This window comes from Plectropomus leopardus, chromosome 9, assembly GCF_008729295.1.
Source record: "Plectropomus leopardus isolate mb chromosome 9, YSFRI_Pleo_2.0, whole genome shotgun sequence".
In the NCBI taxonomy this organism is placed as follows: domain Eukaryota; kingdom Metazoa; phylum Chordata; class Actinopteri; order Perciformes; family Serranidae; genus Plectropomus; species Plectropomus leopardus.
Window position 1 is genome coordinate 26,375,736 of NC_056471.1, and position 72,089 is coordinate 26,447,824.

Sequence of the window (72,089 nt, forward strand, 5' to 3'; positions counted from 1 at the left end):
ATTATTATACATGAATGAACTTTTGATTAACATGCCGATACCTGGACTATACTTACATGGCCTCAACAAAAAGAACTGTATGCCTTAAAAAACATATATTAATTATAAAATCCAGTTAACTTCTGAAAAAACAAGTATTGGGTCTTAATGGTAACCTCTTCATGTCCCAATTAAACTATCATGAAGCGCTTTTTCACCCACTTTTTATTTTTTTCTAAATTGGAGAAAATGTAAAATTTGCACTAAATGTGATGAAAAACTAACTAAAGAAAAACATCATTTTCGAAAAAACAAAATTCTGCAATTCTGATTCTTTGTTAAAGGAATAGTTTAAGACATTATATTTATTCTCTTTCTTTTTGAAAGTTACAGGCAAAGATTAATTTCTGCTTGGACAATACAATCCAGTTTACTTCCTGTCAGCTCCACAGTAATGTTACCTTTGCCTCCACCCTTAAATCAGAGTACTTTTTATCTATAGCCAGCTTCACTTTTTACATTTACATAATCACCTCAGCACTTAAATAACTAAGACGTTAGCTGGTTCAGAAGGTGAACAGTGTTTGGTACTCCAATTTAACTGTACCCAACATGGCGGCCACGTCAAAAACTTTCTCATTTTACAGAGAAACGGTCTGCTAAGATACATTTCTGAAGATATCTGAATGCAGTACCAGAATCTTGATTCATATTTTAATCAGCGCTGCCTAGTTTGACAGTTTGACTGCAGTTCGAGAGCCGTGATTGACAGGATTGACAGTTGTATTAGAAACTTCTCGGCTCTAGCTGGTTGTTTCTGTTAACATGCAGCAAAGTGATTTTAAATGCTATAAGGCAGCAGAATTTGTTGAGGAGTACGTTTTATTTTCATTATCTGTCTCATTAAGTGCTGTGTGAATATAGTGACAGTTTCAGCAAATAGCATACTTTAAAGGCACCAATTATACCTTTAAAGTATGGCTGGGTTTAGGAGAAAAAAAACAAAAAAACTGCAACCACTTTTCATGGCACTTTTACTGCTGGAAAAATGGCCACAGGTCGCTAAAAAACACCCATGTTTGGTGGCTAAAAAGCCGCTGGAAATGTAGCAATGACTCATTTAAAACGAAAAAAATGTTGGTCTTAAAAAATGGTCTGCAGCTTGGCAGGCTTCATCCACCATCTGCTCCACTTCCCAATGACGAAGTCTGCGCAAATATTACGTCACTTTAGAAACATCGATAGGATACTTATGAAACATACAAATGTTACTTGTGCTCGATCTGCAGAAACATACAATACAACATTTTTTTTTCTGGTGACTGGGCTGTGTGTTACCGTCTTTACAGCTCAGATTTAGAGTCCAGTTCAGGACTGGATTTTGGCACCCTTGGTTGAAACACTCATGATGTGTCATTGAGTTTTTTTGGTGGCTTAATGATCATTTCTCTCTCTAAAATATTTGGTCTGACCAAACAAAAGGAAGAAAAACATCTGGTTGCTAAACATGAATCTTACATGCATTTGTGGTCCATATTTAAAAAAAAATAAAAATAAAAGTTGCAGTTTTTCTAATAACAACATCTCCATGGTGTCTATGAAATGAGTGAAAATATTTAAATAAATGTGAGATTCAAGATAAGGGCATATAGGGTAAAATCATTTTACAAAGCCTTGCCATAGTGTGGGAAAAGATGGAAAAACTGTATCTAAACAAAAACTCATTATGTTCTTGTCTCGTGTGGAAAAAACCACCGGGTAGGAACATATTATTTTGTTTTGTGTATAATGGAAAGCGCATGTAGAAAAACCATGTGGAAAAGAAAAAAGAAAAACACAATTCATATTCTTGCAAATAAGCTCCAGAGCAATGCGTGTTATCACTGCGGCTGCATGGAAGTGATAGCAGACATTTGTTTTCTCCTCCATGAAAAACAGAGAGAGTAATGTTTACAGACACCATGTCGAACGCAGAATGTAAACAGGGAGACGGCACAGGAAGAAGCGATGTGGCGGCACATTTAATTAAATGCAGCCACGGGAGATGAACATAAGCCATCATGAGACCGAATCAGAAGTCCTAACATGTCTTTATGATCTGATCTCTAAAGTCACATTGACAGTGGGATAGTAGAACAAGATGCTTTAACCCTTAGTGAACCAAACAAGTTGCTAAAAACACATGTGCCATCATAAAGCACTGAGATACATAAAGGCTTTTAGTATTTCTTGATCCTGGTTATGCTTGATTTTGTGATTTTATCGCCATAAAATATGTAAAAACAAGTGTCAAAGGAGTAATGTGTAGAATTTTATGGCATCTAGCGGTGACGATTGCCGACTGCAACAAATTGAAATTTCTCTGTTAGGATTCGTTCAGTGTTCACTGTTCAGGGGTTAATTATCCGCAGAGGTCTCTTTCTCTCCAAAACACACGGACGCAGTGATTAAACCCGGCACATGGAATAAATCAGTTTAATATTACAAATCCGTGTTTCTGCGACATTGTTTGGCTTGTTGCAAACAGGCATCTAGCCAAAAGCCTACTAATGTTCACCTGATTTTTTTTGGTCACTTAAGATCCAGCAGCTGAAGTTTTGTTTAATTTTGTGCCATATTATGCATTATTATTATGTTTTTATTTGTACTCTTGTATTTTATTTGTATTATTTGATCTTTTTAACTATGTAAAACGTCTTTCAGTTCCCTGAAAAGCACTCTATAAATAAAATGTATTATTAATATCAATATTATTATGATTACATCAGAGCAGATGAGCAGAATTGCTTGCTGACTGACGCCAAGTAATACACTTCTGATATGAACAGCCAGGCGTCTGCTAATGGGGGTCTGTGCTACGGTTGACATATCGGGGCGCTTCCATATCCAGTGTGAACATAAGGTTATCCACAGCGGTCCCTTCTTCCTCAAAAAAACAACAAAAAAAAAAAAAAACGGACCCAGTGATTTAAACTGGTAACAACACTGAATAAAGCAGTTTCAGGTTAAAAATAAGTGTTTTTCTGATGCTTCAGCTCATCCCCGAGGAACTTTTGGTGGCCGATGCCAAAATGCAAATAGCCTCATCTAGAGCCAGTGTTTGGTTTGTCCAACCTGGGCTACTGTAGAAACATGGCAGTGCAACATGGTGGACTCCATGGATGAGAACCCACTTTCCATAAGCAGCTCAGTCTAAGGTAATGAAAACACATACTTATTATATTAAACCCCATTTCTACCCGTATATACCCCTAAATCTGACACACTGGACCTTTAATGGTCAGATGCATAACAGTTGGTATTATTTACTGAGTTTCTGTTTCTAAGCTTTGTGTGGTCCCAAAATCAACAAACTTTATGATCAGACGTCATTGAATAGACAAGTGTAACTCTAAGTGAATCACATCAAGAGTTTGTTTTTAGACTCACTTCTCTGCGTCAGGTATGCTTTTAGTTAGCAGCCGACAAGAGTGTCAGATCATAATCAACGCAACACCTGCTGGGCCTACCCAGAAGCCCCTGCTCATATGGGCTGAATTACTGGCCCATCTAATTGGCTGGCTCCCCTGTGAGAGCTTAAAGCTCTGCGCTGTGATTGGTGGAGCCACAGTGTTTGAGATGGCTGGCTTTGTGAGTGTGAAACTGCAAATCTGTGAAAAGTGCGGTGTAGTGCATGCGTGTGTGTGTGTGTGTGTGTTTGGAAATTTAGATTGATCAATATGATCCAAGCACTGTTTAGAAATCCATATGAGCTGTTGTTATTTTCAAGAAACAATTACTGTTTTTATCTCGTGGAAAGTGATTGCCTCATGCAGGAAAAACATTCTTCATATTTAATAAATGAACTCGAGGCCACTGCGTTTTGACTGCAGCCATAAGCTTGTGGGTTCATAAAATGCGAAATGTTGCTACATCATTTGTTTTCAGAGTGATTTTACACCCCAGGATGAGGTCTGTGTAGTGCTCTCTGTAATTTAGCCGCTCTGCCAGCTTCCTCAGTCAATCCCATGATCCTTAGGGAAACATTCTCTTTAGCCCTCAAACAATACTGAGCCCTTCTGGTACATATTTTACAACCAAATGGTGTCATGGGCACGCAACAATGCCAGAACACATTGTGCAGGAAAAAATAAAAAATATATGTATATGCATGTGCGCGCACGCACACACACACACACACGTGAACAAAGAGACAAACACACAATAAAAGTCAATAAAAGTGTTTTAGGATGCTCAGGAGAGCAGAGTTTTAAGACTTTCTTCCTGCTTTCACTCCTGGATACCTAACACTTAGGATTTCAATTACTATCATTCTGCCGTGTGTGTGTGTGTGTGTGTGTGTGTGTGTGTGTGTGTGTGTGTGTGTGTGTGTGTGTGTGTGTGTGTGTATGCCCATGTGAGTCTAGAGCACAATTAACGACCTCTGTTCATTGGTAGCCGGCAGCCAAAGTGGAATGGTTCGAGTTAGGGGGAGAAATGGCGTGAAAAGAAAGCTAAAAAAGGAAAAAAGAAACACTAAATGCACTCTGGCTCCACGGCCGTCTCCTGTGACAGCGGAGGCTGAAGCTTTTGTAAGCCTCATTTCCACCCAGCTTACTCACTGAATTTAATGCAACACTTCTGGAATAAAGTGGATTTTTTTTGTCTCTCCGACTTGAACTTTATTTAACTTACAGTATTTTGACATAAGAGGAATCACAGAAGCCTTTATGGCTCTTATTATTGATGCAGCATTCCTGTATGAAGTACATCACAGAATATATAAATACTCCACCAGAGGCATAGACTTTAACTACGAACTTACGAATCGGATGATTTTAGACTTAATTTGACAAAAAACAAAAAAGACTGCAACTTGACTTGGCCTTTAATATCAATGACTAATGACTTAACTTGGACTTGAGCCTTTTGTCCTGAAAGTACTTAATATCTACCCCTAAGCCCGAAGATGAAAAAGTATATTATTTACAAAGTGTGCCATAAATTAATTTGTTTCTCTTAAATTCCTGAATCAACTAACATTAATGTAAGTTCATGCCCAGTGATTCAGCGCTTAATTGGACTGCATCTAATCAAATTGCATTTGAAAACTAAGAATTAACATGATGTTACTGAGCGTGATTTGGAAAAAAATGATACCAAAGATCATTTTGTTTCCATTCAAAAACTATGTGGTAGTCAACAAAATCACATTGCATTATGCAAAATGTACATGTCGAAAATTACATTTCAATCAACATCTGAAGTAGCACAAAGAGAAGCAAATTAAAGGTGTGTATCTGACTCACAATTACGCCAGTCGAATAACATTTGGCATTACAAAAAAAGTATTTGACGATTCGTTTTGTTTTCCACGTAAAGTTTTAAAGTTTGAACGGGTTCAGTTTGACAGCAGCTTTCATGTAATATAGTAAACAATCTAACAACGCTAACACCGGATCATAAATGTGCAACAACAATGTTGCCGACACTAGATTTTGAACAAAAGGCAGAGATTGTGTTAATAAGTTGCTTCTTCACCTTACACTGCAGAGTCTCTCTCTCACTGCGTGCCGCTGCCTGCATGTCCACTTGTACATGAAAGTTGAGAGCAATCACTTCAAAGCAAAATCTGGGGACCAAAACATCCCCAACAGTTCGCTCCACACTGACTAACACAAAAACAATAACAACTTTTCACTTCGAAGTAATCTCAGTCAGACTTTTGATTTAAATCATTTAAATCTTTCAAGGGGCAGCCTTAATAAGTTACTGCTAATATCAGCAAAGTTAGTGAGCTAATGCTCAGCAAACATTAGCTTTACAGCTATGTAACGTGTTAATAAGCTTGTTTTAACAAAAATTTATTTTTTAAAAAGCAATAAAGATTTTTGTAAATTTGGCATTTCATTTAGTGAAATGCACGTTACAACTTGTTTAGAACTCAAAACTCAAAGTTTAGGACTTGGGACTTGACTTGGGACCTGTCAATCTTGACTTGGGAACTGACTCAGAACATGCCTGTCTTGACTAAGGAATAGAGTGCCAAGACTTGAGACTCACTTGTGACTTGCAAAACAATGACTTGACTTGCCCCCCCTGCACTCTGCTGTATACCCATAATTGTGATAACATGGCGTTCGGTGGGCTGAGGTAAAAACAGGAATGTCAGACTTTGTAAAGAAAAGTTCTGAGGTAGCGAAGGGAAGAGAAGTTGAGGATTGTGTGATTATCGTGTCAGCCAAGGACCAAAGCAACCCATCATCCAGAAAAAAAGTAATTTGTTTGATTAATTGACTATCAATCAGTTTCTAAGAGAAAGAGATCAGCTAGTACGAATAAATCTTGTTTCAGTCTCTGCGCCGTCTCTTAACCCACATCCAGATCCCTCCAAACGCCGCCTGCAAACCATGACCTTGACTGGAGTTTACTGCAGTGGGAGCGCAGTCAGACTCCAACCACAGTCAGCGTGCTGCTGCACACCGAGTTAATCACGCTTTCTATTAACTTTTATTGGTTACACACATGTAATGGCATTTAATTGAGTAGAATGTACAAAGTTTAAGGCTATTTTTCTTAGCTTTGGACTGAGTCCATTGTGGGCTGGTACCAGTGTCAGAACAATGTGGTAGAAAGGACATGAATGGAGCCACACACGCACACACGCACACACGCACGCACACACACACACACACACACACACACACACACACACACACACACACACTCAGAGAGACAGTTTAAGTAGTGTAAGAATACTTATTTCTATTCTATTTCTATATTTCTATTACTATAATTCCCAGTAATTGCCCTTTTTCTCATCAGAAATTGCATATATTGCAACTAAGACAAAAATTAAGCACTGCCTGCAAAAGTAATATTATTTAGTAAAAGCAATCCCATGCATTGTACTCTAAGTAACCTACTACAGTGTTGACATAATAAGATATAGTGACAAAAGGTGCTGATTGGCCCAATTTAACCAGGCAGATCACAGTCACCTTTGACATTTGTGTCTTTATATTAGTTACTCTGCTTTGTCATGATGATTTGAAAATGTCTGACGAAGATCTCTCTTAGAGAGAAACACTGCACAATTTAACATTACGGGGAGCTTTTGATACAGTGTGTAGATCTTTGATTGAGCTTTCTGTGTGCATCACAACAGGCACTTTCTACAATCAGGATAAATATCGCCTCAGCAGACAATGTTCACTCACCTGCATGCGGTTATGTGTGACCTATACTTCCTTTTGGTCAGAGAGTTCTAGAAATGAGCCAATCGGGAATAAAAAGAATATGATTCTCAAGGTTTTTCTTCATTTCAAACAGAAGAGAGAAAGAACAAATGAGGAGAACGAGGAAAACAAGTCTTTTAAGGTTAAAGAAAAGATTAATGAGGAGGCGAGAACAAAACAGAAACAGGAGAGAGAGGAAGTATAATATGAGTGAGTCTGTAATTGTGAAATTAGCCTCAATCATAACACTCGTACATTCACATTAGCCAGGACACACACACATGTTTAGTCTCTGCAGTTGTGAGGAATGTTTAACAGTAGATTACCGGCTGCAGAGAGGAAACACACATTCAATCTTAAACCCACAATTTCAAATCATAAAGCCTAATTCATATATGTTTATATTAAAAAGCTGGTATTCCTTGTCATTTAAGACCTTAACTTTATGATTTTAAGGACATGAGCAGAGAGGTCTCATCACTGCGTATCCATCTGAGCCCTGAGAACACCTGTTCACTGTTTCCTTTGGCTGTATTTATTTAAATACATGACCACATCACTCTTTCCGGCTTTAGCTTTATTTAGAATGGGTCAGTGCACATTGTGGCTGGATTATATCAGTATGAGAAATTTCTAAATTGGGTGTGGAGTGAACCATGTTTGGGGAAAAGTCAGGCTATCTATCTGCGTCTCCTTGGACCCTCATCAGTGGACGTTTCCTAAAAAGAAATCAACCTTTGTTTAAACTCTGAGGAGGACTAACTGGACGGTGCACTGCAGCCTCGAGGCATGAATGAAACTCCTCAGGATGTACTGACACTAAATTGCACATTCACAGAGTCTTTGCTAGTAATTCATTGTGCATCCTGACAGTTGCTAAGAGGGGATGTTTTGAAAACACTCAAGGAGGCTCCAACACTGAGGATTTCAGAGTCATTCAGCTGCCAAACGTTGACCTTTTAAAGCAAGAAATAACAAAAAAAATTATGCTTTTCTTTCTACCTTAACTGACAAACTCACAATGGCTCGTGAATACTTGTTTTTCAGCAGTCGACTTTTAAATCTTCCCTTTCTGATAGTTCTGTAAATGGATGGAGTCAATGTTTACAGTTATGTTTCTGTGCCATAATAATAAAGCAATCAAAGGTTGATTTTGAAAGGTTACATATCTCAAGTAGAGACTTTGTAAGATCTTTTTACAATTTACCTACTACTTGTAAAACAGTGAAACAATAGTCTAAAAGCTATAATAGTACTTTATACTTTGGAAAATGTTACATATATTTGTATTGCAAATTTACGGATAAAACAAAATATTCTTCCCTGAACACACCTGCTTCAATGCCACCTCTACATACACAAACTGTGTCTGAAAAATTACAGTCATAGATCTAATCTGTATGGTCAAATAGGATTTTAAAGACATGAACTAAAATCAGAACTGTGTTTTTACAGGGCGATTTCAATCCCAGCTTGTCAAATACAGAGGCATCCTTTAGTGTCTGTATGAGAAACTGTGCTGTTTTATTTTCAGATGCTCACTGCATCTGACATAAACTAAAGACTGATAAAGTTTACGTAACCGAGGGAGTCGTGGTGGATGGGTCAAACAAACAAATGAACGCAGGACTTTTACCAGGGGACGGGTGTGTGAAACCAAAGGTGGAGATATTTTAACTGCGAAAAGTTTTATGTCACAGGACTTATTTTACTTATTAACCGCAACCATAATCTTTATTCTAAACCTAACCGAGCTGTTGTCTTATCCTAACAAGTGATGAGTGAGCCATTGTTGGTTTAACTTTTGACCAAGTGTCTGTTGTGAGTGAGAATTTGTTGGTTTTAATTACCATGTCAAGGAGATATATATGCTGCGAACTGTTCACTGCCAAATTAATCATTTTTGGAATATATTTTTTAGATGTTCACTGTCAGGCTGTACTTTTTCTCCCTACTATATTCACCACTACAACTAAAGCCATTCAAAGCACCATTCAAAGCGCTCCATCAAAATGTAACCAAAACCAAAGTTTGAGTTATTTAGTAATCTAAACCTCAGATGGGAACAACAACACAAATTCCAGATCACTGGTGTCCTGAATTTTATAAGCCCTCCCTGAATAATCGTGTTACACTTCACGAGTTGAAAAAACAGTTTCAACCAGCAGTTATACTTCCTCCGAAACTAATTTGGCAAATCTAATTAGCAATATGTGAATGTCCTCTGTGGAAGACATGGTTGACATACTATACATACACACACCTTGAACCTCTGTAGAGCAAACAGAGTCTTGGTAATGACCATTTAGCAGCAGGAGATCATTTCTAAATTGTTTATCGAGCCTTCGCTGGCCGAAGTCCAGAGGGGACGGATTCATTCATGCTGAAACTGATTGGAAAAGAGAGGAGTAATTTGCTCCAATCAGAGCTGCCGTTGTTACAATAGCCTTCTGGGTTCTGCTCTGTCATTCACCGCTCTTTACTTTTTGTCTCCTATCTGTCTCTCTCCACTTTATTCTTTTGACCCTGTCTCCTGCTGTCTAATGGATTTTAAAAAAAAAACCTCTCAAATGAGTTGTGTCGAGCCACATCAGCATCTCTCTCCCATCTTTCTGTTTTTCTCTCTTGTCATTGCTCAGTGTCTCCGTCTTGTTTGTCTCTTTTTCTTTTTCTCTGGACCACATTTAGTCGACGATTCCTAGAAAATCAGCCTTTGTTTAAACACAGTGGAAGATTGGCTGTCTAACTGGTGCTACACAGCTTTGGGGTATGAATGAAACCGCTCACCACATAATGACACTGAGGAACGCAATCTTCAACTGAACTCTTTTATAAATTCGCTTTAAGAGTACCTGACATGTTTTTAATGTTCATGGACCCTCTGTCTTTCTGCCTGTCCGTGTCTTCCTCTGCCTCTTTTTCTTTCACTCTGTCTCTTACCAAAAAATCCATTGCTGGAAACAGTGCTTTGTGAAAAAAAAGAAAGCTGTTTGTTTGTCTTTCTCTGCGCCATCTCTCTCTTTAGATGATTTATTTGACTGCATTGCGGCGCTCAGCTCCAGTTTCAGGCGGTTCAGCCAACGTAAACCTTGTCACAACTCTGAATTCCTGACTGGGCTACAGCTTCCAGGCAGAGCTACAGTGGATCAGCGCTGGATAAATACACGAGATAAGCCACGCCAGAGCCGTGCATAGCACACGAGTTAGGCGAAGGCCTCAGATGATTATGCGCGGCAGGATGCTTCATGTGAGAGGACGGCAACCTGAAGAGGAGACATTGTTTCATGTCAATATGTCATGCTGCCTTAATGCATGAATATAACTGTATGCTATTTATACAGCAATATTTATCTGAAGTTTTCTATCATTACAGACCAAGTAAAGCTGTAACTGAGTATACAGAATTAAGCCTGGGTGGGTTTTATTGTCTTTAACTCTTTAAAAACTGACCTCCCGTATCACTGTTTACATGATTCTGTTTAAACAAATCTAAAATAAAGACAATATAGCTACAACATTGATCCTTCTTACAGCAGAAAGTTAAGGCTTTCGTCTTCGCCATCATCACGTCATTACCTTACCTTACCTTACCTTACCGTACCTTAACTTACATGCTGTACTAAAGTTGTATTTCACCCCACCCAAACAAAAACCATAATAGTTAGAGCATTCATTATTTCTGCAGCAGAAGTCTCAGACTTCTGTCTACTCCATCATCATGTCATTACAGTACACCTGTGCCAAAGTATTATTTCCGAAATTACGCAGGACTTTCAGGAATTTACCCGTAGTGGGATTTTTTTTGCATATTCCTGTATATCTCAATCCAAAATTTTAAAATATTCACTCTTTTTATGGTGGAAAGCTAAGGCTTCTGTCTTCTGTTTCATTAAATGTGGTGCAAAAACACGCAGTTGCACCAGAGGGATTAATGATGAATGTATACTGTTGTGTATTTTACTGGGGTTTTTATGTATTTGATGTATCTATGTATTTTTGTACATGTTTTTATGTAGCATGCTACAGACCTTTTTCTCTGTCCTGAAAAAAATCCTTTATTACGAATTGTATTATTATGATGATTTTTTGCACTCTGATCATAAAAATGATCACATTTCAAAGACTAAATAATGTACATAGTTCAAATAAATTATGGAATGTTAAGAAATATTTTGTTTATGATCCTACATGTAAAAATCTTGTGGATCAATAAATTTTTTTGTTTTGTTTTTGTTTTTATTATCATTTTCTGGTGGGTATCTTAATGTAATGCACAATTTTATCAAGGGCAGGCATATATAAGCATTGTGCTTTTGCCTATACCTTTTCAGTCATTATCCCCATACATTATTTACTTTATGCTGTTGTATGTATGTATAAAAATGTATATACTTATTGTACATTATAGTGTATTTCATAAGAATTGTCTAAGAATTGTAAAAATATTTAAACATTTTAAATGACAATTCTACTACTTTCATCAATTATTATGGTTAACTTACTTACATAATCTTTTAGCTTTTATCTTAGCTTTTAGGTTGTAAGATTTTAGAAATATGAAGCAATTAGATAATCAAAACAATGATATCACAATAAGCAAAAACAGCAATGTAGGCACTGGCAGGAGTTTAAAGAGCTTTAAATCAAATAAACTTATCCGCGTTTAAAGCAAAACAACAGCACGGACAACATATTTTTAGTTTAGCCGTGCCGAACTAGACCAGGGATCATTCTCAAAAGCTGAAAAAGTTGTGAAATAGTTGTGGCTGCACAGGAGAACACTGTCTAATATGATTGATCGCAACATTTCAAATCATATTTCATTTTTTCCCGCTTAAGCCACTCTCTTGTAATAACCACAGTGGCAAAGACCAAAATCACTTGTAAGTTATTGCCTAAGCATTTTCACAGAGTGTGAGAGTTTATGTTACAATGAATTAGACAGTCACAGTTTGCTGCAGACTGTTGGCAGATGGTGGAGAGCAGGGATCAGTGTGTCACTCACTATCAAAGTTTCAGCGCTCGCTTTCCAGCGAGATGAAGTGGTGAGAGCGAGAGATGCCAGCTGGAGCGAGAAAGCTGCTGACTAACAAGTAAATCCCCTCAATTTGCTAAACTATGCTAACCTGACAAATATTATATGAGATACAAATATTATGTCATGTTGGTTCATTATTTATCCTGTGGGCCATACGTGTTGGAGTGTAGCTTTCTGTATTGACTCCAACTTTAGGTGTTTTTGTCATTTAGGTGGGACACAAATGTAGTTTGCTAATTGTGCCCAGAAAATATTTATTTTCAGTCCTGCTTTGGTTAGCCATTACACTTTATTAAATTAGTCAGACCCTGTCATAAGTTCACCGTACTATATATTTTTGTGGTGTGCCTCCTGCTCAGTGATGCAAGGCAGCTTGGGTAACTGACACTCTTAGCAATTTTAGGATCCTGGTCTACTTCAGTAAAGTGCTTCATAACAGGCTAAAGTAAGCAACTGAAGTTAAATATTATTTGCTTTCATTTTTCACTGTTGTAATTTCCATATCAATGGTGTCTGTCACCCAATGCGTTGTATAGAAGCCCTAAGCGGCCATACATTCATACATTTTTTTCCCGTTTTCCAGAGAAAACAGAGTAGTTTTCTTGACATCTTGAGATAACAAAACTTAATTAATTTTGAGATCCCGAGATAAATTAAATGTGATGGCCCTGAGGTTTCCGTCACAGGTGACATGTCCTGCCATGCTGACTGATGGATGCGCTGGACACTGATGGAGATAATCTGTTTGTTCTGTGTTTTTATGCTTTCTATTCTAAAATGCTTTTTTCAAAAAATAAATGAGTGAATGTTACAACACGAATGATAAAGTTAAAAAAGCTGTCTGTTGAGCTAACTTGATTTCTCAGGACCTCACGATGCCAATCAGTCTGCTCCTCTCATTCAGTTTTTTCAAAATACAATTGTCACGGTAGATTGTCATTCGTTAATTGGTTCCTAAGATTCAAGAAGGCAGGTCTTATCACCTCTGACAAGAAGGTTTTGCTTTCAGTTCGATTTGTTTGTCTGTTTGTTTGTTGGTTCGTCTGCGAGTCAGCGGGATTTTTTTTTTTTTTTTATGAGAGAAAGTAAATCTCGTATGTGGAGATGCAATGACAGTAAAGGCATTCATTCATTCATTCATTCATTCATTCATTCATTCACTCAGCAGGATTACCAAAAATCAACTGGCCATGGAAGAACTCATTACATTTTGATGGTGATCCAAATCTTGAGACAGTTACACAAATTATTTTTCACTTCTGTTAACACCACGAGATCGAGACTTTGGCCCTGTTGGAATAAATGCCATACATCTTATAATCCAGTTGTAATTTTAAATTAAGACAAAACAGCCAACTGTAGAAATACGATGAGTCCATGTCACAACAAACATTCATGGGTACCAGTGATCCTCTGGGGTAGCCTTCTCATAATTTGCTCAAACTTCATACAGAAAGCACCATATTTTTCATAATACTAACAGATTCGGATACATGTTTAGACATATACAGTAAAGCAGTTGGGTTTGCAGATTTGCATATCATAAAAGACCGGAGCGTTGGTCTTGACGGAGGTCTGCACTCTATGAGTGTCTTTCTATTGTATCTTTATATGAGCCAATCTGAGGACAAATGCCAGGAAAATGAGCAGGAAAATGAGGGACGTGCTGCAGGTGATGACAAAGAGCAACATCTTGATGAGACCGTGAAGTATTTTGGTTTAGCTTCTGTGTTTATTTGTCTAAAATTGCCTGAAACCAATGATGAGCTCAGTGTCCCGCTGGCAACATGAGAAGACGATGCCGGTCCCGGCTCTAACCGCTCGCTTGAGTGGCTTTGTGGGGGTAAGAGTGGAACGGCCACGGAAAGCAAAGGTTCAGGTACGGTTTACATCCTTTTTTGTTTTTGTGATCAACGAATTCAGATCATGTTGTGGCCTATCCCGCAGACCTAAAACAAATACTACTCTCAGTATTTCTAAGTAGTAAAATAAAGTAATACAGCACAAGTTCTGACTAAGACCAGGAGAGCACACACACTACACCCGTTTTAAAGCAATGCATGGCCTTGAACCAGACTACATTTCAGAGATGATTTCGGTTTATGAGCCGGTAAGGCCCCTTAGATCCTCTGACTTTTATTTTTTAACCGTTCCACAGAGTAGAAATAAAACATTTGGTGATTCTGCTTTTAGCCATTATGCTCCAAAACGCTGGAACAGCCTGCCGGAGGATCTGAGAGGAGCTTTTTGATCTTTTCAGTCCAGCTTTTATGTAGCGTCTTACTATCACACTTTTATGTTTTACATTTACTCTATTAAGATCTTTTTTTGCTTTTTTCATATGTTGTTCTTGCTTTTGTTTCTTCAGTCAAACAGTAAAGCACTTTGAATTGCATTTGACTAGTTTGAAAGGCGTTATATGCTAAAATTTGATTGACTGATTGATTGACTGATTGATATTACCTGTGTTTTGACATTAAATAATTCTCTTAATAAGATATGTAAAATGTATTTGCATATGGTGAGACATTTTCTTGATTATATCACAAATGAAGGTAATAACATTCTCTATCAGTCTTAATCATATCAACTCATCATGGTCATGACAGATAAAACAAGATAACTGAATGCAGGCCTGACCTACATCCATTGTAATGCATAAGAAACTCCAAACTAAGTGTAGAAGTATGCCTGTGGTTGATCCATACCATTTTCTTTTACAATCTTTAGTCAAAATCATGTGGTTTGGCCTGGAATCTGCAGCTTTTTGTTTGTCCTATGACCCAGATTTGCCTAACCCTAATATGAACTATGAGCTCTGCGCTGGTCTAAAGCTCCCAAAACAACCCAGAGCGCCTCGATCAGGGGTCGGGTGAACCTGTGAAGTCATTTCTGCACCACTGAAACGAGGATTAGACGGGAAACAGCACCCAGGGCCACTGGAGTATGTGTATGCTTCCATGCATGAGGGTGTGCATGCCTGCTGTGTTTTAGATTGAAAGCACAAATGAATATGTGACGCATACCTGATGTGGGGACGTGTATGCATCTGTGATCGTGTGTGTGTGTGCGTGTGTGTGTTTTTGGTTGCATATTTTGGTGTGTGAGTACCCAATGTGCCTGGTCTGAGCCTGGCTGTAGGGCCTGAAAGCACCCACTCTGTGTTTTCCTACCAGTGTTTGATCAGGCTGACAGGAGACCATTGTTTAGAGCTGGCTGGTTGAATCTTTGTGACCGAGTGCTGCTTGGCAGAAAAATTGCATTTCTGAGCGTTAGATACACAAATGATGGCTTAGATCAGGTCTTTCAACATTTTTCATTCCACGACCTGAGCAAGACAAGTCACTGACCCCGTTAGCCAGGATAACAATAATAACACTGCTGCTGTTATTCAGGGACCTACACCAAAGCAGCTCCAGTGCTGCCGACAACATATTTTAGGTCTTAAGGAATAACGAAGAAAACCAGGAAAACCACAAATACTTGACTATTTAAAGGTTGTAACCAAGCGACAATCTCTGGGGCTGAAAAATGAAGCCAACATGAAAGCGCCTAAAACTGCAGTTCTTTGAATGGCCGCTTGAGGCTGACTCCGAGAGCAGGTCAATCCCCACGGACCTCAATGTTAAAATGCCCAACTTCACAGCAGAAATAAACATGTTTACAGCGCGGTGCAAAAAACAGTTTTGGTCTTTATAGTTAATTTATCCATTCATGAATCAAAACTCAACCTTTTAAATGTGTATAGGGCTCAAAGTTATGCATAACTGAAGGCATGACCACTATGAGTGACAGGTGGATGCTGTTTATTGTCACGGCGCTACCACAGCAGCAACAATTACAACATAACCATGCAAAAACCCCAAGAATCAAAGAGGCCTAGTCATAGCTTTCGCTATGTCAGTGTTTTCACTTCATGAAAGTTACTGTAACATTTTCATCTCCTTAAGATTTATTGTTTTTCTTTTCTCTTCATTTGTACTAGGACCCTCTGGGGCTTCTCATGCACTGTTCTCCCTACCAGAAGTAAATGCATTTTGTTTATAACCCACGTAATCGTGAGCCAGTAATTATTATCAATATAGCAAACATGATCAGGGCCAGGCTGCAATCATGTGACCAACGCACCCATACCCCCACGAGACCAGTGTAAAGACTCTGAGTCATGTTTTTCTTTTCCTAAACCTAACCTACATAACTTTTTTATATGATTAATTTAACCTTTATTTAACCAGCTTGGTCCAACTAAGATTAAAAATCTCTTTTCCAATGAATACCTAGCTAAGACAGTAAACAGTGAGAACACAGAGTTGCAAACAGACACAAAGGGAGACAAAATACAATGCACAAGAACTACATTTTGCATTAAAAGAGAACTATCAATGAGTCAAAAGAGAACTTTCTAGGAGTCAGTTGTACAACCAGCCAGCTAAAACCAATCGACATCCTGTAGAATCCACTTCTAAGTCTTACATTTTAAATTCAAAAATATTTTACGACACCAGCTCCTTGAGCTTCAAGTCATCCTGCAGCAAAATCCGAGCTGAGGGTGCAGAATACTGAAAAGCCCTTTTCCCAATTTCTGTCTGAGCGTTTGGGACAGAAAGCATAAAGAGGCCCCGAGAACTCAACAAGTACGGTGCTGTACTTTTCTGCACGATGAAAACACATAGGTAGCGTGAGAACAGACCAAGAATCACCTTATATATAAAAGCTGTACCAACGTAAGAGCGTACAGGTCACACAAGCAGGCCATCCTACACAAGACTACAGCTCACAATGGTCAGTCAGAGCTTTACAGAGAGTAACTTTACTTACCTAACATACAGAACTTAACTTGACTTCACAATAACTACGTCACTTTTCATTAACTACATGACGTCATTTAATTTGTTCATGCAAACTGTTATATTAAAATATGTTTTTAAGGGAGGACAGTGACTGTCTTCCCCAAGTTTTCCCACCCAGACTTTCTGGATGAAATAAAAAAGTCCGTCTTTACAATATATAACATACCACTATGTATATACAGTACAGTAAAAAGCAATAAATTATCAATTTAACATCACATTATTTGTATTTTTTTACATTATCCATTTAGGGTGGGGTTAATATACAAGTTTACATCAAAAACATGTAACCACTGAACTCTGTGTGTGAACAAACTGTTCCCCAAAGGGATGCATTAAAGCCTCAATGATGTTCCACCCAACTGTCCTCTGAAAGTTATATAGCCACCACGTGTGGTCGAACGCTGACTGTCACGTGCTGAAAAGCCACATAATTTATGTACAGCTCCAGAAATTCTCACGGGAGCCGTCTCGCGCATTTCTTCTAAGGGACATCTCTCGGCTTGCCTCGGTTTACAAAGAGTGCGGTTCAGAGCCGAAGCTCTCCCAGGGAAGTCCAGACTTTTGGGTTTTGGCCAAAGAACATGTCTGTGTGAGGCACTACAAAGGCAAGAGTCAAGAGAGGGTTAAAAGGGTTTCAAAATGTTGTTGGCCAGGGCTGATTTTCAGTGTGAAAAGGGTTGTTGCTGATAAAATAAAACAGAGACAAATTGTATCACTTAAAAACAAATAACAGATTAGCGTGGATGTGTCTGCACGCACACACATGTTGCACAATAGCAGGATCTCCCCCAGTCTGACAGTGTAATTATCTGTCTGTCTCTGGTGTTTGTAGCCAACATGGCCCACACTGCAGAAACCACTTCCCCTCTGCCACAATGGACAGAAGCGCAGCGGAGATAAAGACAGACTGGAAATACCTTCGGGGTCTCTGTTTCTTTCCCCCCTTTTTCTATCTGTTTAATATCTGTCAGTAGTGGATTGAAAACCGAAAACCAGCCTAAATACAGATGAAAAAAAAAATATATTTTTGCGATTGCCGACTTCCAAAGATGTAGCGATTTTTGACATTGCGGCCTGCACGGAAAATGAAAACCATGTGGAGAGCTCAGGAGCGGAGGACGAGGAGGAAGAGAGGAGGGATGTAGCAGCCAAGAAATGCTGAATTGTCATCCGTCTGCCCTCGTTCCTTGCCACCAGACACCAGACGAGCTGACAAGGACAACCAACCCCAGCAGAGATGACTCAGTGCCGGGGTGGAAACATTGGGATGTTGACTTTCTTTTTAACCTTTATTTATTCAGGGAAAGCTTGCTGATCATGCAACCTCTTTTCAAACTCCGTATCACAAAAGCATTTTCCTCCAGCCACCACTCAGCTCCACTGCAGCTGCTGGGGGTTACCTGCCTCGTCTCAATATCAGTGTTGAAACAAGTGACTCATTCTTTCCTGAACGTTTCCACAGCGAGCGCGGGGATTCAAGCCGGCGTTCGTCCAGCCACAAACCACATGGGTAGGCTTTACTGTGTAAGAACAATGGTGTTAAGTTGAGTCTCATAAAGTATATTAAAAGGTGCTACTTGTAACTTTTTTCCCCGCAAAATTAAGAGCATGTTTCCCATAAACACTAATGCTCCCTGTGGCATGTGAATGTGTTTTGAGAAGTAAGAAGAAGGACAAGAGCCAGTAACAACGGTTGACAACAGCAGAAACCTGCTCCAAGAGGTTTTACCTGTCATTTTGAATAATGGTCATGGTGTGAATCGTTCACAGTAAAGTAGTTCCTATTTTATGCCTCTCAGCAGTTTCCCTTTTGGTGTGAAATAACTTGAAGGCGGACCATGCAAAACAGAGTAGAGAGAAGTTCATACAGGGTGACAGCTATTTCAAAAATGGCACTGTTGTTGTTGGAAATACTGAATCAGTTAAGTTTTTTCTAATTATACATGAATTCTAAAAAATAGCCACAACAACATTTTCAGGGTTTTAGCCAACACAGACCATTAGAAGTTAAAAGCTGTGAATAATCAATACATTTGATAGTTAACGACAGCTGCATTAACAATAACTAACAGGTTTCATAACGATCAGACGCTCATTTATTTATGACCAAATCTGTTCCAAGTTTCACTTTCAATACGCTTGATTTTCTTCTGCTCCATCTGTGCCAAGAGTATGCTCTGACAGTGTGCTGCACTGAATACCAAATGGCATATATATTTACTTGAACAGCACTCCTGATTAGTTATCCCGCTCCAAAAATAGATTTTTTGGAGATGCTTTAAACATGACAGGCCTTCACAAATAATGAATGTGTGGGAAACTCTGCAGATGAAGCCCTCTTTCTGTACTCAATTTATCCACATTTGTGCACATTTTCTCAAATCTTACAGGTATGGACAAAACTGAGTCGTACCACTGAAGATCATGGGGCCATGAAGTGTAGTTCGAATGAGATGTAAGTGGAGGACATGAGCCAGACATAAAAAAGGCAGAACAGAATGAATCAATTATATAGGGAAAATAATTATTAGTATATTTTTAAGTATAAAGGAGTCTTAACTTGAAATAAATTTTCATCCTAAGTCTGAGATTAGTTGTGTCCCTCTGATGGCCAAAAACCCTTCTCTCATTCATAAAATACATGCATGCCCTTTTGACAGCCTACTTTTTGGTTTAGTTTTCTTGTGTGTGTTTGTGTGTGTGTGTGTGTGTGTGTGTGTGTGTGTGTGTGTGTGTGTGTGTTTGTGCGTGCGTGCGTGCGTGCTTTTATGAGTTAGTGTGTGTCCATAAATTCTCACGTTTCTCAGCATTACCTGAGATAATGCCCGTACCCTGATTAAAGGACAGCTGATATCCTCACATCAGTGGTTGCCATGGTAGCTAATTGGCACAAATTACCCAGAGTGTGGCGGTCATTTCCTCGTTAAGTGCTTAGGGAGGTCGCAGAGGCTAACGTTACACCAATCACATGAAGTGTTCTCAATCAAGTCCTCAGATTACCGGGAGTGTTGCCGCAGACTGGGAAGGATCAAAAAGAGGGTTACATTTTTTCTCTTTTTCTTTGTTTTTCTCTTTTCACTCTCTCTGTTTCTGTTAAAGCTGCCGTCACTCTGAATAAGACATCTTTACTTCCTTTTCTCTCATGCTCTCTCTACATATCAGAGTGATTTCCAGTCCTCTATCCCAGGAGAAATCATCTTCACATCTGTCTTCTCTAAAAAAATGCTTGTTTCTCTCTCTGTGTCTTCAATTTCAACTTCATCTTCATGTCTCCTGCTTATACTCTCTTCCTCTATCTTTCAACTTCTCGTTTATCTCTCAGTAAGTTTCTTTCTTGGACTTTCTCCCTGAATCTTTTCCCCTCTGTCCCTCCATCCATCTTTCTGTTTTTGTCTCCCTGATTTGAGCTGCCTGAGGCCTGCAGTAAAAAACAAATGATTGAAGTTTTATGACTTAACAAGAAGAGAAGTGCAGATAGAGAGAGGGGGGAATAGACAAGTTTAAAACTGAGGGAGAAGAAGACGAGGGAGGATGGAAGAAGACAGCTAGAGAGAAAAAAAAGCAAGAAAAAAAGAATTAGGTGTCCCACATGAGCAAAATTAACACCTCTGAATAATCCCCTCTCATTCACTTTCATACAGTGTGATAAATATTTGCTTCCAGTAGCAAAGCAAATTTGCATCACTTCAATTTGGTGACCAACCACAAAGAAGTATGTTGAGGAGACAGTAATTGGTGTGTATTACCAGCCAATATTGTACAATATTTCCCATGAAAAATATAAACTGCTGCATGAGAGATGCTGTACATGTATGTATGTGTATAAATACATATGTAAGAAAATGAAAAAAGTAACATTTCGCATCTACACATTACGTGTATGCCAGGACGCCACTACCGTGATGTCAACAACAGCACATGGTGGGATAACGTCGCACATGGTTGTGTTGAGGCAACGAAAGCACATGGCAACCAACGCCGGGACGTCAACAAATACACTTGCTAGTGAGATGCAATGATGCAACACCACAAAAAACTGTCTGTCTCCGCCCAAGCAGTGCTCATCGTTCCAAATTAGTCTGCACCAAGTTTGAGAGAGAGAAAGAATAAGTTTAAAAAGATGTTACCACCGTTACATTTTCACTGGCTTCCATGCTGCTTTCTACTGTTTACTAACCTGTTTTCTGGTCTGTCTGTGGCATTGAATAGACACACCAGTTCAAAAAACTGGTGTTTAGTCTGCTAGCAATGAGAAAGGAGTCAATAACCTATTTTCAGCAGGTGTCTCTGTGTTTAAAAAACATGTGTGCACACCCAAATTCTGGTGGAAAAAGGGTATAAGGAGTGAGGGGGGGGGTAAGGGAATAAGGGGAAAAACAATTGGAAGAGGAACAAAGTGAAGGAGACATCAAGGAAGTCGAGATGAAGAACGGGGAAGGAAAGAGAAGAGATTTTGAGCGGGTGAACAGGCAGGATGGAGGTAGGCACTACAGAGAGAAAAGGTCAAAGCTGTTGTATCTGTTGGCACTTTGTCAAAAACTCCAGCAGATTATCTTTCCCAAGACAGAATATTTAAGACTTTTTTGCGGTATTAAAAATATGTGAAAAATGACACAGTTGTCATAACATTTGTACAGCAAAATGTTTTCAAGAATGATGGCTCCTCTGCCCGCCTCTCCCAGAGATTTAATGTGCGCTGATGTCTGAATGAATAATGATGTTTCCATCGCAGCTGAAATTATTTCTTTTTTTCTAAAGCGGCGTCATTTTTTGTGGCTCAGTTTCAAAGCATTATCAACACGCTGTATCTCTCTGATTGTAGAGGAGGGAGGCTTTTACTCTCTCACACACACACACACGCAATTGATGCTCGGACCTCCACAATGCAGGCATACACATTCACACACGTTTAATATACACAAGCACACACGTCATCGTACGCACACATGGTCTCAGTGTGCAGACATTTAGTTGTGCCTAATTCTCTGTGTGTTGAGTGATACGGACCACATAGGAAGAGAATGTTTCTGCTTTACATCCATTTTTAATGATGAAAAGTCAAACTGAGAGCGCACACACATACCACCTGCTGACACACACACACACACACACACACACACACACACACACACACACACACACACACACACACACACACACACACACACACACAGACAGAGTCTATTCTTCTCTTCACTTGTAATCATTCAAATAAAGTACACACAAACACACATTTCTCTGATGTGCTCTCTGATTCTATCAAGTTTACAAGTTCTGTTCTGTTCTGTATTTTGTCGTATACATGCTGTACAAAATGTTTTTGATTTATATCAGTATATTTTCTGGATTTCATTGTTCTTCCAGGTGTAGGTACTTCTGTTCCCATCTGTTTGTGACATGCTGAACTGTCTGACTGATGGTGTAATTTGTGTTTTCACCACTAGCTGTCCCCAAAGTCATAAATGTCAAAATATTATTTTATCTTGATTAAGAGAAACACAGATGGTCAGCGCAACCCAATTGCCAAAACAAAATGTTGTCATTGCACGTTTCCGTAAACCAGGGATACTTTAAATTTGTACATTATTATAGCAGATAAATTGAAGAGAAACCTGAAGGCTGTTCTGACTAGTTTTACTCAGGCAAACAGCAAATCCTCTGCCATCAGATGGGGTTCAACATGATGGCAAACTCTACGCTTGATAGTCCTGTTGCTCACCTGCTGTAAATATACATCACAGGTAGAACTAATATCAGGGTAAAGCCAAAAAACATGTCTTTTGAGTCTGCCGCACCAAAGAAATATGTGTTATTAACCCCCCAGCCAAATCTGAATGATTGAAAAAATTGCAAAGGGGGCACCAGGAAGCTCAGTTGGTGGAGTGCACAGCCCATATCCAGAGGCCATGTGTCCTCGCCACAGCGGCCCCAGGTTCGAGTCTGACCAGTGGCCCTTAGCTGCATGTCAGCCCCACTCTCTCTCATCCCTATTTCCTGTCACCTCTATCTAGTTGTTCTATCAAATAAAGGCCATAAAAGCCCCAAAAATATCTTCAAAAATGTGCAAAGTATATAAATTACTTATTAAAATAAAAAAAATAAGCAGTATTCTCTGCTGTGAGATGCTGGTGACACACCTGCTTAAAGAGAAGAAATAAAGATTGAATCACTGAGCTGCAACAGACTCATTCAGCAGCTAATTCAACATAAGCAAAAAGCACACACCCACAGCAGTGAGCAGTGTTGCTGGCGAGTTGGGTAGCTGATTCGGACTGAAATACTGAAAGGTATGTTTGTGACAGCTATTCTGCGTGCGTTTAAATGATTGTGGCATTTAATTAAGTTGTTTATTTCCATAATTATTAGACTAAAAGAGCCAAAAGAGCTTTTTGGTATTGCCAAACTTGCAGCTCACAAAAAAGGGTGAAAGTAACAACAGTAATGTTATACACACAAACATTACTTTCAATACAGGGGAGAGGAGGGGTTATGTTAAGGATGACTCCAGTGAGTCACAGAGCCAAAAATGTTAAAAACAGTTCAATGATCTAACTACATATTTCAGGACTATATAGTTCCTAGTCTTTTCAAATGTATTTAGCAGGTATTTTCTCATATAAAATTAACACACACCAAGGATTATAGTGAGGTGCTGATCACTGGCAGTAGAACTGATTATAGATGACAAGTGTCACATAGTCTGGCTCTAAACGCATTTCTTATTTTTCGTTTGTGCCCTAAGGCCTTCTACAAGATCAACCGTCATACTGAGACGCAAGCACACTGATCTGTACATATGTATGTTTCTAACATGTATAATATTTTAGAAAATATCACTGATTTTGCTTTACCTGGACGTAAAATTAATTTTGCCACCTTGAACAGAAAACGCATAACAACACTGGGTTGACTTGAAAAACAAACTGCAACGTTTTCCAAATGTCCCTTTTCTTGTTCTGGTCAGACTTGTTTAAATATGAGACAGCTTTTTTGAGACGACTTTTTTATAGCTTACAGGTGAAGCATGAACCAGCTGGATCTGCTCCTTTTTCAGATGCTGGTGCAGGATGTGATCTTATGTTATTGAGATCAATACTGGACCATACTATCTTAAATTTTCTCTCTTTTTGCATTGAGGAAGAAAACATAAAAGCAGCAATCCATAAAAATAGGAGGAGGAGAAAAGCACTCCAACAAGAAGAAGGTGAAGTTAAAAAAAAAAAAAGAAAGTGCTATTATAGCCAAAAATCTGACCAGGATAGCAAATATGGGCTCTGAGGAGGAACAAATGAGGCGCATTAAGGAGGTCAATGCTGAAGTCAGTGTTGAGCAGGATGTCATGATTTAAACAATTTTTCACTGAAGATCCTGCAATAACTACAAACAGTAATATTAGGACAGAGGGGGACAGGAAAGAGGCTGTACCATGTCTCCCTAAAACTGGAGAGCCAAAGTCCATCAGTCAGGTTTATTTTCATTGCCTTTAATCACAGACAGAGCCTCAAAGGAGCTCCACGAGGTCCATGTTACGAAACAATAAATGAAAACGACAACTTCTTGAAGCCCTTAGCTTGGCTAAAATCCCTGATAAATAAATTCATGTTTAAGCCGTGTGGCCTCAGTGATGCCAAATCTGTAGATAAGACAGTAAAAACATCCATCTAGACACAGACAGTGGAACTACTTCCCTGATTTGGAAAACCTTTTGTCTGGTGGAAAATTACGGTGACGGTCTGTGCAGCCTGATTGCTCAATAAAGTATTAGCATTGTCTGTTTCTGCAAACCATATATTGTACATTAGCATGCAGCAGATACCTTAAACTTTATGTTTCTTAATGTTTCGCTGGAGTTAATATGTGGTTAGGTTTAGGCACAAAAACCACCTTGGCAAGTGGTTTGAGTGATGTGATCAGAAATGCATCTTGGTGGCTATTTATACCTGTATTTTAAAAAGGGCGTGTAAAAACAAGTGGCAGCTCACAGAGATACCAAGGCTGGTGCCAGGTGCCGAGCAATCAGAGCAGTGCTGGATAATTGTCACAGGTGCAACTAATGAAGTGAGTTTGCACATAATCAGGTCAACACCAACAAAGCACCAGTTTGCTCAGGACACGACAATTTATCATAAATAATCAATAACATCAGACATTCACAAAATTTTATACAAAGACACAAATTTAATGTTATTTAATTTACATAAATATAAACGTACAATGCCAACATTTTTTTGTGGCGACTGTCCTGGTCAGTGAGTGAAGAACAGACCGCTTTACTGCTATCAGAGCTGATATCTTATATAAAACTAGCCTGCTTATGTAAAAATGGATAAAACCAACATTTTGTGGCATTTTCTTCCCTTGGAGAAAATTCTATGAGGCCAAAAATACTGTGTAAAACTGAACATGGATCTTGGACAAACTCACCAAAGACGCCTTCATGTAAACAATCTCTAAAGGACCCAAACTTGACACAAACCAAGGACTGATCCAAAAGGATCCAAAAGCTGTAAAACCATATGACTCTAGCAGTATTTACTTCAATATCGTACTGAGCTCATAAACATCTTTTCATAAAGTTTATTCAAGATCATTGGGCAGGAATCTAAATGTTCAAAAATCACTGATGAGGGGTTGTCAACCACTGACATCAGTGCCATGCAGCAAATGTTCTGCCAGCTCCTGTCATGGACGTTAAGCATTATATGCTCAATAACTGTCAGTCCCTTCAGTAAAATGAGGCTGCTCAGCACATTTCACCAGAAACTTCCAGAAACTTTGTGAAACATTACTGGAATCATTCATGCTGGTATCTCACTCTGCAGTCAGATTGCCAGAGATAAACGTAACAAAGCGGGACAGTGAGCCAAAGCAAGAAAACTGAGTAAAAACAGTATTATTAGGGACTTTTGGAGCACAAACATCAGACAATAGAGAAAGACAGATGCATAGAGGAAAAGGATGTGAAGGAGATAACGTGTTGTAATTTGAACAAGGGGGCGATGAAACGAAATATCCAGAAACAAAACAGGATTTCTGCTTAATTAATCAAATATGTGATATCTCCTTCAGGGAGTTCTCTGGCCACCCTGACAGACAGTTTACAGCCTGACTCACAGGTACTTTGTATCATTCTGTGTCACTCTATAATTACAGGTTTTTACGGGTCCCTGAACACAGCGCAGCAGGTGGACTTATTTTATTTGTTTGTCATATGTGGAGTAGATAATTGATCTGATCACAGCTGATCAAATCACATCAGTGGATGAGAGTAGCAGTTTGCAGATGTTAGTAAGTGAAAGCAAAGTTTTATACTCAGCAGAATGAACATGTATGTTTCATTTTTTAATGCACCTGATGTTCTGCTGCCCCGTCCCTGCCCCAGGTGTGCTATAAATAAACTACTTTTCCAATAGCGCTCCTAATTATCAGTCCAGCTCCAAAAATCTATTTGTGGTGGAGAATGTTTTAGTTGTGGCGGCCCACCACGAATAAATGACTGTGTGGGAAACCCTAATATGTCTTAACTCCATTAACAGAAAGACAGGATGAACACAATTAATACAGCGAGGAGGTCAAATATTTGTTTATGTTTGTGAGAAACATAAATGCATGACATGCAAATAATGTGCATATGTTAAACAAAAAACAGCTGAAACATTAAATGATTAAATGTATGAGCAGCTGTTGGTGCATAAAAACAGACCTCCCCACATGCTGTATATTCCCATTACATCTATAATCAGGAGCTCATTTTTCATGTATGACCTGCTGCCATCAAAGAAAAAATCCAGATTTTGTATTTTTAACCGACGTAGAGGGACTGGAATTCATGTAGCACACAAGCTCATTTTCTTATTTTTTTTCCTCTTTCTCTTGTTATAAATGTATGCTGTTTCAGGCTTTATCATATTTCTGTGTGACAAAAACACAACTCATGTATTCAACATGTGTTCAACAGGTACATTTAAGCCGTTTTAAAATCCTCTCTCTCTCAGTTTATTTCCTATGTTACATGTTCTTGACCTCCATATCTTTTGAACTGTTGCTCTCCCTCATTTTATTTTGTTCTGCTCTCTCTCTCTCTCTGGTTTCATTGCTTTTCGCTGATTATCGCCATCAAAGAAAAAACAACAGATTACACCCAGATGTACGCACTCCAAGTTCAAGAGGCAGGGTGGATTCACGTTAACAGATTCTGACCAGATTTACTCCCAATTAGAGAAACACAAATAACATAAATCCAAGCGTATGTCATAGTTTTTCCTTGGAGGCTCTCCTAATCCAAAAATGCATCGCCGAGGGGAACATTTAGTCTGATTAGTTAGGGAAATCTTGCAGGGCCAAGTTCATGCTTTGTCAGAGTTGAGGTAATATAAACAAATGGATCGTGAAGTATTTCTCAATTAAACTTAATATTATGAACTAGTTTAATTGCACGGCTGCCAGCAGCGCCACAACAACAGTTACTGTGAAGTCTAATGAAGCAGTGGGAGTAAATAAGTGGGTGACAGAGAATAAATTCAATTATAAAGTAACAAAAAAAAAACATAATCAAAGCAGTCAGACTAGTGACATGACTGGGTAAAATATGAAAAACAATAGATGACATAATGGGGAAAAAGTGGGCTCAACAGAGTGACTGAATGAGAAACAGCAAGGACAATATCAAAAACAGCAGCAATTCAATGAGGCAGCGTGGCGAAAAATAAAAGATCAGAGTAGATAAAAGATACAGTGAAATGAATTTAAACAGGAGAGAATAAGAGCAATGAGCACAGAAGAACGAAGCTTGCAGAAAGAACAGCATCAGTCGATCAATAAAATCATGAAATATAACCCAGTAAAAAAAAAAGAGAAAACTTAAAACAGAGCCATAAAAATTCCTTTCTGTAGTCTGTAACATTTGCAGATAAATATTAAGTAAAAGCATTTTCAAAAACAACATAAATCTCCCTATTTCATGACTAATGTTCATATCAAGGTCAAATTCTCACAATTATTCATCGCAAGATTGCTCACATATTCTCCCTAAAAGTTATAGTGTGAAAATCAAGGATGTAGGAGAGTACTAGAATACTGTAAAAAGTACTGCCACACTAAATGTACTTGAAGTAAAAAAAAATAGGTCAGTTAAAATGTAAAATGTCAACGTGAACAATACCGCAACCACATCAGCAACAAGAGCCCAGATGTGCAAACCAAAAATAAATTCAAGGGTTTTTTTCTAAATAGCTGTGTGCAGCCTGTGCACACAACTTATTATCAAATATAAATGCACAACAACTCTCCTCAGAGGAGTTAACCAGCAGAGACAAAACTCAGTAAATTAAACAAAAATGACAGACAATAAAGAAAAGTAGACACACAGGCTGCTGCTGTATCAAGCAATATTAAACTATATAAATTAAAAAGCCTGACACTTCTTAAAGAACCAACAGCAGCAACAGCAGTAAGACCAATATAAAGTGCAAAGCAACTGCAGTAACAAACACATATAATGAAGCAGAAAGTGCACAGCTTTAACACAATATGTGGTAGCTATAAACACAAGGGTGTAGGTTTTGTTTCAACACTGGGGGTTTGAAGGTTTTTCACCAGAAAATTTTGAGCATCAAACCTGTAATTTCCTCCATACTGGTGATGATGTTTTAATTGGGATGAACAAATGCACATGTTCTAAGTATTTGTCTACGTGTCTATGTATTGTCTACGTGTATTGTATTAGGATCTTAGAGTAATTCAGAATGCTTTTGAGTATTCAATTAGATTTAGGTTGCAGGACGAACTTTATATTTTTTTATGTCTCTTAATGTCTGGGCTCCTATTTACTAGGTTTATCAGGGTGTCCCATTTCACATGTCTAATTTACTTAAAATCATGTTGTTTTTATATTTTTTTTGACTCTGTGAATAAACTGAACTGAGCTAAACTGAGAGAAAAAATATTGACGGAAAAGTTTGCCCTGCATCAACCCCAAAATCCATGCCCATGTCTACAACATTTTACTCCAGTATAAGTAAAGTACTTGTGTAAAAATGTACTTGAATAGTAAAAAAGTAGGTAATTTCAAATGCACTCCGAGTAAAGAACATCTTTAAACTACAAGATTAAATCAAATATCATCATAAAAGTAGGGTAGGCTAGTGGAGCAACACCAACAACATGACTAATATGTCCAAATCAACAGTAAATTCAATGTTGCTGCACTTTGCAGCCTGTGCATACAACTGACTATCACATATAGGACTACATATGAGTATTCATCTATCTTCATCTGCATATCCTCACTCCAAAGAGCCAAAAAAGACGCAAAACTGGAGCAATAACTAAAGTTATAAACAGTACATTAAATAATCCTCTGACCCTTTTTGTTTAATCAACTGCTAACTAAAACATCACCAAAAAACGACAACACAGAAGTGTATGAACATATTGGCGCCACAGCGGCAGCGGCGACAAACACAAGCAAAAACAGACACTGCGCAGTTTTACACACTATACAGTACAATGCTGCGTTGCTAAGCAGCCTAGTGGTCTACGTCCGTGAGAGTGTGTTATTGTACTCACCTGTGTGAACGGCCCCCTGTGAGTCTCGAGCCCCGTCAAGTCCTCCTCATGCTGCTCCTAGTCCAACTTCTCTACTGCGTCATTCCCAGTGCCAAATATAACCAGTCCACTCAGCCGCGCTGTCCCAGTATAACCAGTTCCACTACGCTCCACAAACTAAACATGTTTTGAGCTGAAAGAGGCTCTGCGGTCACGTCAGGTGTTATTGTCCCAAACGACAGAAAGGCCTCATACTCCTCACTGACGCAAAAGTCCCTCAAAAACTCACCAAGCGACTCCATTTAGCACCGACAACGTTAGCCAGGCCTCCCAGTATGCACCTGTTCAGGTAAACTGTGCCTTCATTGCGTCACTGAGCGTGCTCGGAGTGGCGCGTTAGCCTCGGTCAGTGATTGGATGCGACCAGAGCCATTTAAGTTGCGTCATCTCCGTTTACTCCAATGGACAGCGATAGCGGGATACATCGCAATAGTTCCCGGAAGTGGCGTTAAATGCTAGCGGCGCAGTGGAGTTACAGCAATGCAAAGTTGGTAATGCGCTTTTAACCTAATAGAGCCATGCTTTTAACGGGTAAGACGTCTCAATAATTGTTTATATATTATCAGCATATCTTAGCTAAATTAACATGTGCACTTAAGAGCGTTAATAGATTATCCCCCGCTAAATTAGTAGATTTACAAAACAACAGTTATGCCAACAGATTAGGCTAGTTAGGACACTGTACACATAAGGTAAACCATAAGCAGCCTGTTAATTGTAAATGTCCTGCTCTTAAATAATTTCATCTAACATTGGGGAGTTAAAGGAGTAATGTTACAAGCATTACTCTTTATAGCAGAGTGCTGTTTTGTAGGATATCAGTATCGCTATGGATTGAGTGCATATTTGAGACATCTAAACAAAATATTTTTAAAAAAAGGCGATACAAAAATCGCTAATTACAACCACAGCCCTATATATTCATACATTTTCCAAATTTTAACCCTTTAAATGCCAGGTTTTTGTCATGATGCCACTATGTTCTCAGACAAAAAAATAAAAAACATGCAAAGAAATTAATTATTATCTATTGTTATTTTCAATATACTACATGTAGTGTAATTTTTTTTTGTTTTGTTTTGATGATTGCAGCCTAGGATATGTCAGTGATTTTGAGCAACACTGATTGTGACAGTGTTTTTTTCTTAATGACGTCATCAGGTGGAAAATAGTAAAAATTACAAATCCCAAGGCAAAAGCCCAGAATGACATCCAGAAATAATACAATGCATGTTTTTATGCTTTGATGGCTGTGGGGTCAAATATTGCAGTTTCAACTGCACGCTTTTTGCATTTAACACTATGAATGTAACAATTTTGTTTACACAGTGTAGTTTAGACTTATTGTAAAAAGAAATAAACCAACAACAGACATGACAAAAGCAATAAAACCACAAGTAAAGGGAAACAAAGGAGATAAAATATAAATTAAAAAGGTAAAATAAATTTAAAAATAAATAAATAAAAAGATGACATCACATTAAAGCAAGTCTATAAAAATTGGTTTTAAGAAGTGATTTAAAAGAAGTCACTGACTCTGCTTGCCTCAGGCAGGTAATTCAAGATCCCTGCTTTGACTACAATGCTTGATTATTAGATGATAAAAACATAGGGGTGGACCTGAACAGACAGAAGATAGAGAAGTCATTTTTGTAATATGTGGGCACAAAATTAAACTAATGTAATGTCAAACATTAAATTGTTTAGGAGTTTCGCGTAGTAATTTTGTTATAAAATGAATTTTTACAGCAAACAAGCTTTTTCTGGTCTAGAATTACTGCTTCTCTTGCCGTGTAACTTGATGAAAACTAAACGTTTTGCCACCCCTGTCGTAGATAATGTCTGAAGTGTGGGACTGAAATTACAGTAAAGGCAGAATTTACAGTGAGCAGGGACTGTCTCACAGTGGGAGGTCGATAAAGCTTCAAAACGGCCGTGCCAAATATGGATTCTGAAAACTGTTGGCTATAGTTATCTCGAGGTCTTACCCACATCACACATACAAGTTGGTTCATGTTCTCTCAGTATATGTGTTACATCCTGCAGTCTCAAATAATGAGATATGTGACACTCAGTGTTTATTGTGGAAGTTTATACTTGGCAGGATGGAAAGCCTTTGAAACAGCATCTAGAGCAGCAAAAAGCAAAGAAAAAAAAGAACAATTTTTGTGTCATTTAAGGTTTCGGGTTTGATATTGTGAATAACTATCAGGGAGGAGAGAATTCACAGGCTGCTAATGATGTTGCTCTCTATCTTGCACCTAATTTATTCTCATGAAAATAAACAGCAGCTTGTGGAAAAACACCCAAACAGACAAGCCGACCATACTGCTCTGTCACACTAAACAAGAATATGCAACAGCGTCCCTATAACACTAATCTAATCATGTTCAGTCGCAGGTGTAAACAAAGATGCTGCATTTAGGATCAAAGGGCAGGGACCATGGAGACGGTAACAAACACAGAGGTGTGCGTGTGGATGTTTCAAGCTTTCATGTGAGTTATCAGTACCTGTGCAGGTCTCTTTGTCTCCATCTGTCTGTCTGTGGCATACATCGGTCTAGATTATCTGTGTGTGTGTGTGTGTGTGTGTGTGTGTGTGTGTGTGTGTGTGTGTGTGTGTGTGTGTGTGCGCGCGCGCATGAAATAATGTTTTAGTGGATGTTTGGGGGGAAGCAGTTTGCCCTTTAAACAGCTTTTCAGCAGTTTATGTTCCAGCATTCACGCAGTTGTGCTGTGCTCCATTTACCTGATCAGTTTAAATGCATAAAAGGCCATTTTACAGCCCTCAGATGTATGAGAGCACCCTTTTTTGGTGTTTTGGCTTGTTTGCTTTGAGCGGTGATGTAATACTGTTGCAAACTGGGAAGAGGCCCCGGTTCCTGAAGTGCAGGTTTATTTTATGGCTATCAGTTTTTATTATTTTAATTTTGTTTCAGAGAAATCATGTTTTTACTTCAGTTTGAAACCTTAATTTGCTGCAAATACTATTATACCCAAGAGCTAAAGCTGTCAAGGACATGAATGAGAGCTGTAACAAATTCAGTGATTTGTTGTTGCAACCTGGAGCAAAACACTGTGACGTCCGTTCTCATTCCCAGGGCGTCAAATGGCAGCTTGGTCGGCAGCCGCAGGCATCTGATCCTGACGCACAAAGCACCCTTCAACATCTGTGTGAGACGGTCCAGGCTTTGAACTATGTCTGATATTAACCCATCGAAAGCACTGATGTAGAATAAAGACCCAGACAATTAAAATAGTATAGGAGGGAGGTTTTTGTTGTTGGGTCAAATAAACTCAGGAGACCACTGTTTGTGTCCCGTGTAAAAGTAGTTAATTAAGTTAATTTTGAGGTTTTTTAACTATTTTTTTAAGTATGACATTAAGTAGTTAACTTAACGTGACATTGCTCACATATGTCAAACACAATCTCATCCTAACTTGTAACAAGCTACTGCTCTGACAGTGAAAATTCACCATTATAGTGATTATTTTTTATGTGTTTTTTTTGCCCTGTATTCACCTGCCTGATCACTGACTCTCCTGTCATAGCAGATCCTGCCTCCCTCACCTCTTCTGCATGACCTCACTCCCCACACCTGCGTTTCCCTGCGTCTCATTATCCTCATCAGCCCAGATTCACTTGTCCTCTGCCAGATTGTCTAGTTTCACACTTCGCTGTCCAGCATTCTCCGGTCTGTTTTAGTCCGCCTGCCTGACCCCACCTGGTCATTTGTTGAAAGATTTCGCCTGCTCCGCCTCAATTTTATCTGCCTGTTTGCCTCATTTGTGACTCCTTGATTTTTGATTAATAGGTATTGGACTCTCAGTTACTGCCTCTGAAATTGTGCTTTTGGGCTCTGCCATGTCACAAAACCGCAATCTTTTATTTTTTGCCACAACTTAAGTAGTTTTGGTGGCAGCCTTATATTTCCCGTGAACACAGAAGTTTATTTTGAAATGACATTATCAGTGTAATAAGCCGAAATTAACACCTTCTCTAAACATTCAAAAACTTGTGCTAGAGGCGTGCCTAGAGCTTCATATTTTGGATTGTAGGGAGTTGAGAACGTGTTGCCATAGTGGCCTAATTTATTAAAGATTAAACAAGAATCCAAAATTTGAACTCACTAAGATTGCAGAATATTTTCTCATGTTTCTCAGCATAATGTTTACCTTTAGTAGCGACAGAATTTTAAGAGATTGATGACGGTTCCCAACAAAAATTTTGAATGGAAGTCATAGTTGCGTACTTTACGTGGGGTTTCATGTGGGCTTGCACTTTGTACCAGGCTTGACTTTTTTTATCAAAGAACCAAATATTCTCCAATATGGTTGCTTAAGTCTTCTACTGATGAACATTGACTATAACAAAAAAAAGCAAGCTTTTACTTTTAGAGCCACAGATGCGTGAAATAACTTTTTTCACTTAGCAGCTCGATGGACCAGCACTTTTAATCTTCACAGTCATACTGTTCTCCCAAATGTTATGTGATTATCCTTTTCACAACTCAATTTTAAATTTTAATCCAAAAAGTTCAACACAACCAGCTGCTGGTTTAAGTCTAACCTTTCCCTCAATGTCACTCTGACTGCATCCAAGTTTTCGGAGCATCTGTCAGTAGCTGTTCTTTGTGCATCCACAGTGTGTGTTTGTGCACATGCATGCTACTGCATCTCAGGGGTCACTGCACTTTGGCATCAGAGAAAGGATGTTTTCACTGCCGTTGCTTGGCAACTATCACCGTAGAGACGGCATATCTCGTGCACAGACAGGCGCTCTATTGTGCGAGGTGTGGCGTTAAGGAAGCTGATCTTTGGGAATATAAGGATGATATCAGTTGAGAGATGTTCATCTCGCCACAGCACACAGTCTGTGTATGGGTGTTTACATGTGAGACCAAGGGGAGAAAGTGAGAAAGTCTTTGTTGACTGTGTGTTTCAGTGTGAGTGTGAATGGCGGGGGTATTGTGTGTGTGTGTTTGTGTATTCGATTGTGTGCAAAGATGAGGAGCAGGGGTGGAAAAGACAATCAGGACCGTGCAGCGCCGTGTCGTTCATGGTTTCCTGTTATTTTCTGAGTCACAGAACAAAGGAGGCTTTTATATAGATAAGAAATAAACAGACACAGAAACTACACACCTCTGTGATGCCAAGATCAGTATAAACTAACCATACACTACATTACATCCATACTGCTTCATTGAGATTAATACTATATGTTTTAATACATTGCTAAAACAGCTTCAACTTTTCTGGTTTCAGGCTCTCTGCAAGATTTTGTAGCCTGGCTGCAAGGACACGAACATTACTGAGGTCAGACGCCGGCGTTGGATGATAAGGTCTGTCTGCACTCACTGTACCAAATCGTCAAAATAGTGTTGAATGGGTTGAGGTCAGGGTTCAGATCAGTCAAAATCCCCCACACTACACTCAGAAAACTCTCTCTTTAAAGATGTCACTGCGTGCACAAGCAAACTGCCACAAAGTCTGAAGCACTTTGTTCCCCTCTTCTCATTTCTGAGTTTGTACATCCTCGCTTCCTCTCCTCATATCTTAGTCGCTCTCACCTGAGATGTAAGTGGAGGAGGTGAGGAAGAGACACGAGGAAAAAAAAGAGTTGAGGCAACAGGCATTTCACAATGTGAGACATCCGTGCCTCGGAGCTCTCATTTTAATATAACGTGGCACAGCTGCTTCATCAGCTGTATGTCACACCTCTTTTATATGCCATGAGTACAGAAAATACTTCTGCAAAGGATACACCTGTACATCCCTGCAGGAAGTCTCCTCACTCCCCTCTCCTCTGTCCTTAAGATGCATTTTAAGAAATGAAGCTGCGTACTGATTTGCATGTTTTTTATCTTTTACTTTCTTTTTACTTTACTTCTAGTAAACACAATGTTTAAGAAGTGAACAAACTTATTTGATGCACAGCCAGAACAACATGACTGTCATCAGAACAACACCCATTGTGCATGTGCTCACTTTTAACTTGCACCGTAATAGACAGTGTAGAGGAGAAATGACATATTAACAGGCTACATACTGCAGCTGCCCTTACAAAGAAAGAACTGCATGCAATCTTTTTAACATCATGCCCTGAACTTTGACCTTCTTACTTGTGTGTATATATGTATATGTTAACATGGGGATAAGACAAAACAGCTATGCCGAGCTCTCCAAGAACACCTGGAAAGCTCTGATGTTACTTTGCAATTCATGTAATTTTAGCTTTTAAATACTAACTGCATACATTATAGATTCTAACATGAAGTATTACATTTAACATAGTGAATATCATAAGCATTTTATTTAACTGTTATTTTCACTTTAGATGTTGGAATTCTTTAAATATTTTTTTTTACTTTAAAACTTAATGTTCCTATTTTTACTATTTGACTGGCCATCAGTAACTTGAATGCACTGTTATTTGTCATGGCAGTTTCTGACAGCTGTCAGCGAGCCGCCGGGCTGTTATCTGTTTCAGTCAATGTTGAGAACTTTTCCACAGCAGAGAGGCTTGTGGGTCAGAACAGCTAGAAAATCATTCTGGCTTGCATACTGCATCCCGAAGAACATCCTGTTATTTTTTGCATGTTGTGTTTGACACACTATGTGTTGGGACATTTTCGGCATACTACATAGTGTGGTAGTATGGGTATTGGAACGTGGTGAGACATCTTTCAAGATGTTGTGCTGACATCAATTTCCAGCTCAGGCAGGAGGACAAAGTGAGGAAAAATTAAGAAATGAGAAGAGCCTATATTGTCTAAAATAGCATTGTTTTCCCTTTAGGATTTCCCCTACTTGAAAGCGAGGGGGCCCAGCCAAGAAACTCTGAATAACATCCCATATCAAGAGTAAACGAAGGTCTACAAAAGTATGTGGACAGGGGTGTTAAAGCACTTTATTGAAAACTTTATTTTAATAAAAAGCAAAGAAGAAATATTGAATGTAAAACAAAGACTAACGGTTTATCTCAGGAAGGAGTACATTAATAATTTAATAATCTTGATTACATTTTCATATTTTACCACATCACAGAAATGTCAGCGTTTTTGGGTGTGAGTTCCCACAAAACACCCTCATGGCTGATTTATGAAAGACGGTTTTAATAAAATGAAGGAAGTAAGTTGTTGAACTTAATAAAAAGCTTTTCATGAGGGTGAGAAAGTGAGGATACAGCCAGCACATCAAGCACCTCGAATATGTAATAAAATATTGAAAAGCAATAAGGTTGTGTGTGTGTGTGTGTGTGTGTGTGTGTGTGTGTGTGTGTGTGTGTGTGTGTGTGTGTGTGTGTGTGTGTGTGTGTGTGTGTGTTAGAAATCTTTTTACGTTACTGGCTGAATTTAGAGAGAACACATTCACATATTTACTGCAATCTAAAAATAGTTGTTTCAGCACTGAGGACACTTTACCGAATATAATATTGCTAGGAGCCCACACACACATAACTGACATTTAGTGAAATACATTCGAAATTGCCAAATCTCTTTCTTTGAGTTGTTATAAAAGAGTTTGAATGCACTCGAAGATCAAAAGTTGAACCAAGTTTAACATTACGCAGTATGGTCATCTTGCAGATCAACTGTGTCCATTGAGTTTGTATTCTGTGAAATACACTCCCACCAACAATCAATCAAACACATTTCTCATAGAGCGAACACACACACAGTAACTGCTGTAACTCAAGCAGAATGAGTTAATTTTATTTAGTTAAATTAAGAATTCCTTTACACCTCCCTTCCTTTATATAATGATTTATCAGTCCATTTATATATATACACATACTTTTATTTCATCATTTAAGTGTTAAAGTGATACAGTGACTGAAACAGCAGCGGCAGTTCCTTCTGAACACAGAAAATCAACTGGTTCTTGTGTCATCAGACTGGAAAGAAAAGATTTTATTAAAACAAGCTTTATGGACCAGAGGTACAACACAGTAATGGGGGGCAGCTCAATGCCTCTAAATTGGCCCATAAAAACAAAGTAAAACGTAACAGAAACCTGAATCTAATATAAAAGCAGAATGCTGAAATTCATACAGGCTGAAGGAGCCTGTAAATCAACTGATTAGGTCTTTGCAGGAACGCTAAACAGTGTAAAAATTAATCGCTCTCTGCGTGGGCTCATGTGTGACTTCACCTACATTCATATACTTCCATGTGTGAACTCGGGAGTGTGCGTGTGTGTGTGTGTGTGTGTGTCTGTGTGTGTGTGTGTGTAGGGTAATAGGCAGTAAGTCATACTTGCAGTAATTCTGTGAAATTCCCGTGGACCTGTAGCAGCGCTCACAGCCAGTAAATACGGCCTGTTAAGCCGGGCTGATAACTTGGGCCCAGGACTCTGATTTACAGGTGGACAAACACGGGGCGACTCTGGCTCTCGGTGTGGGTGTGTGACTTTTGTGTTAGTGAGGAAGAAATGCCGAAACGAGATAGAGAGAAATTTAGTGCTCAACAAACAGTCATTTAGTTGTGACAGGTTTATCAGAGGAAGGAGGCGGGCGAGTAATAACAGTCATGCCATCTTAATAGTACTTTACTCAATGAACACGGAAAAATCTGAAAAATGTGTCGGACTGTGTGTCTTTGTAATCATTTAATATACAAAAGACACCAGAAATGCTCTACTTGTCTTTAGTAACATACAATAGAGCACAAGGATGAAAATCCTGTTAGGATCTATGAGTCTTACCATGGCTCAAAGTCTTTATACATTTCCAGTATCAGGTATCATTTTAGAAAGCACTGCCTTAGTTCCAGTATCAATACCAAAACTATTCAAAAAAGTTTGAGGAATAAATTGATGTTTCTTTCAGTGTAACAAAATCTACCAAACAACTTAATGTGTGACTGTTTAATGTTAAGACAAGCAAGGTTTTTGGCTAATTAATAATAATACATTTTGAAAAGTTTAAATATAGAACTGGAAATATCGCTATGCGATATTCAGAGCATTTCTAAATTAAAAAAAAAAAAAAAAATTCAGATTCAGGCTAAATAAAAGGGCAACAGCACAAAGTAAATTAATAAATAATTATGTTGAAAATAACAAAGTGATATACCATCTAGTAAAACAGACTGAAATGTATAAATAAATAGTCAATAAATAAATAAATAGGTAAAGTTAATTATTTTTCCTGAAACAAGATTTGTGATGATGGCGATTTAACCATTGATAAATTGAGTGGTATTATGATGGCTGATGTATGGATTCTGTGCTGTCACTGATTCAATTCTTAATTGATGAAATTATTTGTGATACATACATTGTATGCTTGTGTGGGTATGTATTTTACACGTTTTTGTTATGTTTTCTGAATTTCATTATTATTTATCTTAAAGTTTAAAATTGCTGTCAAAATCAAAACATTTATTTGTCAGGTTTTTTTTCCAGATTTTTTTTTTTTTTTTTTTTTAACTTTACAAAAGTTCATCAGGTAGAAGTCTTAGGGCTCAGGTTATGACGAGAACAGAACAGAAAATAACACTGAGGGGCTTTTGGCTCACATACTCACTGTAACCTTTGGAATCAGTACAGAACAATGACGTACTCCATTCACATAAAAAAAGTTTTTAATTAATGTAAGGAAGGAAACTGGTCATTTCGGGTCATAAAATCCTGCGAGTGTGACAAAGGGGAGTGTCTGGAAATTTTGGAGCACAAATTACATTGCAGAGGTCTGAGTTTGCAGAGAGACAGAGGCAAACGGGAGAACTGGACAGATAGACGGAGTATGAAGAAGAAAAACAAATGAGCGAATAGCAGCAGATGGCAATAAATAAAGATATAATATGAGAGAGCACCTAAAAGCAAGTTTACGCCTAAAAAATGGAGATAAAATAATAATGCAGATAAAACTCTACATTTGACACAACTGAGGTTAAGACCTCAGCTACAGGAAATATTTTTGCCATTTAAAAACAATAAAACAATCAGCGATATTTGGACTTACCGTATATCATAGTCAGGAAACTGTACAACCCAAGGTTGTAACAAAGTTCAACACCTTTAAGAGTGCAGAGGGAGTGAGAGAAAGTGAGATATATGTGGACTCAGTGTGAAAGCTGGGGGGGCTCAGAACATGAGCTCATGACTGCAGCATTAGTGTAACATTAGTGTTAAGTGCTCGTAAAATCCCTCTTTGCTCTGCATTACCTCAGAGTGTGTGGGAGCCAGAAATGAAGTTAATAATATTGCAGTTATGAAAACTTTCATTTTTAATGTTTTTAATGAAATGTCTCAGAACAGGGTGGAAGAAAATGTACAAAACTACACCTCAGAAAGCCGCCAGCTCACACACACACTCACATATACAGACACACAGACTGTTTACAGTGACACTGCAGATATTAAATGCTATAAGCTGCTGTGCCAGTGGCCTACACAGACACAACTAGCATGTAAATGCGTAACTGTACATGCAGCCAGAGCTTCTTCTCAATGTCTATGCTGTTTTGCAGCCCCCTAAATGAATATAAATGTGACAAAATCACTTTTATGAGTTAGTTTAAGAGAATTTTAATGCTAAATGCTCACCAGGAAGCTTTTCCACACAGTGTTGGTTTCTTTTTTATCACTTATTGTGGACAGGAACTGCTGCTGTTCCAGAGAATGATAAATTATCTTAATTTGTACTAGATTAAAACCATTTTAAATGGCCATTGGCCACCTCTCCTTGGTCTGAACTATAGACCATAGACTCATAGATCAACAACACACCCCCACTTGCTCCCACTATGCTTAAGTGAGGCTACAATATCCGGATACAGGTGCAGCCATCTTACGCTGGTGAAGTCATTTGGAGCCGGAGTCTGTGCAGTAGTGATATCTACGGTCGGGAAGTTCCCGCCAAAATAGCTGTCGAACCAATGCGAGCACATGGATTGGCGCACACAGCTGTCAATCATGGCAGAAAATCCCCTTTTTTAGAATTGAATAATTCATTAAAACTTAACTTATCATAAAAGCAAACACTTAACCAAACATCAGGAAACCATCATTGGGAAAAATTTATTTTGCGTGTACTTTAAGTTTATAGTTTGGCCTATGTCCCTTCACGAAACATGGAGGGACAGGCTTAATGACCTTCACTGCAGCCAGACACCAGGGGGCGATCAAGATTGAAAAGCTACACTTTCGGGGAGCTGTCATGTTGTCCATCTTTATATGCAGGCTTTGGTTTGAACCCTGACCTGTCTGTATAGAGTTTGTATGTCCTCTCACAGTCTGTGCAGGTTAAGTTAAATTACCTGAATGTCCTGGTCCAGAGTCGCTGCGTTAGTCTCCATCATTAACCCCAGAGGCTGGATAGTGAATGGACTGAAAGTAGTAGAGTACTTTATTCTGATGAAATTTAGACATTTCTACCATATTGGTGAAGAAAACTTCACCAGAAGGCAGGAAATAAAGTATTTGATGCTTAAAATTTCGTGGAGGAGGACTCAGACCCCTTCATTTCTGATGTGACCTCCCACCTGCTTTTATCCCACATATGATATAATCGCTGGTCACTTAGGCCAGCGCTGACCCTGAATCAGTCCAGTCTCAGCTTTGGTTGCACTAAGTCACACTGGGTCAGGCAACGTCCAGTTGTGTTTGGTTCTGTATCACTCTGTGCTTTTACAGCTGGCTCCATTACACTACACGTTTTATTTTCCCAGTCTGGGGGCTAAATATCTCCCGTTAGCTTAACAGGCCCCCATGGTCGCTTGGACTGTTGTGTGTGTGTGTGTGTGTGTTTAGGGATGGCAGGGGGTCAGACTACCTGGCATCCAGATGTGGAAAGAGAAGTTTTTCTTAAAACACAGCTATTGTTTCCAACAAACTGCAGATTTGTAAGCTGTTACAGCAGCTGCAGTGGTGCAGGTATCAGTGCAGTGTACTGTGGTAGAAGACAGGTGATAATAGGAGCAGTAGCAGCAGGGAGACTTCCTGGATACCACAGGTAGCAGTGGTATTAGAAACAGTAGTTGTAGGACTATAAACAGTAGCAGTAGTAGAAGTAGTAGTACACCAATAATAGAAAAGCAAAAGCAAAATCCAAAAGCATTAATGTTCTCATGTAGGTTTTAAATGTGGACTTTACTTTTATTAGTTGATTAATATTTTATTGATTATCCAACAAATAGTTAAAGTTATTAATAAACTTAGTTGGTAAGTACAATATTTGTCTCTGAAAATGTGCTCAACTAGAAGTAAAAAGTAGCATAAAATAGAAAAGTAGTAGGAAGTAGTATAAAAGAACCTCCAAAGTGCAGTACTGCTAAAGTGTTTATTAAAATACACATATAAGGATTAAAAAAGACCTTTGGTCAACAACATTTCCAATTCAATTTGCTGCGATGTTAAACACAATTCATGTATTAATTTGACTATAAAGTAAAGAATGAACAGACTGTTTTCCTGTTTACATGTAGGCTATACTCTGTGTTTTCTGGCTGTATCCAGATCAGTTATTTGTCATTTGGAACTGAAATATAACAAAGTGTGGTGGAGTGGGTCTCCATGAATCAGAGTACACGAGAACCAGCCAAGTTCAGTTCTCAGTTCAGTTTATATGGATATTTAGTTTGAAGGATGTCATAAAAACCTCATGGCAAGCACACAGAATAAAACACATTTGCTTAACAGCAAGTTTGAAAATTGGTCAATTTTGACGGGACCACAACAGGGAGGTAGACATCACCAAGCTGCCAGAGTAAAAAAAAAAAAACAAAACAAAAAAAACACTTATATCCTGTTTTCAGATAGATCCCAGTGCAGAAATGATGATAATATGGCAGACAAGTTGTTAAATTATACTCTGAGTTATTCCCGATTGTGCTGTCGAGGTCAAGACTTCATGTTCATGGCACTCTGTAGGTTTCACTCATGAACGTTAATGTGTGTCATGCCCTGTTTATATCTGTTTTTTCCAACTTTTCCTGTTGTTGTCCAGAGTTTGCCGTCTAAGTAGAATGGAAATGATAATGCAAAAAGCCCCAGGAGAGCAAACAGCAAAAAACATATTTTGTGAAATGGGAAGTGAATCCAAAGGTTGCCAAAATCCTCTCTCCCTTTCCCTCTTGCTCTCTTTCTCTCTGCAGCCGTTTTCCATTATCAGTGCCCAAACCAGCTTGTTAAAAAGAGTGAAACTCAAACCACAGTTTTGAAAATTACAGAATTCCTTCATAAATGCCCAGCCCTCCCCGCGGCTACGCTGGGTTCAGGCTTGAGGTGAGACCGCCATACTACAACATGCACACACACACACACACACACACACACACACACACACACACACATTATGTGTCTATATATATGTGTAGAAACAACTAAAGCACACAATAAATACTGCACAGTATGAATCTACACATGCTTTAAGCACATCCATACATTTACCCATGAGAAAGGCTCCGGCTCACACAATACATGGATAATACACAAATACATGCTTTCACTAAAATACACACAACTGCCCAGTAATAGTCTTGTGGCTGCATCGCCCTCTTTGCTTCCCTCCTTTCAAACTTAAACCAGAGCCATTTCCTACAGCTGAGGCTGCCGCATAGCAACTGGTCAGACCGCCCTAGCAACAACAACATGATCACTCATTTGACCTCTTTCGGACAGCAAAGTAATAATGAAACATTTCTTATTTTACACATTTGGGGTTTGGTTGGGGAGTTTTTAAAGGTGCAGGATTTTCCTAAAAACCAATGAATGGACTCATACAGAGCTGATCCCACTCAGTCGTCACTTATGAACCACTAGAAGTGTGTGATGGTGTATTTTTATTTTTACTTTCGCTTTTGCTGATGAATCCTGCATAACGTTGAACTCTGTGTTTGCTCTGCAGCACTGTTATGTCGTGTTTATGTTTTTTAACATACATTTTTTTTTTGTTGTTTTTCTCTTTGTACATTTAAAACGTTACCTCTAGAGCTGGTAAAGTCCATTGTGTACAGTTTAGGGGGATTTAGTGGCATCTTATGGTGAGGATTGGTTGGAATTCCTTCAGCGTTCATCATTCAGGAGATTTTTACTGATGAATTCTGAGACGAATTATCCACAGAGGTCTCCTCTACTCTGAAACAAACAGACCAGGAACCTGAGGAGACCTGACAACATTGGCTTGATTTCTTTCAAAAACATGCAAAGAAGGCAATGAGCAATGAGAGCATGGACTGACCAAAGAGAAAAAAATGACCTAAGAAAAGTGCTTAAAATATATATTTTTTTAACATGAATATATAATTATGATAATTAGAAATATTTTTCACTAAATTGTTTGTTTGTTTTTTTCTAAGTTTTCTAAATCTACTTATTTCTTGCAATTCGTGGAACATTTCTTAGCAAGTGGCTTTTTTCTCCCATGTTTTTGAAATAAATTGCACCAATTTGTTAAGGGTTCAAAGGTTTAAAAACTTGTGAAAGGCGTCTGAAAGCAGCACAAGAAAGGTGATGATGCTCCAGGTTTCAGTGGTTTAAACCAAGAGCCAGTGTTTCGTTTGTCCATTCTAGGCTACTGTAGAAACACGGCAATGCAATGAGGACCCACTTCCTATGTAGATATAACAGCTCATTGTGAGGTGATGAAAACACAGCAATACATATTTTTAACTGATTATACACTGGAAAAGATATACTTATTATATCTTATTCTATATCTGCCAATAGATCCCCTTAATGCTACACACTGAACCTTTAAAGGGATGCTCAAGAGCAACAAACAGTTTTTCTGTTACCAAACCTTTAATAAATCGAAATGCCTTCTTACCTGCAGCACACCTGGCTGCTCCTTAGATTGCTTTTCAAATCTTTGACCTGGCAGGTAAATTGGTTCAGGTATGTTGACGTAGAATAAATCACACCGCCCTGTTTCTCTGCAGCTGCTGTTTAATTTCCCGTGTGTGTGTGTGTGTGTGTGTGTGTGTGTGCGCGCGTGTGTGTGTGCATGTGTATGTGTGTCGTCCTATCACCAAACCTGCAGCCTGGCTAATAAACAGTAATCATTCTCAGCTGCTGCTACATCTAAAAGTGTTAGACTGCTTAAATCTAACAGCATTCACGCACCTCTGTAAAAACGATTACAAATGCTGAGTCGGGCAGCCAGTTTTTTCACGTTACATCTAACTTTTGCAGCTGATATGGGGACAAAGCATGTGATACTGGACTATGAAGTAAGAATGGAACAACACCAAACCACAAGTGTTTCACACATACACACCATTCAGTTTCGCTCTCCATGAGTAATTCTATGTTTTGCTTCAAGGGAAATTGGTGCACTTTGGCTATAATTGTTTCAAAACTGCTAGCTAATTATGACCTTTTGAAAACAAAGTGTACAGATTGAATGTGACATTTTGCTGCGCCTGCAGAATATAAACGCCCTCTTGCACTGGCTGAAGCCCAGTAAAACCTAATAATGAAAACAACCATGTCCTAACTGACTGGACTGGGAAGCTGTATTCACAGGTTTCTGCCCACTGACCCCCTGGGACACAATACTACTTGCACTTTTGTACAGTAGGTCTGTGTGCTGGACTTTTATTAAGGATTGTTCATGATTTTACGAATGTGCCACCACTGTGAAGTGATAATAAGACAAACCACATCAAAGTCAGCTTTGAGCCAACTGCCATCCCACATGCTTTAGATATATAAGCTTTGCTGCTACAACCAAAGATACATTATAATCATCAGCAGAAGCAGATTGTAGCAGATCAAACTCATATGTCATATACTACAATGTTTATTACGTCAACATGGACAAAATATTGGAAAGACTGAACATCTGTAGCTCCACGGCAAAGCCTATCTACTGATGCAGACTGTGTGATACTGTTGAAAGGAGGGATGCCGATTTTTTTGCTGATATCCAATAATTTCATAATAGCTGGCGATTTTAATCAACTCATCCTTCAACTCCAAAGATGTAGAAGGATCGAGACAAATTGTAATTAATAATACAATCTGTTTCATAATAAATCTACCTTGTGTCTTGGAATTCTTTTTTATTTATTTTTTAATTGATTTTGCCGATAACCAATATCGATAAATCCACTTTTTTTTCGTACCTATCTTTAAGTAATCAAGTCTCTTCTGTAGTGGAGTTAGCATCATATTATGCATTCTCTTAACATGATGGCCCACCATTTCAAAACTAATTTTTTGGCAATTTTCTTGTCACCTTTTACTAATTTCTTTGCAATTTTTTTTTTTTTTTTGCAATTTTTGCCAAGTTGGTTTATGCCTTTTTCCCTTATGTTTAAAAAAATATAGTACAGGAAACCTAATGTTGATTGGGGTTTCAAAGGGTTAAGGAGCATTTAGTCCTGAACATCAGAGCTCCAACAAAAGTTCCCCAGTTAATCATAAAAAAGCCATCCTTTATAGCAGTCACTATTGTTTGGCTGATTGAAAATGACAAAGGTTGCAGTGATCGTCACGACATGTAGGAAAGTTAGTAATCCGCTGCTGACAGGAGATGTTCTGCACAAGCTGAGTCATGATTGTGTTTTCCTCTCAAACAAACTGGCAGCGACCATCGCCGCTGGCTGACCACTTCTCTCACTTAGCTTCTCTGCTTATAGAAAACAAATGGACTTCTGGCCTCTGGTGAGCAGTTTCTTTGGGGCAGAGAAGAGCAGAAAGTGAAACAGAGGGCAAAGATATAATAAAAAGAACTGAGAGGAAAATTATAAATCTCGAAAAAGATATATATACCATACAGCAGCAGGTGCAGTTACAAGGGGTGAAAACCTTTATACCCAACAGTAATTAATGAATACATGAAATACATAATATTGTTCTCTCTTTCTCTCTTTATTATTGTCCTTTGGAAGGAAGTTCACTGAACAGGAGTGTATTTTTGGTTTTTCTTATGGGTAAAAAAAAGAAAAAGGGGAAAAGAAGAAAAGAAAAGAAAACATAGCTACTAGAATATAAATATTAAGTCAAATGGAGGATTTAGATGCCTTTCGAGATTCATGTGTTTATAAAGGCTTGCTTTTCTCTCAAAAAGACGTGGAAAGTACCTTTGCAGATGTGTTGCTTTAACAACTGAGCTTATTTACTTTTTGGTCTTTGTTGTGGTCTGTGATTGTCTTGTTGTAATATTATTATGAGTGTTTGAAAACTCAAACTCTCTTTTTTTTTAGAACAGACACGACTTCAGAGATTCAGACAGGAATGGATGAATTCTTTCGCTCTCTCTCTCTCTCACACACACACACACACACACACACACACACACACACACACACACACTCAGCACCAGACATAGCTCTAGCCTACTGCCTGTCACACTGCATGGGTTTAAATGGAGCATACTTAACCATGTTCCCACCATCTGTCATGATGATTTGAGAAGAAAAGCAGGTTTTTATAACTATAGTTGACTTAAAACATAAAATACTGCATGTCTGCAGTCAGGTGTGTGCGTCTGTGTAATTTTGCTCCCATGATAAAGTCCTCTGCTACCATCTACTGGAATAAAATATGTAAAGTGTAATAAAGCCTTCTCAGTATGATGCATTTGATTCTCAATTGGATCAGACTGGAAGTTACTCATATTTCAATTTACATTTTGTATTCTGATATTTATGTTATGTAATATTAAGTATTGACAAAAGGTGATCAGATTTCAGATAAACAATAGCAATTGTAGGAATTTGGTCAAATTACATGATATTATTTTGTATGCCTTATTGTCTTAATGTTGTTTGTCTTAACCATAGATTGTATATAAATATATCTATATATCATTATATACAGTCTAGGGTCTTAACCATTGTACATATCTTTATATTGTATTTATTATTATAAGTTATAATAATTATTATAACTTATTATATTATAAGTTATATATAACTTTGGTGCATTCACATTTCTTTAAATGTGGGTGAATATACATTGTCCCTTTATAAATAAATAAATAAATAATAAATTAAATTACATTAATGAGTTGTTGGAGTTGTAATAATACTAAAAAACAATGTGGAAATAAACTTCTACCTCATGATCACTTCGCTTTCTGGGATACTTGTCAATATGAGAGCTCAAATTATTAAAATAGAATGAACACAATTTCTGAAATCCAAGTATCTTGTGGACAAAAGTACAAAAAACCCTCTATAGATAATAAAATATATATCATTTTGAGTTTGCTTATCTTTTTTTCCCCAAATTTTCTAAATAACTTGACTGCATGCATCAACTAAAAATATATTGCAAGTCATTAATGGAGTCATTAACTAAATCAAAACTGTACATTTTTTTAAAAAACTCCCAAAAATTCTGATGTTCTTTTCCTTTCACTCCCAATTTTAACTTTTAGAACTTTAAATACATTAAACTGGAATGTGATGGTTTGACTTTGTTTCTTTTTTTTTTTTTTTATTTTTTATTTTTTATTGCTCTCACATTTATTTCCAGGTATCATTAAAAGTTCTCCCAGATAGCCTTTTTCCCAGCTGCTCAGACACTCTGTGAGACTCTGGGGAGTTTGGTCTGCCGTCTCCTGACACTGAAATAAAACTCAGTGGTTAAAACCATGGAACTGGAGCACAGCCATAGATAATACTCTGCTGTGTTTCACAGTTAAACCAAATCATTGCTGCAAAGATGGCTGTATTAAATGACTGTTTAACTGATCTAAAGTGCTGGGTGTCCTAAAATGTCCTTCAGCTCATTTCAGACAAACACCAGGTTGTTTTAAAGCCAAACACAGACTGGAACTGAACTCATTTACATTTGTCCCCGAGGCATTCGGCTTATGAATTTAGGACTGCAGAAGTTATCTTTGATTCAGGTTTAAAACTTAGTGATCATCCAAAAAGCATGTTTGGACATGTTTTTATAAAGTAAGGAATATTGTGTAACACTTTTACGAAATATTTGAACCATCCTTTGATCTATCCTCTTGCCTTTTAATTTTCATTTTGAAGAAGCTCTTCTCTGTGTGTCCAGTGGATTTCATAACTTGAGGGTCAATTCAATTTCTTTCAAATTACATCATCCCTAACGAGTAGTGTCTTCGCTGGCTATCAAACTTGCACCTCGATTTTAGCTGATTTCTGGGTCATTCCGTCAAATCAGATCAGAGAGAATTTTGTTAACATTTTAGATTTTGTTCAGACTTGATGTATATCCTATCTGACACAAAAAAAATGGGTTTATTGGGTGTTTTTCTGCCAAGGAAAATGTTTTTTCACCACCAATAAAAAACTTTTAGAGGAGAAGTCATTTTTAGGCTTTAATGTCTTCAGAAATATAACTCCCAGAGCCATGAAATTTGATAAAGCTACAGACAAAACAGTGTATAATAGAATAAAGTAGTTGAAAGGCACGCGTAGATTTCACATTTTTAATGACTGGCCATTGAAATGAGAGGGGAAAAAAAAGCAAAATGGGTGGTTTTAGGGTGCCAGACATTTCCCCAAAATATGGATATTTCCATATTTCCTGAAAATACTGTATGTGATTGACGTTACGCCAAATTTCAGGGGGTCCTAACATTAAAAGACATGGGAGGCCCAAAGCCCCGCCTGCTGGAAGCTGCAAAAACTGTGGTTTTAGTGATACAGAATAGCCTAATTTAGAAATATTGATGTGGTTAAAGTATAAAATTAAAAAAGATCATTGTTTCTGTTTTGATGTCATTATTATACAATTTAAGCGCGCGGGAGGGGACGTACGTCACAGAATCACGTTCTCACCGGCAAGTTGGCGAAAAGAAGACAACAATGCGCGCATGCTCAGCGCTGATTGACTGTTGACGTCACCCACTCATATTTTGCAAGCGCTTCTCGTCTGAAGGGATAGTAGCGATGGATAAAAGTAGATTATCTTTCACAGCTCAAATTTAAAAGTATGTCTTTTGGGGAAAAACACCTCGGTGCCTACCAGCCGCGTGATGTTATTATAAACTAAACCGCCGATCAAAAAAAAGAAGGATTTAACGTGAAGTGGTCTTCAGGGGCGAAATGGCTAACAGTAACTGCTAGCTTGTCAGAAAATATACTACGCTTTTTTCCGTCGTATCTGTTACTCGGAGAGGGTGGTACTCGGTCAAAAACAGGCTTTCGGGATCTCAAGCATCTTTTGGAGAGGATAACCAAACATGAAAGCAGCAAAACAACAAGGTAAAACTGGGCTGCGCATAGAAATTGCGTAATAAGCGTGGACGTTAACCGGTGTGTGTGCTCAGTCTGGTCATTACTTATGTGTAACTGAAAAAAAGAGTAATATTCTGGTTTTCAATCTTTCCAAAGTAACTATATTTGTTGCCCCACGATTTTCTTCCCCCTATAAATGCCAATGCAAGACATATTAACCCTTAAAAACCTGACATCAGTTTTCTTGTGCTGCATTCATATGAGCTACCTGTCACAAGCAATTACATTTGTTTGTTTTCTCTCCAAAATATGGTTTAAAAGTAATCAACAACTTGGCAAGAATGTCCCCCTATTTGTAAGAAGTTAGAAAAAGGAGATAAGAAAATTAGGTTAAAAAGAGAAACAGAGAATTATCAAAAGACAAGAGGACATATATCCAAAAAAGTACATAACAATAATAATAATAATAATAACTTTTAAATTATTTTACAGCGGTAGTGCGTGTGTGTGTGTGTATGTATGCATATATCATTTCTTCCAGACCATTGAAATACTTTTTTTTTTTTGTTAGTTTTTACTGAAGTGACAATTGAGTCTCTTCTGCATCCTGCAGTATTCTGTCATACAGCCTTTTGACTTTGGCCATTTTTATTTATATATTTATTGGCCACTTTGGGTAGAATAACTCTAAAAGCTCTGACCCATTAGGACAGAGGAGTTCTGTGATAATTTTCTCTGAATTTTTATTTAAAAGCCTCTTTCATATCTGACACCATCAGATTAAGTTCAGCACAACACACTGCTTCTCTTTAATTTATAGAAGTTTTTTTTCTCTATCTACCAAGTGAGAACTGTTATAGGAGGAAAAAACTCCTCTTTTAATTGACCTTCAACTAATTATTTGCCCTGTGATTGATCAGACCTCTACAGGTGTTGCTGTTTCTTTTATCACCAGGAGATGGCACCAGAGATCTACAGGGTAGACTGGAATATAATAAGGTAATCACAGTAAACATTATTTTCACATTAAGAAAAGTTTTTGTATTATTAAATGTGATTTTGAATTCTACTACTAGTATTCTACTTTAATAAATTATTATTTAAGTGAACAAGTCATTATTATTAGTTTAGTGCTTCAGAGAATGTTAAAGAATGATCTAAGTACACTGAGATACAGCATGTTAGTCAAAAACAAATAAAAGTTGCTTTGAAAAACCAAAAAGTATCAATATCACAGAGTAGAAGTACTCTTTTACAAGTAGAAGTCCCATACTCCATATTTTGCTCAAGTAAAAGTACAAAAGTATTACCATCCAAATACACTTAAGTGCAAGAGGTAAAATTACACGATACAAAGTGGCCCGTTTCAGAATAATTGATATTATATAACTGAATCAATATTATTGGTGCGTTAATGTGTACATCACTTTCATGCTGCAGCTGGTGAATATTAGGCATACATTTTTCTAAACATACTTCCAGATAACTTTTCAATGGATCAGTTTAAGTTGTATCTCACTATAATACATAGTGATTTATATGTGATATTATTAATCTTCTACAAATTACAGTAGCTAGTAACTAATGGTATCAAATTAGCAGAATGAAAGGTATAATCTTATCTCTGAATTATTGTGAAGTAGAAGTATAGAGTTGCAGTAAATGGAAATATTCAAGTTGAGTATGAAATTGCTAAGTATACTTCTTGAGTAAATTTTCGTAGGTATTTTCCAGCACTGACAATTCATTGTCCTGCATAATCACAAGACTCCTCTATGATGATTATTGTGATTTATTAGATTCCACTGACACTTTTAAGAGCCTACTACAAACTAAAAAGCCTACCCTTAATATTATTATTTGATGATTTTATATTTTTGACTCATTATGATTACTACTGTTTTAAATTCAAGAGTTTGTTCTTTTATTTATATGTGATCATCTCCTTTATTAGTCTCTTATCTGCTTATTGATTTCTTTTACACTTAATGTGTTTATATAAGCTTAATTATCTTATCCACATTTTACTTATTTATGAAAGTTTATTTTTGAACATGCACCCTCATATGTTCTTGCACACAGTGCTATTTTATTATTTGTGCTTTCATGTTCTTAACATTCCTAATTTAAGCTTTAAAAGTGCTATATAAATAAAGATTATTATTATTTTTATTATTATTATTATTATTAGTTGAAAGAGAGAGAGAGACACCATTCCCTAACACTTATTTAGCCTATTATCCTATACACAGTGTGCAGTGTTTTTGCTGTAATAATGTCTAAATTCCAGGAGGTGGAAGTGTTTGTCCATAATGTTACTTGGAGCGAGCTCTGGACCACACATTTAAGGAGTCCTATTTATGCACTGAACTTCATGAATATAATTTAAAATAATCAATAATAGAATAGAAAATAAAATAAATTATTTTAAAAAGTCTTCATCATGAAGTCGCTTATGTTGCTTATATACTACTACTACTACTACCACCACTACTGCTACTACTACTACAAATAACAATAATAATAATGGCGTCAGGTAATTAAGACAGAAAAACTCACTTTTTGCACAATTTTCTGATACATTCAGGTGATTAATTTGAGTTAATGTCCCCTTCCTGTCCCCCCTAAACCGCTCCAAATTTGTCCACCGGTTTCCTGTTCTCTGATTGGTCCGCTCTCTGATTGGCCTGTCCTCTGATTGGTCGAAAGTTCCGTACTGGGACAGTCAGTCGACGCAGTTTGTTTTCTCGCCTGCGGCTGAAATCTGGACGGTGTGCCGCTGCTGGAGGCAATGTGGATACAGCATTCAGGTTGTCATTTCATAGATAAGTGTGTGAATAGATACGCAGACAGACGGGAAATGTAGATAAAGTTTTCTCCTCTTTTTTCTATGTCTTTCTTTTCCCGGGTCTGTGAGCGGTCTGTCTCGAGCGTTTTTACATGCGGACTGTCATTCAGAAATACTACAGCCTCACGTGTTTGACCTTAGTCTGTGATATAGACTTTCTTTCTGCTTTTACTCATATATTTTTCGCTTGCTTAGTCACAGCTGACTTTGTGCACTTTGTCAAAGTCACACTAAAAGTCTGCGTTTCGGTGACACGCGCGTCTCTTTGTGAATTATTCTTGGTTTGAATCACGGATTAAGTTATCGTAATCATAAAATCATTGAAGAGGAGGTGAGCGACTCTTCCGGAGAAAGTTATGCTATACCTGCAGGTCAGCAGAGGGTAACAAACTGTGGATATCTCATCACTTTATACAGTAAGTCCTACTTTATTAACAACCAAAAGTCACTGTAATATCGATATTATGCATCCACAGGGTCTTTATGCTTGTCTGTGAACTTGCATTATCTTCTTATCACCTATTCATTTTTTTTACTCTCAGTTCTGAATTGTCCTGATTAAGTCTAAAAGTTTGATAATGACTCAAATTTATGTCATATGCTTATATGATCTTTAACGGTATTAATTTACAGAAGTTATTAAAAGTTAAATATTGGCAAATCTGTGTAAAGCAGTTACATGTTTCAGTTCTTGCAAAGTCCACTTAGACTAAATTTGTGATTAGAACTACAGACAGCCCATTTACATAGTACAGTATCGTTTATTATGAAAAAAGTTAACGTGCCATACTGTATGAATGAAAGGAAACAGGATTTATCATCCAGTTTTCAGTTAATTGGCATGTAATTTATTGATTTTAAGAGAAAAATAAAAATTCATTAGACCCTTAGTGTGGGATCTTCATAATGCAAACAATCACAGGCTGCAGGATCTCCGCCATTCCTGGAGAAACTTTTATTCCTTTAATTTACAGCCAATTTCAGCTGCTTTGTTTGATGTTTATTGTTAGTTAAGAGAATAAAGATTCTCCCTGTAAACAGTTTATCCACATAAAAATTGTGAATAAACCTGACTCTGGTATAGATTGAAAATCTACTCTCGAGTGCCACAAATCAAATCAATTATCCTGCACTTTAAAGTGAAGTTTCTGCTGCAGAGACTGAGGCTGACAGATGCTGATCAAAGATACAGCATGTGAAGTATTGAAATAAGATCTCAGAAGGTTCAGGGCAGAATTTATGTGGCGGAAAGATTAAAACCACTGTAAGGAGAGACATATGGACAGGTGGACAGAATAAATCTGCAAGGAGAATACTCTGACTCCCAGAAAATCTCTGCTCCTGTGCTCCAGCATTAGGACAGATTTATTGTGTGTGCAGCCAGTGATGAACACTTTATTTTGACTTTTGTAGATCCAAATATGGTTAAAAACAAGACAGAACAAACTTAATAGAAGAAGTAAAGTTTAAAAATGTTGGAAGTGAGTGCATGAATCTAACATCTGCCTTATAGAAACTTGAGCCGGGTAAGTTTTAAAACATCTGCCAAAGAATTAACAGGTTTCTCAGTTTTGGTCAGAGAAACTAGAGACTTTTATTACTTTATTTTATTAAAGAATAACTTGATTCTTTCTATCGAGTTATTTCTGTTTCCGTGGCTTCTGAAATTCAAGGCAGGTTTTCACATTGATGCTCACCAGCTGTCAGCCAGTTGGCAGTAAATTACATTTTAATTCCTTTGCGCTAGCAGCTATTTGGGCTGCAATTAATCAAAAAGACCCGTCAGATGGTGAAATTATGACTGTGGCTGGTGGATTTTTTAAATAAATCAGATTCTGAGGGTGGACAATACAACAGGTTTGATAAACTGATGATTTATTCAGAGATGTCATTTAAAAGATTAAAATGCAGCCTCAAGTTGGGAAATAATCACTCATTGTCTCCTATATATATCGCCTGTTATCCCTCAATAAATGCTTTATTTTCTTTCCCCTTATTTCATTTCTTTTCAGATCAAAGAGGCTGAACTTCTTCCTGAAAATTAAACCCTAAATGGAGCTTTGGGTCTTTCTGGTGTTGGAGGTGGTCCTGGTGTCCGCTGCTGCCAGGGGTGAGTAACACATTCTGAGAAGCGAGCGGATTATTACAGTCATCAATACCAGCAGTGAGATTAATCACTGCATGACATCACTATGTGGCAGTACCTATTAAAAGGGTTCAGAGTTTTGTGAAGTAAATTTACTGTAGTGAAATTTCCTATTTCTGCGTTCTTTCTGTCACACTGCTGTTCTAACCTCAGGAGGATTTGTTTGAAACGTGAAGGTACGACTGCTTTGACTGAGGTTTCAAACAAAACTGTCTCATTAACCCCTTTTACACTGCCTGTTCAAGGCGAGAGTGTCGCGCTGTCATGCAGCCTTGCTGTTCTGTCCAAAGGTATGATCCCAGAATGGAAGGACAGAGTTGTCTTCAGAGGTACTAACAGCACTGATTCAAGGTCTGTGTAAAGAGGACAGCAGGCAGGACAGGATGAGTGTGACATTTTGACAGAGTGCTATCAAGCAGGGTGGAAAAGAGGAGAACTCACAGTCTCAAATGGCGTCACACAATTGGGGTACAGCACATGCATAGTGAAATCTGGTCTGGAGTTTCTGAGAAAACAACCAATAAGGCTGAAAACTGCAGACCAGATTGCACTGAGCATGTGCTGTATCCCAATAGTGTGACATCATTTGAGACCAGGACTTCTCGTCTTTCCACCCTCCTCGGGTGCTATGTGTACGACCCAGCACAGAGGATTTAAAAAGCAGCTCGAAGCAGCGAGCAGATATTTCAAAGAACAGTGTCCATAAATGTCTACAAATTAAGAAAACAATGAGATTTAGGAGCTCTTTGACTTCCAAACTGAGGACAAGATCAGCTGCCATGTAATAGGGATGGTAAATTATTGTTATTGACGTGTTATGCCGTTGTTATAGTTTATTAAGTGCTGCTGACGCATATGTTAGATATCACATAAGAGGCTGATGCTGTTGTATTAAATGCCACGCCCATCATGCCTTTTTGCTTCCAAGATGCCAGCATGCTGTCTAAAATCACACACTGGAGCGACGTGAATACGCCGTTGTTTGGTTCTGTGTAAAAATGCAAAAGAAGCATAAAGAAGGGACTTCGTAGTGGCCTTTTAGCTTGATCTCTGCTCAGGGCCGCTGTGGTTCAGAGGTAAGGCGGATTGTCCTCTAATCGGGAGGTCAGCGGTTCGATCTCTGGCTCCTCCAGGCAACATGTCGAAGTATCCTTGGGCAAGGCACTGAACCTCAAATTGCTCCCGATGCTGCGTCATCGAAGTACATGTGTCTGAATGGTTACTGAGTTGCAGGTGGCACCATAAACAGTAGCCTCAACTACCAGTGTGTGAATGTGTGTGTGAATGGGTGAATGTGACATGTAGTGTGAAAGTGCATTGAGTGGCCAAAAAGACTGGAAAAGCACTATACAAGTACAGTCCATAACATTTAAAAAGAGCTACTAAAGCTGAATGTAGGCTATTGGCATTGTTTTTTGGTTGTTTTTTTTTTTGCATTACTCTCGATGTACTTACACATAAACAGACATAACAGCTACGAACAAGGACAGCAAAGCTTGGCAAATAAAGGTAAAAAGAATAGACTATTATGCACAAGAACATGTGAAAGAATAGTTGCAGAGATGAACCCTGATTTCCATCTTTTTTCATCTTTTCTATCCCCTGCTCTTTGGGACTTTATTTGTGTGCTTTGTAAACATCGTTGTTATCCTTTTTGGCTCATTCTGCATTGATACATTTGCTCAGATTTTGGAATATCTGCAGACACTTGTCCTTGTGTGAACTTTACTTAATGAATCCTTTTGCTCTTTAGATAGTCAGTGAACCTTTGACTTTGTCTGGTTATTCAGTTACTGTCAGGTATTCTCGCAATCGCGTGGGAGTTTTAGATTTGGAATGTGGTTTTTCCTACTGGTTTTTTTTTTTGTTTTTTGTTTTTTTGCAAGGATGGTACCTTGTTGGCTGTGGAGAAAAATTTACTATTTCAACTCAAAATCTAAATTGAATAACCCCACAGGGAAGCTGTTGATCATAGTCAGATACAGAGCAGTACCCTCAGTACTTGGCACGCTACCTTTTTTCTTTCAAATAAACAAAGCATAAAGAACAAACAATAGCTACAGGCACTGTTCATAGGCAAGAGCGACCCCCAGCCTGCAGGCATTATGGGCAGACGGTCGCAGAGTTGGCGCCCGTTCCCGAGATCACACCGATGATGAGTTTTCAGCGGGAACAAAGCTGCATTCAGCGAGGCGAGGCCGAGCCAGCGTGCAGACACGGGGCCGAAAGTAAACACAGACCCATAGACCGCAAAGAGATGAGATTAGATTAGCCTATTAGGGATGTTTGCTGTGCAATGCTACAGCATTTCCTCCCCCTCACCGCCTGCAGTCTGTCAGTGAAACCAGGGCAGGCAGCAGAGAGGGACATGAGGCAAGGGTAAGGGAGAAAGAAGAGGGTAAAGGAGAGAAAAAGAAAGCCTCAGGAGGACTTTGGAGGACTTGAGTAATAATGAATGATAAAGGAGAAAGAAGGGAAGTGGGGAAAGGAGAAAAGGGATGAGGGAAGAAGGAATGAGGAAGATGAGGGAGAAATGGACAAGGAAAGGAAACAGATTATAAGTGGGGGGTGTGAGGGAGAGGGCAAGAGAGCATGAAGAGGACAGAGGGGACAAAATGCCATTATGGACCTATTAGAAGCTGAAGTTCTGCCTTATCTTGTGATGGATGAGACTAAAGTTGCCTGACAGATCCTCTGTCTTGGTTAAAGTAGAAAAATTGGGAAAGTGTTGGGTTTCATTTTAGGCAGAGATCATAAATAGGCAAAGCTGTTGTTTAAATAAGTACACCCAGTTTTAAAAGAAGTAGTTGTTGTCATTTTCTGTCTTTTATTTTGTTATTGCATATGTAACACTGACTAAAAACTGAAATAAGAGGCAGCTGTGGTGTGTGTGATGAGTGGGATGCTGGGTTTGGTGGCCTCGTGGTTTGAGGTTCATACCGTGTAATTGTGAATTTGTGGTTTTGAACTTGAGTAATGAAGCATGTCATCTGTTCTCTGCCTGTCTCTCCTCTCAAAGTATCTTGGTTAACACAACAGAAGAATTATCAGAAACATCGAGGGAAAAAAAGAAGGAAAGTGCAGATTTTTTAACAGATTTATTTTAAAGCAGGAGTTGGTGAATTTTTCAGGCAAACTCCAACAATTTCTGCAAGGTTCATATGCATACCCCCTAATCCAGGGTTCCTACAGACATGGAGAACCTTGAATAGTCATGGAATTTCACAATCTGATTTTCTAGGTCTGGAAAAGTCATGGAATGAGTAATGAGTTATTGAACGTTTTGGAAAAGTCTTAAAAATTTGTTTTGTGTTTTGAAATTAACTGTTAAACTACTCATTCATGGATAACTTCAGTGTTATGTTACAAACAAAACCAATTGTAAGAGATTGGAAGATGTTGCTGTTTAAATTTCATACAATAATTAATATGAGAGAGAAGTATACTGTACAGTCCTGTTCATGTTGTACGTTGTGAATGACAGTTGTCAAGTTTGTTTGTTTGTTTGTTTTTTAAAATCCTCCATGAAAATGTCTGGGAATCCTGCTAATCCCTTTTTTTCCAAACACCAAGAATTTCCACATAAAACAATCCAAGTCAGAACAATGTGAAGTGCCAGTGTCAAGCAAAATTAATTATCGACTTCCATAGTCCAACATACTTGCAGGTATGTTTTGCCAATATAACTTGATTTTCTCTGTAATCATCTTCTCAGGCAGAGCTTACACACCTTCAACCAAACCATTTCAAGTCACTTGTGGCCTTGCACTTAAAAAAATTGTATGGAAAATGAGAAATTGCATTGCAATTCAGTGTCATTTTTGGCCACGGTAGTTACACCTGGTGAAACAGCAGTAGTGTATTTTGGCAACCTCCTCAATAGATTTCATGACTTTTCAGACCTTCTCTTAGTGACTTTATTTTGAAAAAGCAACTAGTAACAAATTAAGTGTCTTATTCACACATATTATAATTAATTCCCTTGCATGTTACTCAAAATATAAACTGTCTAAAGCTCCTCTGTCATCGACGCAGGGTTTCACCCTCTCCCTTTCGTTGATTAGTGTTTCGTTGATTAGTGAAGGGGAAACGCTGCACGCCATGAGGAGTTTAGTAGTAATGAGTTCCTATTGTCACTTTGACGCCTTTTGCTTTCTGGATTGGAAGCTCGAGAAAGTGGTGCATTAAAGTTTAGGAACCATAGTTCTCATGCCATTAAAATGTTATGTTGAGAAGTTTCTATTTAATTGGATTTATTGAAGTTTTAATGCTGCCATTTATGTGCAGTGATGTCACCAATATGCAAATGAGCATAGGGCGTCATCTGGCAACTTTTAGTGCCTTTTGAAGTTAGTGCTGGGTTACTTTTTTTGGAAAAGAGTTTGTAACAATGGCTATAGTACCGGTTGCCAAGTAAAAAAACATTGATATATCATTTGTCTTTGAGCTTTTCAGAGAGTAGATAGGAGTTAAAGAGCTTTGCTCAGTATTATCTGGACAATAGGAGTCAAGGAACAGAACAGAAACATTCAGTATCAAGTCTGCAGTATCCCACTGTAGCTGAAAAATGAACAAAGAGAGAAGACGAATAGCTCAATACCATACTTTCTATATGAGACAGGCTGGTATGAATATGTAGGAAGTAACTGTCCCAGTCCCTCAGCAGGGTTTGGGCCAAGTGGACTGTGCAGACAGAAGACACTTTAGTTACTTAAATGAATCCAATCTGAGGCAGATATCATATTTTACCCCCAGAAGTGGCAGCCCACAAACATAGGGGATTACTCACTGCAGCTGTGTTTGACCATTTGTAAAAAAACTTGGCAAAATAAATAATTAATTCAGAACTGCTTAGTATATTAAATAGGTATTGTGGAAATGCTTCCTGTCACAGTCCGCTCTCGCTCCACTCTAAGAAATGACGTAGAGAAACATTTTTATTAGTGACTTGGTGACTACTGAGATGTCTCAGTGATATATGAGTACCGGAGATGGGTTACTCAGAGCAACTGTATACACAGTGAACAGTAAAAAGCAAGATATCGTAATACACATTGTGGCATGATTTAAAATTGAAAACATTAACTCTTTTGTGGGCTCATCTGTCTGGGCAGTCCCCTTTGGAAACAAGGTTCACTTACAGTAAATACAAGGCAGCTATTGTGTAAATCAAGGAAGTTATGTCTTATAAAATTACTGGAAAGTACAGTATGGCTTATTGTATTAAAGAAATTGCTGGATGTTTGGGGAAAAAAAGAACAAAATGATTCATTTAATGATAGATAAATAGATAACAAAGAGGCCAAATAGTTAAAAAGATTGTGGCTGGTAGTTTCTTTTCCTCGAGTGTCCTTGGAGTTGGTGGGAGCTGAGCATCAGACGGCACCGAAGGCTGTTTACCGCTGCAAGTGCCGAATGGAAGTAGGAACTGTAGAATAGCTAAGGGCTTTGCTGGACTGCTGCAACACATAGAGATAAAAAGAATGATAGGAAAGGAAGAGATACAGAAACCAATGAAGAGAGAAAAGAAAGGAAAGGGACAGCAGGAAGACAGAGATAAACACAACAGATGAGGACAGAAAGAGATTGAGACGCAACATTTATGGCCCTTATTAGAGGAGATGTATAGTCACATAAACTGCACTCCAGAGGCTTACACAACCACGCTGTGTGAACCTGTGTGTGTGTGTGTGTGTGTGTGTGTGTGTGTGTGTGTGTGTGTGTAGCTGAGCATGAGACTGAGCAGCTGAGAGATTAGCATTCTCCACTGTTAGCTGAACAACACTGAGGTTGAATGCAGGGGTCAAAGACGAGGAGTAGTTGGCCAGTTCATTCTGGGCTACCTGCAGCAATGGACAGAGTTGGGTGAACTTTGGAAAGGAAAGATTCATCCTATAAAAGAAAAGTTTGACATTTTAGGAATTATGCTTTTTAACTTTCCTACCAGGAGTTGCGTGAGAAGAGTGATAGCACTTTAAAAGACCTGTGAAGATTCGGTCTGTAGATAGTAAGTTTAGTTTACCATAAAGACTGGAAACAGTGGGTATTAACTAGGGTTGGGCAAAATGGCTGTAAAATGTTACCATGTTCATAAAACATTCAGGACATCCAGGCCACTGATTCAACACTGCTGAAGTTACTCCTCGTTGGTAGCGGTTTTGCTTTCAGCCACGCTTGTTGTTGCGGTGTGTAACAGTATGACGTTGTTATGTCAACAAATCAAAATATTGCTGTTATCATAATATGTATTTTTCTTATCACATAAAAAATTATACTGGTATTATCGGGATAAGCACTGTAACACACACATGCCGAGTCAGCAACACAGCCTCGGATTCGTCAATAGACTCAACATAATGCATCAGAAGATAGATTCTTTGCCCTCAGTATGCTTCAGCGAACAGCTAATGATAACTACATCTCCTTTCAACATGGATAAATAATCACAGAAGACATTCATTGTTGATTTAACACTCTCTTAAAAAAAACACTGCAGATCCTTGCTGGATTAAAATGCCTCTGAAAGGCAAACAATCGCACGCTCACTAAAAACCTACAAGAGTGACGAAGTATAGACCATGTAATGTAAATTTCTGGAGGGGAGTGTTCCATAAATTCTCTAACAATGGTAAATAGAGTACTTTGACATGGTATACTACATTACCGACCTTGGGTTAAACTTACACTTTTAATCATATTGATCATTGATCGTGCCCAAACACACACCGCCCAGATTCTAGCCTGCAACTGAGAGTCGGACCCTGCCGCAGGCTCCACTGTCTAAAGCTGTGTCATTGTCTGAGCAGTTACATGGTGAAATTGCATCTTCAGTGGAAAAAAAGTTCTGTACACTTGCAGCTTTGTTGCTCTCTCTGAGCTGATGATGAGGCAGGGGACGGATGAGGAAGAGTATACCAAAAAACGTTCGACACTGAACTGTTAAATGGTGAGTGCATGCCTGTGTTTCTGCTTGCCTCTACACACACAAACACACACACACACTAACTGCGCATGTGATGTGAATTGCCACGTGTCTGTCAGATGGTTATCAGCATGTCAGATGGTATTTACGTAAGCCAGCTGTTAAACGCTTCACGGTCAAACAACTGGAGCAGTGCGCAGATGATAATGATAATGTGATTATTGAAGTTACTCCAGCAGAGATTGTTATTATTGTCTTTGCTTAAACCTGTGATGTTTTGTGTGGAAATGACCCGCAGCTTCTATCATCACATCACAGTCTTGTCTTTTCTGTATCTCCCACTAAGAACCTTTGAAGCAGATTCAGAAAAGAAAAGACATACCAAGAAATTACATGATGAGTGTGGGGTTTGTGTACATCGTTTCCTGATGCAAAGTTCTGTGTAAACAATTTAATGTTTTCCGGGTGACTCTGCCGTATAGACCACCCATTATCCAGAGGGGGGAGGGGAAACAGAGACGGTGATGAGAGGGTTCATTTGTTAGTATACCAAGTGTAAAGAGCCACAAACACATTAAAAATGCATCTTCACTGTAGCAAAAGAGAAAGACAAGAGAGCATCGTCCCTGCAGACAGTGCGGAGTGTAAACAACCCCATACACAGATGCTGAAAAGGTATACAACAAGAAGACACTACCCATAACTATGACTTAAGACATGTAAGTGCGCGCACACACACACACACACAACCCACAATCACTTAACAACCTCCTGTCCCACACACTCATTACTGAGGAATGTAATTAGCATGCTAACACTAACAATGATGAGTAGGAGAGAATTGTGGTGAGGTAAAAAGAGCTGGAGGAGGAGGCACACTGAAGAAGCAACTTTAAACTTTTGTGGAAAAGTAACGACATAACTAGATATGAAGACAAACAGACAGAATAGCGGGATCACAGGTATACATTGCTGTACTGGATGCAGTTTTTCTTGAGGATTGTAGTGGAAGCCTTCTTAAGAGATATAAAGTACTAGACTTTTTCATGCACTTATGTTGTATTCACTGTGAGATGTACATTTAAGGAAAAATTAGGAGTATTTTGCTTGTGTTTCTTTCAAATCACAAAGAAATGGAAGGTGGAGAGAGGAGCTACATGAAAACAACACAGGGGAGTGAAAGCTATAGTTGTTAGTATTTATAAAAATAACTTTTTGCCATATTTGCTGAAAATGTCACTAATGTCACTATCCACACAGTAGTACACAAGACAGATAATCTGTGAAAATAATCGTGCTCCCCTCTTTGTTAAGGTTACTTTATATGTACCTGTAGATGGATTTGGTTTGCAGCATGAAGTGCAAGGCATCCATTTAACACAGCTCTCACCACAGACAACATATAGGATAAAACGTGACAAGGTGATAAAGGATAAAACATAACAAAAGATAAAACAATTAAAGTCCCCCAGTGCTAATCAAAATGTTAAATGTATAATTAATACCAATAAAAAAACTCAAATACAAAACCAACCTTGATTGATTATCTATTAAGTTTTAAATATTGGTGAAAAATGTTTTCACCAGAGAACATCAAATATCTTGATATTCTTTTGCAATCATATATGCCCAAGTTTAAAACAGGGATTTTTTTTTTTTTGGAGTAAAATGGCTTTAATTATTGGTAATTATAATAAAAAGATCAATCAGTTACTAACATAGTTTGCGATGAATTAATTAAGTTGACCCCCTCTGAGACAACTTTAATTTAATTGGTTGCAACAGAGTAGTGTCCAACTTGCAGGGCTAAAAAAGGAATGGCTCAATAGCTCAAGTATTAATGATAACAGATATGAAGTTTATAATCATAACACATCACAGAACATGGAGATTTTGTGGTAAATATATACTCATCAAGTATTTTAGTATTTAACTTTTTTCTTGGTTGCAAGGCGACCATCTAACAAGGAGTTATAGGTGACCAATGAATTAAAAGGGTTAATCTTTAATGAATCATGTCATTTTATGTTTAAACTACTCCCACGTTGTTGTGTATTTTCCCACGCACTGTTTTCTACCTGACTAAATTTAGCACTGATTAACCATATCATTGCATTTTGTGATAAAACACATTGCATCAGTTGTGGAAGGGATCCGCCTGTCTCCTCATGTGAAGAACAGAGGAGGAGAACATGTTGATTCCTCCCAGAGTAAACAGCCACAGACAGATGCTTCAAACACACAACTTTACCTCATAGTAAACAGACTCACGTCAGTAAATCCCCTTCTCCTGGTTTTAAGCATGCAGCACGTCCTGAGTCACAGCTCACTATCGTAAATACCATTTGACATGCTGATAACCATTATACGGCTTTGTGGTGGTGGCAGGCATCTGCCTGCCAGCCTCAGTTTGCAGTAGGAGCTTCCAGACTTATGCAGACGGGGAAATTTACATCAGCAGTTTGCGGATGAGGGTTTTAGAAAAATGCATTTTCTTAAGCATGGGAACAAAAATGATTAATTTACTATTTTTCAGTAAGGGAAGAACATATTTATGTCCACGACTGAGTTTTTTTTCTACCTGTTAAAAATGTAGTTGCTTAAAATGGAAAATTAAAAAAAAAGAGGCCTAGAATGTTCCTCTTGTTTGTTTTTTGTTGTTGTTGTTTTTTGGGTTTTTTTTTTTTTTTTTGGCAGCTCAATTTTTTATTTCTAATCCGTCATGGGGATTATTTTGTCCTTTAGCTAAAATGAAAGCAGAAACATTCAGTGCATGTGTGTGAGCTAGTTAATTACATGGTGATTAAGAGACAAAGGGAAGCTTCAAAGGAAACAAATGACTCTTTCAGTTCCTCTTGTTAAATGCTAATGTCAGGGCCAAATGTTGGCTGTTTGCACAAGTAGAGCTGTGGCTGAAAAGAAAAGATTGTGGCATAATAGAATGATTGTGGTTGGTAAATTTGGATTTCAGGGGTTTGATAGAAACATTTGTCTTTTATAGATAGTCTAGTGAGATGTCTCTGTGGATATTCAGCCAATATGCTACTTGGAAATTGTTTTAAAACACAAGTATCATTGTCTAATTTGTGCTCTGAAAGAAATGAACCAGCACTGACATGAACCCATTTGCAGGGAACTGAATGTGGACCTTTAGGGCAGCATCTCTCTCCCACACCCCACTTCTGCAGCCACTGTCCTCCTCAGAGTTTTATAGGGCCTGTTATTGTTAAAGGCTATTAGCCCACATTTAGATAAAGTCAATGTTTGCTTTGACTTTGCGAATGGTCGGGTAGTAATGGGGCTGTCTGGACGCTCTCTGTGGGGGTTGCTGGTTTGTCGCAGTGATGTGAAGATGTGATGTGTGTTTGAGGAGGGGGTGCAGCAGAGAGAGGAGTAACAGGAGAAGATAAGGTGGCATGAGAAGGCTTTGTGAAGAGAAGCAATAGGTGGGTTTCCATTAAACCTCAAACTGCGTAAATTGGAATAAAAATACGCCTGATTGAAACATGTCAAAAAAAAGCAAAAAAATGTTTTTATGCTCACATGAGACAGTATTTCAGGCGACTTGACAAAGACATATTTCACAAAACTACAATGGAAACACTTTTTGCTTTCATAGGTCACATGAGTAGAAGCTGGCTCCCTTAGGTATGAATGCAGCAGGCGCTGCAAGAGGTGACGTTGCATCACATAACTCTTCAAAAGTTGAGCGGATCATCAGGAAGTTGTGAATCTACTATTCTTGCCTCCCAGAAATCCCTCATACATGGCCGCTCCCAAGACAGGCCTCTTCATTGTCGCTCACATAGCACGCCTATGTCGTCTTCGATTGAAAATAATGATGGCGAGTACGGTGGCTGCAATAGAAATAAACCTGCTAATGTTTTTGAACCTCTATTGCTGTGCTTCTTGGGATAATATCGCAAGAGGAGAAGTTGCAGAACATCACTCAGTGGAAACACAGTCATCTCATAATTGTGTTTTAGCAGGATTTCGAAAGTATCGCTTAAGTTTTGCGTAAATTTGTAATAGAATCCCTCCAAGTGAAAGTCAAAGGGAGAAATTGTTCAAGAACAAAGATCCTTTAACATACAGTTTTACCCATGTTTCTCCTTAGTTAGCATTAAGGCTGGAAAAATCAGCTTATGCCACACTGACAGTATCACATATTACGTATCAGTCTGGTCCAAATCTTCATTTGAACTCATGCAAAGTTTTCTTATTCATCACTGTCTGTTGTCACAGGTCATAGAAGATGAGGATTTTTTTTCATTCCTCTTTTGAATATGACGTTACACTTATTTCAGAGTTTCTCTTCTTTCTTTCCCAGCTTCTCTGTGTCTCTCCTACATAGTGCAGTATTGTGTGGGTCGTGGCGCCACAGTGTTGTATTGTGGTCTCAGTGGGGTTGGGGTATGTTTGGTCAATGCTACAGCACTGCAGGCCAAAGGTCAGCCTGTGGCTCAGGGAGGGGTCAGGGAGTGTGTGTGTGTGTGTGTCTGTGTGCGTGCGTGCGTGTGTGTGTGTGTGTGTGGTAGGGTCAGAGAAAGCACATGCCAGCACCAGAGGAGACTGTAATAACACACCAGGAACCCCACAGGACAACACACACACACACACACTGCTTTCACTCCTTTATCTTCTCTCTGTCTTCCACTCTGTCTGTGTTCAGTAACCTCATTGACATGTGTGTCAGAAACAAAATGACCAAACATGATTTAATGCATTCAGTCCAACTAATTTGAAGATACTGACCCATGTATTTTCTCTCCATTTTTCCATCTATGAGTGTCCTCTGCAGTAAAAATGTTACTTTTGAGTGTTAAGAGTGCATTTTCATCATCATTTGATCTGATTCATTTGGGGTTATTTATGAATAATCAATTTGTTTAAAATACATATTCTTGTGCTTGTGTATTCTTGGTATCATAATTGTGGACAACTATGATATCAGTCTATCCCCATCTCACAAATTCAGCCCCACAATAACACAATGGCATGAGCTAACTTCCCAGCTTGTCTACAAGTATGTGCTGTAGGGGTGTCACATTACTCATTTATAAAAGAAAATGAAGAAAAATCTTCTGAATACAAAGCACAAGAAGTGTTTTTACATGTGTTCACCATGTTTATGACATTTGGTGGCACGCTGAACACCATTTGTGGCAAAAAAAAAAAATTATTGTTCACCACATGTATTTTATGGGATGTGGGAGTTTCAGTTGTTAAGATTAATAAAATATTTGAACTGACACAGACACACATAATATACCTAAACTAGATGTAGTCTGGTCAGTAGAGGCGCAGTAAAAGAAGTTATCAAGTGATGGCATAGGTTACCACGTGACCACATACCAACAGCTTATTTGTAACAGGCGGAAGTAGTACTATGTTAATTTGCATTGTCCCTATCAAATACACTATATAAATAAATAAAAAAGACTGCAATTAATGGTTTTCGAAGGTAAAACTAAATAGAAAAAAATGTCCAAAATGAGGTCATTATAATCTCTCTCCCACCAACACTCATGAACATCTGGCTGGTGTATTTAATGGGAAAAGTTAGGCTAGTCATTCACTCCCAGAACAAATGACTCGGCAGTAGTCACCAGTATTTATTGGCTCCAGCTCCGATCGGCTCCGATGGGTCGTGATGGATTTACAACACCCGGGTGGACGCACTAATTTTAGTCTGTTTATTAGTGCAATGCAGTGGCAAGCTGTGACAAAATACCAGCCGTCTCCATTCAAGCAGCAGTTTTGAAGACTGAATAAGTAACAGTTAGATTAAAAAAAGTAACCACTGTTAAATTTTCACTGGGCTCCATGTTGCCAGGGTTCCCACTGATCCTTTAAAAGTTGTAAAAGGCATTTAATGCATTAATCTATAGCTAAGGCACTAATTGCTCTTAAATCTGTCTTTCAATTACTTGGTGGTATCTATTTTTTTCAAATAATTTCCTGAACATAACATCAAACATATCAAAATAGGATAACCAACAGCACATACATTTACAACATATCAAATTAAGATAAATGACCAAGCTTTTTCCAAGGAATGGATACTTTTGTGATAACATATTCCATTGTTTTCCACATATTCGGGTCTAGACAAAATTAAATCACCTAACTTTACAACTTAAAAAAAAAACATTTTTTTATATTGAATCTTTATTAAACATTTGGGCAAAACTTCAAATAATTGATGTTGGTTCACTTTTATTTTTCTTCAGTTTTGGTTGTCGTACAGTTTGTCTTAAATGTAATTCTGAGTGGCATTGAAAAATGTCTTAAAAATCTTAAAACTAACTTGCCTTAAGCTTTAGGAACCCTGTTTTTTTCTACTATTTGCTCACCTGTTATCCAGCCTCTCTGTGATATTGAATGTGACACACCAGAAAAAAAGGAAGAAAAAACACACACACATTAAAAAAGAAATGCATACTTGTCTGCTGCAGGGCCCTGCACACAGATCTGGTCTGCTAACAATGGGAAAGCAGTCTTTCTCCTATTTTAAATGGATTCCCCATGTTAAATTAACCTGCATCCACACGCTTACTTTGGTGAGAAAAGGGTGTTTGAGTGTCGCTCAGCTAATTGTCTGTAGTCGACTGCCTTCGCATCGTTTCTCTCTGATCTGTCTGTTCTCTCTGTCACTTTCTATCTCGCTTCTTTGACATTTTAACTTCTCTGCCACTTTCTTTGTCTCTGCTGGTTTCTTTCTCCCTTTTCCACCTTTCAGTCAGACTCTTTCCAACCCCTGTAACCCCCATTTGCCACACACACACACACACGCACACACAAACACACACACACACACAGTCTCCAGCTGTTATTCCTGATGGCGTTACAAATGAGATGTTGAAAGGTGATCGCTGGGACAGGAGACACAGACTCTTGTTTTCTTTTGGCTTCAGTCTGTCAGATTGGGTCTGGTGGGGGTGATGCAGCACTCGGGGCAGCTGTGTGTGTGTGTGAGTGTGTGTGTGTGTGTGTGTGTGTGTGTGTGTGTGTGTGTGTGTGTTATTGACTGTGATAGACAGAAGAACAGAAACACAAAGCCTACTCTAAACCAAAAATACCCCCATTATGACCTCAGTCTCAGATATGATTGACATGTTTCGGACAGGCAGCCACGCTCTCTCTCCTCGCTGTTTATCAGACATACAGATGACATTTGACCCCAGGAAGTGGAGGCTGATCAGGGGCAGGATGTTAAGGCGGACAGCTTTAGGAAATACTTTTTGTAAGCTGTTGCTGTAGATTTGAGCTTTGTCATATGGTGCTCGTTGTGTTGAGCTCTTATTCATGTCGTACTCAGTCTTTCGTGATGCAAAACTGGTGATCATATATATTCACATCGTTCATACACAAGTATTGCATATAGCAAATGGCATTATTTATTATAAAATGACCGTATTCTCAGAATATACGAGATCATTATCATGCCTTTGATTTCTTTTCTTGTTTGTCACCACTGTTGTTAAAAGCAGGAAATGCTGCAGTGTTTTTTATTTATAGGATTACAGATGGCAGCAGAAACAGTTCTGAGATGGTTTCCTTGTTGTGGTATGTCCAGAAGACTAAAACTAAAACATGGCGCTAAGTTGAAAACCACCACACATAAGGGGACACAAACGCACTCGTCTTTCTCTGCAGTGCCAGCTGTCGATGTGGAATCCATACTGCAGGGGGAATGTGAGAGGACTGTGAGAGATGTGGGGGTGGGTTCAGCAAGACTGCGACTGTGACTGTGAGGCCAAACAAATACATTTCTTTAATGTCTCAAAATGTGTATGCTATGTCCAATATTTACATGGATGTATTTTGTCATGTTTGTTTATTTTGGCATCATTCATTATTTGCAACTAATGTTCAGCGTACACTGTTTTGCAAAAGCGTTTGAAATGTGTAAGGACCGAGTCGTAATAGAAAATAAGAAGTTTATACGACATACCGTCCAACCACATCAGAAGACAAGTTTTTCTTGGATGTTTTGAACGTCCAAACTCAAATGTGGAGTCAAAAGTAAGCCGCCGTAGATGGGGAGAGCTGATTGGTGACTGTGATTGTTTAGAAATTGAGATAACAACACACATTTTTTGCACAATGTCCTGGAACGCATTTATAGTGTTACATTCGTTTATATACAGGAAAAAAACGAATATTTAATAAAAAAAAGAGTTATTCAGAGGAACTTAGATCCTGCTTAGTGTCTCCCCTCCACACATCTCACCAATCTCTGGCTAAAGTGAGCATGCAAGGAGGATTTCAGAACATCACAGTACTTGGTGAATCCAACTAGGTTTTCTGATATTGGTGCCTGAACTGATACTTAAAAAAAACAAACAAAAGAACAAAAAACGACAGTCAGCATCTTTTAAAAAATAGCTTCTTTTTTTCTTAAAGCAAATTTTAACTTGAAATCTAACAATAAACTAACTCATAACAGTTTAAAGTATACATAAATATATAAATATGAATAAAATACCGGTATAGCAGCAAAATACATTTTGAGGCAATAAGTGTCTCCCTAACTCAGGAGAGACTCAGCAGCCAGACATTTCTCAGTTATCTGTGAAGGAGTAGCTAAGATTGTCACTACAATGAGAATAGCTGGTCCACCAAAACAGTCTGCGTTAAGCTGGATGGGTCTAATGGATCCATTTTTGGATTAAAAAGTTGTACGTTTTGTTTGAAATCAAATGTATGTCTGACCACTCTGCACTTGGCTTTAAATCTAGGAAATTTGGCTGTGTAGTTAGTGAATTTGGCCTTAAATATAGTCAGCCAGGTTTTGAAAAAGGGGCCCTGACTTAGAAATTGTGTATTAGACTTTGTTGCTGCTTTGCACATATGACATATCACATTTTTGTCCATCTTAGAAGAGTGATTCCTCCTCTGTTACTCTTACTGTAAAGGGTTTATTTAGGGAGTTATTATTCATCCAAATCAAGGATCAAAGGACTGTGAGTGTTGTTCGCTGTACAAATAGTAAAGCCCTTTGAAACAAATTTGTGATTTGTGAGTTTTGACTCCATAAATTAAACCGACTTGACATTGAAAATCATGTATTGCATCAAAAAAATGTCTACACTTAGCTGAAACGTTTGCTCATAAAAGCCAAAAGTTTACAACCTCAAAACTCCCAGTGTGTTCTGACACATTGTGATACAACTATTTCAGGACTTAACTTGCAGCCAAAGTAGACAGTGATTCCTGTGTTGATTATTATTAATAATTTGTAAAGCAGCAGAGAATAGCATCAGTGGCATTTCTTGCATTTTTCCCAAAGTAACAGTCAAAACATTGACCAGATCTGTGAAAAATGAAAAACACAAGAGTATCTCCAGATATTGGTTACAGCGGCTGTGAAGTAATCCCCTGCCAGTAACCGCAGAGCGCTGACGTCTAGCTGAAAGGCCTGCAGACCAGTTAACTGTGTTAATTATTTCCCACTACATGCTCCTTCATCACATTGGTCAGCTCAGCGTACGTATTATCCAGAGGTAATCCCTCTGTTGTGCTGGCACCATTATCACACAGGGACACAACAGGCCTATTCTTCCACATGTAATTAACAAAGGTACTTATGGGCTGCCTTCTGGGATTTAACTGTTGTGTTGTCGCAGCTTTAGGAGAGGCAGCGAGATCTGGTGGAAAATGGAGAAGGAGGGAAAAAGAAAGCTCCCAAATCAGTGGTGTAGTAGAAGTTTAAGAGTTTAGCTTTAGCCGCACTGGATCACAAGTTGTGGTTGACAGAAACAACTGAATGTAGTGCTCAGTGGTTGAAAGTAACACTGTTTTCTTAAGTTTTGTTTTTAAGTACAAGTCTGACGTACTTGTAGTTTATGTGGGTATTTTCGTGTTGGTATTTTTGTTCTGTGAACCCCCTTGTATCTCTTTTCATGAGCCAAAAATAACAGGCTTTTATCAAATCTGTGACATTTCATTTTTATTAGGGAATACATAATCCTTCAGTCTATTCAATACCTTTACACAACTGCATTTTAGAAAGACATATTAGACGTCTTTTTCAACTCAATATGTATTTTTAGCTACTTTTCAGATACTAATTTCTCACAAAAATCACAGAGCATTATCAGTCTATATTCAACGACCTATTAGTATATAAAGTAGTTAAAATCTCCTCCACCTACAAATGATGCTTACATTTTAAAAATTATTTAATAATATACTTATAAAACACTCTTCAAGTGTCTGTTCCACTTTTACTTTTACTGGAAGCTTCTTTAATTTTAAGCTTCATTATCACCATGTTCCCTTTCCTAAACTAAACCTACATGACTTTACTTTTGTAACTCTACCAACCATGATATTTTCCCTGAAACTAATCTATGTAACT

General features: G+C 38.2%; 1 protein-coding gene and 1 long non-coding RNA gene across 2 annotated transcripts in view; both read left to right on the top strand.

The window, feature by feature from the left end:
• The first annotated feature begins 30,192 nt into the window (after positions 1-30,192).
• Positions 30,193-35,023, top strand: LOC121947874. Its single transcript, XR_006106116.1, has 3 exons — positions 30,193-30,224; positions 32,088-32,189; positions 34,959-35,023. It is a non-coding gene; the product is annotated as an uncharacterized LOC121947874 (long non-coding RNA).
• A 19,684-nt stretch (positions 35,024-54,707) lies between these two features.
• The window catches only part of fgfrl1a (fibroblast growth factor receptor like 1a), a 99,906-nt gene continuing 82,524 nt past the window's right edge, over positions 54,708-72,089 (top strand). The window contains exon 1 of the mRNA XM_042492894.1: positions 54,708-54,765. Within this exon, the coding sequence (XP_042348828.1) occupies positions 54,708-54,765 (58 nt within the window). The remainder of the gene's footprint in view (positions 54,766-72,089) is intronic.